Below are 64,910 nucleotides of genomic sequence, written 5' to 3'. Positions count from 1 at the left end.
TATTTGGTGGAATAACCCTGATTTTCAAGCACAGCTTTCATGCGTCTTGGCATGCTCTCCACCAGTCTTTCACATTGATGTTGGGTGTCTTTATGCCACTCCTGGCGCAAAAATTCAAGCAGCTCGGCTTTGTTTGATGGCTTGTGACCATCCATCTTCCTCTTGATCACATTCCAGAGGTTTTCAATGGGGTTCAGGTCTGGAGATTAGGCTGGCCATGACAGAGTCTTGATCTGGTGGTCCTCCATCCACACCTTGATTGACCTGGCTGTGTAGCATGGAGCATTGTCCTACTGGAAAAACCAATCCTCAGAGTTGGGGAACATTGTCAGAGCAGAAGGAAGCAAGTTTTCTTCCAGGACAACCTTGTACTTGGCTTGATTCATGCGTCCTTCACAAAGACAAATCTGCCCGATTCCAACCTTGCTGAAGCACCCCCAGATGAGTCCAATTTTCAGCTTTGCCCAACACCTGGTCGTCTAATGGTAGATGGAGACCTGGAGAGGCCTACAAGCCACAGTGTCTCTCACCCACTGTGCAAAAACAGTGTCTATTTAAAAAATATAATTTAATTTAACTTTTTAAAACTTTACTTTAAGACCATATATATATATATATATATATATATATATATATATATATATATATATATATATATATATATATATATATATATATATATAATGTCATGCTTGTTTATTTGCATTACAATTAATAGACCAACACGGTACAGCTGTATCTTGTATCGATATATTTTGTAAATATATTTAGGAATGTCTTTATAATCCACAAATTTTACTGATTATATCGACTTAGTAAAGTTCAGTTAGTTCTGTTGAAGGGGAAAAAATACCTTTTTTGATTTTTAATTTAGTCGTTGCCAATTATTTTTATTATTTTCTCCAAACTTAGAATGCCCAATTATTTTTATTAAGCTCAGCTCACCGCTACCACCCCTGCGCTGACTCGGGAGCAGCGAAGACAAACACACGCTGTCCTCCGAAGCGGGTGCCGTCAGCCGACCGCTTTTTTTCACACTGCAGACTCACCATGCAGCCACCCAAGAGCTACAGCGTCGGAGGACAACGGCAGCTTACAGGCAAGCCCGCAGGTTTTTGAAAATATGATTTGAGAACGATATCCCGTTTAAGGATAGTTGTTTCTAGTTTTTTTTTGTTTGGGTGCTTAAAAAAAGAAACCGTAGTTGTATGTATGGTACAGCTGTACAGTATTTTGTTTAACCATATTTGTGTAAATAAGTTTAGAATTGTTTTTATTTCGCTTTTTTTCTTCTTTATATTAATACAATAAAGGTCAATGGTGACAAATGTGGTAGCATTTTGTGTTCTTGAGTGTATGAGTTAAGTGTGCCGTACCCACGATTTATGTTACTTTGCTGCATATCGTCAGAAAATCGGGCAGAAACTTTCTCATTTCTGACGCACGACTCCATATCTTCCTGAACACTTCTATCTGCCCACAAAGAAACTAGAGCCTGCACTTCCTCAGCGTCCCAAGGCTGTAGCTTTCTCTCATCACACTCGCTGCACGCCATGTTTGTTGTTTTTCTTTCTGGCGTGTAGTGACTGATGCAACGTAATGACGGAAATCCTTAACCCCGCCCCTGGCTCGGCTCGGCTCGGCCCGGCTCGGCTCGCAGCCGGAGTCAGATGTCTTGTGAGGCCGGAGTTTCACGGAAACGAAGTACAATTCGAGCTCACTTGAGTCGGCTGTGCATAGAAACGAGGTATAATATGAAGTATGTAAAAATAAAACATTATAAATAGAAATCAGAAATACAAAATTAGCTTTAAATATGTTATTTTGAGTGTAAGACCCGTGAACGTATTCACTACTCTGTGGTGTTTTATAGGCTACAACAAACCAGATGGAGATAGCTGTGTTCCTCTGAGTTATAGTTACCTATTCAACTGTTGTTTTCTTTTTTTTACACTTGAAAAACTACAAAATGTAGTAAAACATTAATAGATACAGATAGGAGCCCTTTACAAGAAGACAAATGACCTCGACATATGTTAGCCCAGGTGAGTAAAACAATGCTGTAATTCATCAACCAGTACAAGAAAACAAACACTGTAAATGTGTGTGGGTATATGAGTAGTGTCCATTTTCTTTCGTGTTTGTAATGCTCAAAGTCACACATTTGGCCAACATTTTTCAGATAAACAAGTTTGCAGTTAAAAAAATATTTTTGGAAGAGCAGGAGTGACATCTTGTGGAAAAAGCCCAGTACTACTCTCAACTATTCAAAGCTGTTCCCAGTACTGTACTAAATAACATACAACCATGCACATTTTCAATTTTAGTGTACACGCTTCGTACTACAGGACTCCTCTGGAGACCAGAAGCAGCTGCCTCTATTTTTGTTTGTTTTATTATTATTATTATTATTATTATTATTATTATTATTATTATTATTATTATTATTATTATTAATAATAATACAAACGTTTTACTCACGTTCTTTACCAAACAATACATTGAATTTTATGCACAGGGACAATGGTAGGCATTAGCCATTCGTAGAAAAACATTCCTATCCCACAGTCTGTCTCTGGAAACAAGTAAGGTTGATCCAAACGAGGTCCTCTACAGCAACAATGCATACCTATGAACTGTGCATGCCAGTATACTTAACACAACATGCAATAACTAAAGATCAAAGCCAGCTCAAATAAGGAGCGCACCAACATTCTTTTATATGATTTAACTCAGTCAGATATTGGTGATGGGCTGAACAAGTGATACTCACTACTGATTTTACTTACTATTGCTATACTTCCAATTCTCTGGTTCCCCTCTTCAGTTACATTCCTAAAAAGCATGGCTGCTCTGACTATGTTATACACTAGGGGGCAGTGCAGTATCATGTTTTATTGTTGCTGCCCGTCCTGTGTCACACTGTGTGTTCTGTTCAATTTTGTTATTTTGCTTTACCATACTTTGCTACATCAATTTGCATTAAAGAAACGATCGTTCAATATCCTTCACAGACATGCACAAGTGAGCAGCACTGTTTGGCACTGTGTGTTTGGCATTATTCAGATCTTATACTTGCCATACTTACTAACTAGCAAATACTGCTTCTGAAAAGACTCGCCGGAGCTTATTGTGTAGAAGTGGGGAGGCATATTAGTGTTGCACAGGCTTCAGTCCACACTGTGCAAAGTGATATCTCAAAGCAAATGTAGAGCAAAGACATTCTCAGGTTGTCCATCTGTGCCTCAGCTGTTGCAGTGTAATACCCAGAAACGCTACAAGGAGAACATTTTAGAAAAGGATTACCTGCCAAATAGTCTAGAACCCCTTTCGTCCAGGTGACATTTCCTACCAACAAGTCACACAACTGCTCTCTGCCCTGTAACCCAGGGGATCTCAAACTACACGTGGCCTGCTGTAAACAGCGCATCCTTTCGGGGCTTTTTGCTTTGTATACATTGTATGAAATTATTGTTTTTGGTTACTCTCCAAAGTGCTTGGACGTTTTTTTTTTTGCCACAATAATATTAACTCCACAGTACTTGCACTTAGTAGTACATTCTTTCCTTTGTTGTCTTCCACAACAAAATTCTTATGGTCAAGGTCACATTCTTCTGGGTTTTTTGTGTGTCTAGGCATTTTTCGACATTTTGCTACAATTTGCAATTCTGTTTCAAATTCTCACGCTCTAACTGTAATATAGCTTTAAATCCCACGAACAAGCCAGCCACAGTAATTTTAATCTCGTTTTAAATCTCGGAAGCGGAGTCTCCAATAGAAATGTAGAATTTGCTGTCACTCATTAGTTGGGGCGGGTTTAAAGTATTCAGAACGAATCAATGATAGGTACGAGCCAGGAAGGTGGGGCATTGAGCAACTGCACATTTTTTTTTTTTTAATGGGGGGTGAAGTCACTGTGAAATGAGTAACTATTTCGATTGTTTTTCTGGTGTTTACTGGCGAAAATCAGAATTCCAAACCTTAAAGTTATCCTCAGTGTTTTTTTGTGGTCACGCGACCCCCCTACAATAGCCTTGCGACCCCCTTTTGGGTCGGGACCCCCAGTTTTAGAAATGCTGCTCTAACCCATAAATCATAATGTCCTGTGCAAGTTTGCCACATACAGGGAGTTGAGTTTATTGTAAAAACTACATGCTATAATTTAAAATGCAGAAAAACACTTAATGTAATACTATATTAAACAAAACAGTTCCATACATTTTCCCTGTAAAGAACATCCATTCATTATGTCTTTGAAAGGAACAGTTGTTTTAACAAACCTGTATTTTTATTTTAATATTAATATATAAATCTCTGTTTGCAAGACCTGCTTTTAGCGTTACACTTCCTGGGTCGTTTCACCTGGCTTCCTTCCTATCATCATCTGCTTCCCATATCGGCAGATATACTTTCAGCCAGCAACATGCTTTAATCTCCATGTTGTTCGTTGTACAAAACTGACTGCCACTCTTGTCCTGAAAAATACAGAGTTTGCTAACATACAGTTTTTTAAGTTGACTGGATTTTCAGTGACCATCCTATACTGTACTTCGTAAAGACTGTACATGTATCTTGAGTATTGTTTTGTGTTATTGAGGACACATTCTGGATTTGAAACAACAGTATTCCATGGCTATCTTGTGATGTATTTGTTTTCATATGGAGGGCGATAGCTCCCAGCATTCGGAGACAGAATGTATCTGGTTGGTAACAGCTGTTTATTGAAGAAGAGCACCTTATTTTAGTGTGTCACATTTGTATTCAGTAATGATATAAAAACATCAATAAACACAATAATGGCCTACCCCCCTCCTGGACAGAAATAGGTAATCTAGCAACTAAAACAAGGTTTTTGTACACCCTGCTGGAAGCCCAAATGCCACAGCCTGATGGCAGATATTGTAGCAAGCCAAGGACGCTGCTATCCAAGCTGCACTGAAGAAACAGCAGTGCAGGATCTTTGTGCATCTCCTGTCCACACTATTCTTGACCTTGACATCATTAGCATTTCTATTTCGCAGGCATTAGAAACATAACTGGCAAGTAAAGCAGGCAAAGCTCACTGAATTCCTGCTTTCACAAATGTGCACTATATTGTACTGCATGCATGTGTGTGTGTGTGTGTGTGTGTGTGTGTGTGTGTGTGTGTGTGTGTGTGTGTCATTGCTTGCTGTTTGATCCTTATATAACCATTTATTTTTATTTTGTATAATGTGGTCTGTCGGATTATATTAAATATGAGTTAATCCCCCAAGCTCTCTTCTAAAGCTGGAGTCGCTGTCGAGATGCATGTGTATGTGTATTAAACGCTGCCCCAAATGCGCAGCGTGAGGCCGGATTTTCAGAACACAGCCGCTGACTCCACGGTGCTGGATGTGTCATCAGCAGACAATCCTCACAGCAGCAGCCCACTGAAGGGAGCACCAGGCAGTGCCAGCTGAGCAATTGCTGTCGGGAGGAGCTAGATTTAAAATAGGGCTCAAAGACTCCTCTTTTAATTACCCGTCATAGTGGACATGAGTTAAATTGACTTGGCACGCTGGGCATTGGATCGTTTATCAGTTTGCGAGATTGAAAATTCAGTTTTCACCTCCTAGCAGTCAAGTGTCTTGGCAGGATTTTTCTACATGGAATTAAACTATGCAGGTGCTTCCTGAGCCAAAATTCAAATGGAAAAGTACCTCATTTCTACAACTCGTACCCAGTTCCACCACTAAGGCAGTGAGAATGAAATAGATAATATTATTTCTGTAGAAACCCCAGAATGCTGCTTATTTTAGCGTTGCAGTTTTCTATTTCAAATACCGTACATCTGGCACTGTGCCCCCATGTCTATTCCAGGAATCATCTGTTTACAGTACACTGGGTGCTGCTGGGTCCTGGACAGACAACAATGTCAAGATAGAGGTCAAGATGGCAAGATTGCGGTCTATCACATCTCAGTTTGGGAGCTGTAAGGACATTGAAGGGAACTGTCATGAGGTCATGTCTGTGGCTGGCTGTGTGACAGCATTAAAAATAACCCCCTCAGACTGAAAACACTGAGCATACATCACAGACAGCCACTAACAAGTCTCTCAGGAGCAGACCAATGATATTCAAAATCAGGTCAGGAGCGGATCAGCCAGAAACTCAGCAGGGATGTATTAAAGATGAGAATGTGAAAATCAAGGCACAGATTACCAGTATGTGGAAGAATTATCTGCAATGTAATACGTTCACAGTAACCCTGCTTCATTGGTATATTGATTGGACAGTTTGGATGCCATCTTAAGCCCTGTGCTTTTGAACATTGAAGAGGGTGTACAGGCACTCAATAAACTACAATAAACTACAATAAACTCAATACACACACACATGCAGACACAGTGTGCCTGGCTAATCCTAACTGAGAAACATTGTGAAAGAGAACATCTTAATTATGAAATCATTTCATCAGCCATCATCTCAGGCCCCTATCTGAATATAACATTCAAATTGTATCTGTTCAAACAAGTACCTGCAACAAAGGTGTCATTTTATCTACATTACCTGGCCACATTATTAGGACCTGTCTACTTGCATGTCCTTGGTCCCTTGATTACTAGTCTAGAAGGTCAAAGAATGCCGTTGTCTAATTAAGCATAGTTGTGGATCAAGCACACCCAACAATGCTGCTGATGGCAAGGGCTACTTTCAAGACAAAAATGCATCCATTGTCAGAATTGTGCACAAATGGCTTGAGTAGTAAGAACATAAGAACATAAGTAGGACAGAGATTCCAGGCAACTTCCGTGGTCACCGCAACACATGGATCTCAAACCATTCAAGCATGTTTTGGATGAACTTGAACAATGCATTTGCCATCATGATCCATCCCTCAAGGCTGTAGCACCTAGTGTCAGCCCCTAGTGCCACATTGTGTTAAGGCTGTGATCAGGGCAAGGTGACCCAATGTGATATAAGGTACAGGTCCTAATACAGTGGCCAGGCAGTGTCTATCTGCATGTCAGCACTGTCCTCTAAGCTGCCCAGCCCTTATAAAAGTTTACCACAGGAGTTTTGCAATTATACCACGCTTTTCCCATTATTATACTATGCATTTACCATAATGTACCCTGGTTTGCCATGTTTATTAATATGCTTTAATATTCCTTGCTATTCTTTACCATGCTTTCACTATGCTATATTACACTTTGCTATGCTTTTACCAAGGGACGCCTTTATAAGAGCCTCTGCTCCTACTGTATAACTACTGGCCTGTGGTTGTTTATACCACCGAGCACCAAGAACACACCCTTTTCCCTTGGATTTTGTACTCCAATGTGCACGTTTCAATATTAAATTGAAAGATAAACTTATATTGTAGACGCAAAGTAAAGATAAACTGAATGGAAAAATGAGGAGAACAATCTGGTTCTAGAGATATGAAACATCTCAAACACTGCACAATAGAATTCCCCGTTTGAGTCGTGTTTACCTATGAGTACTCAAACACCATCTATCACTGATTCCAGAAAGTGACTCCAAAGGATGAAACATGAATATTCAGCAGTGCCCACATCAAACAACACTGCTGCCAAGGACTATCATTATTCTGACATTTCTACCACTGCACTGAAGGTTGTCAAAAGCTGTACACTTTAAAAAAAAACTTCAACATTGAAAAAGTATTGTTAAAGTCAAACTGCCTGTGACTTATTAAAAGCAATAACTAGGGAATAAAAATCTAAACATTTTCCAAGCACAGCTTTGAGACGAGCTCTTCTCACTGTAAATTCCAATTCTTGAAATGTAGTGCAATATATGTGTGTAGGCACGGGAATTGCACAATCACTTCACGTGTAGATAAAATGTGTATTAGTATGTGAGCACGGGGTTGCACAGAATTAGTTCATGTGCTGGGATTCAAGTGAATGATTAATTAGTAATTGAATCCCGACACAGCTGTATATATAGATACACGAATCACTCACTCGAGGTTACAGTGTTCAGAGTGGAGAACAGGAGAGAGGAGGAGAAATTCAACTAATAACAATTGCTACTGGTGCTGGAAGCACCAGCACAGTACTTATTGAGTGTCAGTGTTTTGTGTTTTGTGTTTGTGAGTTATTTTTGTGTAAACCTATATTGAGCTAAGATGAGCTGTTTTGTGAAAGTGTTTCATTTTGTTTAAATCTTTGTATTTATAATAAACCTGCACAACAGCATACTCACTCACCAGTCCTGTGTGTGGTGTCCTGCATTTCCTTGCCTGCATAACCACCAGCCAGCCTGTTCACATGTTCATACAAAATAAATGAAACCCTATTTTAAACCTTTTGTGTATTCTTTAAAATGTGTATGTATATATACTGTATATTGTCTTTGCTGAATTCGTTCTTATAATTTACTGTATTCTTTATTTAGCTCTTACTTGAATTTGATCTTATTGTAATTTCATAACTGCTCTTACCTGTATTATGATATTCTGTAATGTTATATTTTATAATGTGATAACTTGTAATGTGATATTTTGTAATGCAATACTTTGTACTGTGATACTCTGTAACAATTGTAAGTTGCCCTGGATAAGGGCGTCTGCTAAGAAATAAATAATATATATTTATATAGTAAATATGGACTGGAGAGGAGGGCTATAGTGGAAAATTATTGACCCGAGGGAAGACATTTAATTTTCCACTATGAGCTGAGTCTGCAGTACATATTTAATATATGAATCAGTCAAGAAAATAAGTGAGGCAAGGTTGGATAGTAAATATGACTTTATATAGTTTGTTTTAAGTTCATACGTTAGCAGAGTTTTTCTCTGTCTCTGTCTGGTTTGCTGACTGCTGCATAATCCAGTTTATATCCCGCCCGTCAAATTTGTTTTGGTTGAGTTTAATTTGTTTGAATTGCACAAAGTCAGAAAACAGTGTTTGGACCATATTTCTTTTGTTGTTTTGTAATTCATTGTCTGTTTAGTCACAAAATCTCTATTGAACTGTTTCTTTCACATTTCACCATTTTCTTTTGTTGTGAGGAATGGAGATGAAAGGCGTTCCTTTGGAAAGGGGCTGGACTGACAGTGATGTGAACCAATCACATGACAGATGGAAACTATTGTCCGGTGGTGTAAGGATATTAGGGCAATAGTTCAATCTATTTTTGCTCTTATGATGAGGTTTTAACCAATCACAGGCCAGAATTGCCAACCACTGATTCATATATTATTCCCCACATTATGTTCCCAAGTCATAGGGGTATTCTTTGATAAGTGTATTTTTTGTGTGAGATTCACTACAGGTCCTGCTGGGAAACTGAATTTTAATCATTTTAAATGTTGTAAAAGCATTATATGGTTGCCATGTTAGGTCTAGAGACAAGTACCTATACACCTACAAATTCACTCAGAAACTCGTTCAGTGCATGACACTTTTAAACATCCTGTTTATACAAGAGCTAACATATGCTACGTAGAAATCTCCAACTGCAGCAGCTGCATTTGAAGAGAAATGTTATATAAAAACCGTTGAAGCTTTTAGCTTTTTCATGATATATTATTGAGCCCAGGACGTGTAGAATAGGTGCACTGCAGCAAGGAATCTCACATGCTCCTGAATAATTCAGGAAATGTGTCTGTATGTGTGCTTGAGTGACGCAGACGATGTAATCCCACTCAATCCTGGACTTCTGAGAAGGGATCAATAGGCTGACTTTGGCAGCCAATCTAATGTGCTCCAGCAATTCATGTTGAAAGCCACTGTGGACCTGCTTTCTATTTATGAAACATGTTTGTAACAGATTGGTGTCCTTTTAAATAAGCAATTCAAAGGGATGCTAAGTCTTTTACTACATACTGCAAAACATGATTACAGTATTTTGGCAGTGGGATAAAAGTAATCTGAGAACTGAGGTGCACTCACAGAGCCACGAGGGAAGTACTGGTCAGTGCTGGACCTGTTTTTGCTGTGTGAGAACTCCAACCACTCTCTTTTAGTCTGAACAAATATTACATGATGTTAATTGTGTTAATAATTATCATTGTGTCATGTTATTTTTAAATGATTCATGTTGAAGAATGCCCTTTTCATTTAGTTTCACTGCATAGCAACTATATATTGATTGACAGACATTCTGGCTGGTCAAATAATGTCTGCCCCCAATAAGCAGTCAGATGTGCTGCTGGTAATGAACAATCTGTAGTGATTTTTCAGATTCCCCTGCCAGAGAAGGCAGAAACCACTCACTCCTGACACGGAATTCTCCAAGCTGCCACTTGAGCTTGTGACTGTCTGTTCCAGGCAGTCTAAACAAAAGTGAATAAGTGATTTAAGCTGCAGCCTCAGTAAGCACACTGTGCATGTTTTTTGGATAACTTTATCAAGGATACAGTGTATGCTCATGTTCATATAACAATGCTGTGTGGGCTTATCTGTGTAGGAAAGTCTGCTAGAATTGTTTGTTTTGATTCCCCTTTGAGGGCTTTGTCACAGAAGATAAGACAACCCATTTATCAATTTGTTTGGAGATTATGTAAAATGTTCAGTTACACCTCAGCCACGTAATTTGTAGTTGGTGGACAGCCAAACTAAAGTCTATCTGCTGCTTGGCATTTGGAATACGTGGCTGTCTAACAGATATACCTTAATCAACTGGACAACCCAAATGACTAAGAACACTTACAATACCATTTTTAAATGTCATTGTTTTCAGATTTAAACTCAAAATCGCTATAAAAAAGACAATCCTTGTTTTGTTTTTTTTTTCCCCCCCCGAGCAGGATATCAAAGGGGAAATTCAATTAAAATTGTATTACTCCAGGCAGCTATAACCAGAAAAAGAGACGGTCATCATCCAAAATTTACTGCAGTTTTTACTTCAATTCAATTAACTATCATGGCTGTCAGTAATGATCTCTTTTCAATGGACAATGTGTTGTCACACAGCTATAAAATGAAGCTGTACTTTCGCTAAACATTTACTTGCCACAAAGTTAATGTAAAAACCTAATTCATCTGTATTTCATTGTATGTATTAAAGTTAATACACCACACCATGGGAAAAAACTGTTGGATAATATTGAGTTAAAAAAGCAGCAGTGTTTATTAAATAAACCCCACTGCATCAATAATCCATTATGTCTGGATAGGACAATATTTAAAGGACTATATATATATATATATATATATATATATATATATATATATATATATATATACCTCTGTCTACTGATTGATGAATCACTCCTGTTTGCTAGTGATATGAAATTATATTGAAAAACAATTACAAGTAATTACATTTAGTCATGTAATCTGACATTTTCTTTTGAGCTTTACTGCTTGTTTGCATTTCCTTCAGCCAAATGCCATGTCTAAAAGAAGTCGCAGTGCCTCCAACCCTTGAGAAGTCTGTATATTCGATGTAAACGGACACCCGTTTGCTATCTTCCAGTTCGTTTAATTTTATGCATCTAAATCTGCATGTCTACTTACTACTTTTGGGATCTTTTTTGCTGGTAATTGGTCACTCAGTTTTATAGCTTTACTGTACATCTGTAACTATAAACAAGATGGCTACCAGTACTTTAAATTTTGTGAGACAGCGCAGTGATTTTGAATATGTGACAAGGCTCCAACTTATTTAGGTTAGCTGAAGAGAATTGTAATTTATGGAGTGCTATTTTATTTTAGTTCGCTCATGAAAAAAGTGTTAGTTGTTCTGTGTGGCTCAAAGTTTTCATTGGTCTTAATCTGAATTATATATTTTTGTAGTACATGTTTTTTTTAGGCTTGTAGTTCAGATTCTTGGTTACATGGAAATACGGGAGTGTCATGTTATAATATGACTTGCTGCCTGCAAAAAAATTAAAAATTCACAAAATTAGGTCTTCCAGGAAGTGAGCAAATGTATTTTTGGGTAAGATTAATAAAAAATGTGCTTCCCACGCTATGAGACCTTCACATTTCACTCATGTGAAGACTGCAACAAAGAAGCAACAAAGCCTGAGGTTTATCAATTTTAATCATTTCAACTAACTACAAAATGTCAACCACTTCACAAACCGACAGGAGACAGAAGGAGATTTAATATGACATGCTGAAAGGACATTTATCTCACAGTTTTATCTATGTTTCATTCAATTAAGGTATATGTTTTCTTTTTACTACTCAGTACTTTAGAGATTTGGTGTGCATAGCTCTAGATACAGAAGCAACAAAGAATTGTACTGGAAACAAACCACATGGGGAGAGCAACTAACGAGATTAGAAAAGTTACATCTTTCAGAAATATGCACCTTTTGTGTTGTCTTCTTCCATCTCAAAGATCATCCAAAACTTATATTACAGTACACAACCAGTCCCACACCTTTCAGCATTTATTCAATATCTCCAGCCAACTGCACATTCATTTAAAAAACAGTTGTTTGTGCTACAGGCATATATTTATTTTTTTACAGCAATGGTCACAGTTTTAACTATATATTGACAGAGATTGTGGCACTCGGGAGTGTTGTACTTTCAACTGTGTCCCAACACTGAGCATGCTTTTGTCAATTTGCTACTGCCATGTAAAGATCTTTTTTTTTTAATTTAATTAGAAGATTCTAAAATCTACTAATCATCATGCATAATGCACAAATCACATAACTTTTAGTGCAATGTCTATTACAGTTACATAGCTGCACATCGTCTAAACATGAACTCATAACGGCTGATGAGGGAAAACCAAGGACAGCAGCCATAAGTGCTCTTTTACCATTACAACATCAAAATAAATAGGAACACAGCAGTAGCAGTGTGGAATGACACAGTTTTACTAGAACGAGACTGAATACTGAAAAGGAAAACAGTTTGCATAGCATTCCTACATTATTGTCATCCAGTAAAAGATCTATCTATCTATCTCTCTCTCTCTCTCTCTCTCTCTCTCTCTCTCTCTCTCTCTCTCTCTCGCTATAGGTAGATAGATAGATAGATAGTATATAAAAAAGAGAACGAAAACTTCTCAAGTGAGCTATAGCCATCAAATCAGCACTATATACAACCTTTGGAAAGAAAGATACCCAGAAAAAAAATCACTACAGGTACTATCAATAAAAAGCTGACGAACGACACTTAACAACATTTACAATGGGGGCTGATATGTGCATGTGTGCAAACCTAGTAGGTAAATACCATGATAAAAGCAAGTTTACACTGTTCTGTGAACAGTGCAGGGAATAAAAACACTTTGTTGTGCAGCTTAGCCACTGCCAAGCATCTTTGTTGCACGCTGGTTGGCTTCATCGATCCTGGTTTTGTTGGAATCAGCCTAGAAGAAAATAACAAGCAATTATAAGCATTGGCATGAATTGTCATTTGGTATTAACTTTGGTTTCAACACCCTGAATATTTATTTAATGGTTTTGAGTTTTACAAAAAGTAGTTGGATCTCTGTGGTCCTAATTCACTGCTTTGATTTTAGTAATGTAACGTTGTGCCTGTTGCCTGGTTACCTGCTTACAGTGCAATTCGAAAAAGACTCTAAATTGGTCTCACTGGACACTGCAGAGGAATACCACAGACGAACAATACATTAAACAACAATATATTTTCAGAAAATGTAATTATTACATGTTATAAATAGGTTACTGCCTGTAATTTGTTGTTCTATCAATTTTACATCACTCATGAGAAATGAACTTTTATAACTTCACTCAACGCTGTGCGGTAGAGAAGTTATCGGGTCATTTCTCATCATTTGTGGCATAGAACTTATCAAACAAAAGATTCCAGGCCAGAGCATGTGAGCGGAGTGGAGCGCTCATAAATGCCACTCCTCGCTCTCTTCCTCTTTGAAACAGCTCGCTCGCTCCAAGGCTTTTATTTCCCCAGTCCGATCTGCTCGCGCTCCGTTCCAGTGCTTCTAATTCTGCAGCCAGCTCCGCTCACACTCCACTGCTAGTGTAAATCGCTTCCAAAATGTAGAGATGTACAAACCGGTTCCTTTGAAATCGGGTACCTGGTTCCTGCTTTGGTACCGACGAACCGGATACAAATATCAGGGATCCAGTTCCAGTGAGTACTATTATGTTTTTAGTAATACTGATTATTAAAACATTAATTTCTGTCAAAAATACATTTGATAACTATATGGCATGTTCACACTTAGAAAAAAAAAACATCTGCAAAATATTTATTACAGCAATAACAGGGTTTTAAATTTTTGTTTTTTTATTACTATTATATTTATTTCCCTGGATAATAATTAAATCTCACTTTTACATGAAGTGATGAAAACGCTTTGGGTAAAGTGAATCTTCTGCACCTCGAGGGGATCATTCGCAAGATAACCCCAAGCCGAACACGACACGATTTCAGCAATCTAAGAAAGTAATTTAACCCCAAGACGATGGGGTTGTATTTCGGCTTGGGATCCTAACATACACTGACCCTTCAGCACATACCATGTCGTTAAAGATTTTTTAAAATTGTATAAGCTTTGTGAAATTTGCTATTAACATGGTTCATATACAAGCACACAATGGCTTTCGCTGTGTGTTGTAATAAAACTCTTACTGTGCAAATTGGATAGTATTGATTATTTTGTTAACTTTAATTATACAGGGCGATTTCATAGATTGCACAAAATTGGCGGAGCATCGCAAAAGCTGCATCGTTTATGGATCATATCTTATATGTACAGTGTCAAATATTTTTCCTTTGCAAATTATTTTTTGGAGCAGGCGTTGGAGCGGGAGCGATGCCATAGGCTTTTCGTGCTGGCGCTCCGCTCAGGCACTTTACCCACTCCACTCCACGCTCCTAGCAAAATGGTCCCGCTCCACTCCTCGCTCCGCTCACATGCTCTGTTCCAGGCTCTGTGGGCCTCATTTACGAAAGGACACTGACCATTATGCCGCACCATAATTGCAATTAGTGTGCACGTTCATGATTTCCCTATTTACTATTGCAATTTTATTCATTACGTGTGAAATTGTTCCATACTATGGTAATCAGAATGAATATGTGATTTGCATGATAATGTGAATAAATGAGGCAATAATGAGATGAGTTTTGTTCACACCGTATTTACTAAAGGGCGATAATCGTAGTGTGCACCTTAAATTGAGCTATAATTAGTTTGTTTGGAAACCAAGCTTTAACCACTGATAGGCGCACTATTTAAACCTATTTTTCTGGGCTGAAATCTATCTGGCATTATGGAGGCATTACTTGCATTAAGTTTTCATATACAGCAGTGAAAATGACCTGTAAATAGCAGGTTATATTAAGCGTGGATAAACGTGACTGAATGATATAATTTCTCAGATTGTATTTTATAGAAATAAAACAATCTCCTCCACTAGAATTTCTAACTCCTCAGCATGCAGTTTTAGTTTGCGTTGCCTCTGCCTGTCCCCTGCAGAGGGCTGCATCTGTTGATCGCTCATTTTCGGTCAGTGTAAGCCACCTCCACCTTTCACAATAAGCTACTGACCAGAAGATACGCCTGGGCTGCTGGGGCTTTTTATATCACAGTGGTCATGGGTCAGTCTTGGACATTATCGTGCACATTAAATTATTGCCCACAATACATGTAGCGTGTATGCTATGGTATGTAAATTAGCAACGTAAATGAATGCGTTCCGTTAGTAAATGGGACAGTACATTTAGATTTATGGTGCACGTCAGGCTCACTACTTAATGTGCACGTTACAACTACATGTAGTGCCCTTTCGTATACAAGGCCCTATGTCTGCTACTTAGACTAAAAACACATTTCTTTAGTTTTACTCAGATATTAGGTATTAAGTTGTAGATGTTGAATGAACTTTACTAGTCAAATGCATCTAGGACCCAATAACAATACATGCATCCCTCCCGCTGTACACCAATTACCTTCTCCATGATCCTGTCGATCTGGCGGTTCTGCGTATCTATTTCGTTACCCATATCCAAGGCCATGTGGCGGAGATTTCCAATGATGCCACCGACCTGTTCCAGGTTCTCATCCATCTCATTTTCCCGAGCATCATCTGTTACCCTAGAAACGAAGAAAGAGCTCACAAGAGGCTGAAGGGTATGTGTGCCCTGCTGATGGATAACCAAAATGTTTCCTTCATAAGAGTATGAATTCAACGGTACCTTTTTAGCTCATTCCTAATAAGAAAATATATTCTTTTGGCACTGAAAGAAATTTCAAATCCTCCCTCCACCAAGTACATGAAAGATGCCAAACTAAGGGTGGCAATATAACAAACTGTATGCTAGCAATCAAAATGGAGGATAACATGGCAAAGGTGAATCTTAATTGGCTAGGAGTATAGTGCTGGAAGTCTGTAATTCATTTCTGTACATCTGCTTGGCTGGGTGCATTGGCAGATGGTAGTATAAAGGGAGGTGACATAACGAGGGAGGACTGTGTAAGTAAAACCTGCTGGCAAACTAAAATACAGATAATCTTTAATTAAGAGCTTCAGAAAAGTGGCATCCATTTCTTCACAATTTTTAAATACCATCAAGAACTTTCAGGAATGACAATAAAAAAAGGAATATATTACTCGATCTCTTCTTCATTTTGTCTTTCAATACTAAAAAGGCTTTTCAAGTTATCAGTCACCCTGCATGGTTCTGAGTTTGGCTGCTGCTTAAGATTTTTTTTTTACATTATTTTTCCCAGACTGCCTTGGGGTCCTCATTTTGTATCCACGTTTGTATAGTTCACTATATATTTTTTTAATTCTAAACATCCTGTACCTGTCATATTTTGACGGAAAATGAAAGACTCACCTGCGGATGAAGCCGCCGCTGATAGCCATCTGTTCACGCTCATCTACAACACGGGCAGGCTGGCTGGCTACTACACCATCCTGGTTGTTGCCCCAGGCCTTCTTGTAAGCATCACTAGACTTGAGTCTGTGCATAGAAAATGTGTGAGAAACAGCACAGAGAATGTGCATGGCTAACTTAAGTTCTGCAAGCCAGGAACTGAATTAGGCAGATGAGATTTGTTTCACTAGGTTGTTGTGTAATACCGATATATCATAATCTCTGAAGAAAAGCCCTGGAAATGCTAGACATGATTATACTGTACAAAAAAAAAAATGTCTGAATTCTTATTAGACACAGATTTAAAAAAGATTAAAATAAAAGTCAATTGAATGGCATTTTTTGCAATATCTCCACCCATTTGGACTGAGACATAAAACACAGAAAACATATTTGGCAGACAAACAGATAGTACAGAAAAAACAGAACTGCCAAAGTACAGTGTGTACATCACGTCAAAGATACTTCTGTAATTAGAGAAAACTGTTGAGCTCTGTTTTATTAAAGAAAAAAAGTCTGAATTTTCCTCTGTAATTGAGGTAGTGTGATCAATGATAAATGTCAAGCCAGATAATATTCTCTTAAAGCTATTAGGAGCGATGTAATTTTTCTGCTCCACTTAAAATTGGGGCAACAAATTTTGCATGTGTCATAATACTATATCGGTACTTGAACTCAGTGACCATACATCTAGAAATGATGTACATACCTTTGTCAGCTAAGACAAAAAGTAAAATAATTGCTGGGATGAGTGCAGGAGCAAAGACAACAAGCAATCTAGCATCAGAAGGCCTGCAAACCTTAAGGCCTATTCACACCAGACGCGATGCCACAAGCGTATGTGTAGTACGACACACCGTGCCACGACAAACAAAATAAAACTTGTAGTTTTGAAATTAACCCTTCACACTGTGATGCAACAGGCGACACTGAAGCGATGCAAATAAAATTGGGTTCGTCTCTATTTTTGCGATTTTGTCGCGCAGCAGCTAGGGAACTGACCAATGGGGAACAGCTCCCCTTGCTTCAGTAAACAATGGCAGAAGAAAAGATAATTCTTGCAGTTTCAAAATACCTGGCGCTGTACAATAAAGGACACAACAATTATAAAGACGCAACGATGAGGGAGAAAATCTGGGATTCCATTTCTAGGGAACTGGATATAGCTGGTCTGGTGTGTATGATTAGTTTACGTTTACTGAAATAGGCATTCTGTAAAAAGCTATTACGTATTCTACATTTTTATTAGCTGTATCACAGGACTATTATCACTGTCGCCACTGGTGTGAAAGGTAGTGTCACAGTGAAAGTATAATTTGCTCACAGGACAAATCGCATCGCGTCCGGTATGAATAGACCTTTGTACTGGCTGTAAGCATGAAACAGGGAGTGAAGCACCCTCACTTAGCTCAACTGCTACAGCGGTTTAATATAATAATTCTGTATTATTTCTAATTATTGAATGACATTTTAAATCAAGTTTTTATTATTTTTTTTGTATTCATTAGTATTTTTTGAAAGCATTTTGCACCAGCAGCAAGAGCCTACATGACTAGCGAAAAAAAAAAAAAAAAAAAAAAAACAGACAAAGAGGGTTCTTCTTTTAATAAGAACAGCGCTCAGTGTCTTATTACAAAAACATGAAGTGTTAAAATGGAGAGGAAAATCCAGGCATGGTTCTAGTGACAGATTATAATATGGTTTATACTGTATGATTTCCTTCATTTCAGAATTTATATTTAGGATCCCTTTATATTTAGGATTACAGCATGCTATAGTAAAAACAAACCTTATTGCTATTCAGTGCTGTTATTGCTAATCATAACCTTTAATCGTTAATAGCTGATTAATAACATGCTTAGATTGTATACTGTATAATCACTTATAAATTGATCCTTAAACTGAAGTGTTACAGCTTAGGTGCATATCCCTTTATTTTAAATATCCATGTTATTGTTTAAAACTAGCAAAAACAAGCTCTAAAAGATACCTACTGTACACACATGTTTACTGATTTGAAGAACAGCTTGTTTTTCTTATAATGAAACATGGTACAATCTTTGCATTGGAGAGGAAACTTAGTAAGTCTAGTCCCCAGTATTTAATGACTGTGGGGAGATGGCATTGGAGGTTAAAATCCTCAACACTGAGCTTTTTGTCAGGGTTTGCCTAAAAGCTTTTTTGTACCCTGTACGATCAACTGGGCTCGTTAGGACTTTACATTGGTCACTTTGTGGTAAAAAAAACTGATCTGTGCCTAACCAGTACCCATTTAATGATTTTGTGCTCATATAGGATCTAGGGCCAAACTCCTAACTTTAACAGGGGAAAAGCATTTTCGGCTCATTTCACAGACCTTGACTACCACTAATCTGACCCAATGACGCTGAACCACCAAGAGAAGGTAAGTCCAAGCAATAAGAAGAGCAATATCTATTTTTATTAATAAACAAATCAGCAATAACATGGTAATTCATTTAAAATAAACATTGCTTTATTGCACGTATATATGATTTCACTGAAACTGTTCAAATGTTCATTAAAATGGGGCTCCCAGCCTAATAGCACCTGAACTCATTCCACAAGTGGGCTGGCTGGAAATCAACACATCATATGCTTCTCACAGATGTACATTTATGACCAAGCATTTAATTCCTGAGCCTTTTAAGACACTGATCTGCCGAACCTACAGCATATCGCGGTGGATTCATTGGAAAACATACTAAACCACTGGATTTTTTTTATATGTCTGTGGTTTAATAAATTTGTCACAAGATTTACCAGTATTCTTTTAGCATGAGCCTAGTGTTCTTGTAAACGTATTGTATCATCACTCTGCATGCAAAGCTAAATTCTCCATATGTGGTATCATGCTCCTTTATAAATTATTGGATGCTCATGTAACATTATGGTTTTTACTATGTGTAATAATAATAAAAAAAATATTTTAATGACGTTTGTGAAGGGTATATATACAGCTATGGCCAAATGTTTTGCGTCACCCTCTATAGAGAATGAACTCATTTTGCTTCATAATGTCGAATGAATGTTATGTTAACATATTGGATTACATACCACTTTGTAATTTTCCATATAATGTGACATTTTGAAATCTAACATGAAATACTGTACTACTATTATGTCTTCCGGAAGACGTTTTCGATATCATTTTGTTGTTTCTTTGATTACGTGATGTTAAATCCTAAAATTCTAGTGATCTGGATTTCACTGTTATGAGCATGCTATTGCATGCTACCGCGTTGGTGACTCGTATGTATTTCAACATTTTCAAGTTTATTTTGAATATTATTTAAAATGCATTTAGAATAGGTCTAAATTGTAAATTAATACATCTGAATGAAAGCAACCAACCAGGGCATCCGTACGTTTGTTTTCTTAAGCATCAGCAGCTGAAAATGTTGAAACGCCATTTTAAATATCCAGTTGATGCATATTGATGATCTATAGTAGGGGATCACTGCAGCATGCCTGATTTTAAAGAACTGCTAGGTCTCACTATGAAATGAATGCATTTGAATTTGCTTGGATTTTTCTGCATGCCACATGCTCATCCTGCCCATTTCCCTTGCATGGCTGAGCTGTCCAATGCTTAGCTTTAACGCCTTGGGTACTCAGACTGTTTTTTTATTTAAATTTTGGCAGGCAGGCAGGCAGGCAGGCAGGCAGCACCTACTTGTTACATGGACAGGAACAAAGACCACAGAATTTTCCTAGATCCGTCAAATTCTTTTCTGCTTCTTTCATGTCCTTATTGATCTGGTCCATTCCCTCCTCGATGCGTTCCAGTTGTTCTGATTAAACACAAATATTTTATCCCCAAAGAATGAAGCAGATGAGAAAGAAAGGACAAAAAAGAGAGACAAAGTACTTCAGACATTCACTGTGACATAAAACAAAAAACAAATCAGACACCACCACATAGCAGAGCCGGCACCCGGTACCTACTTGTTACAAGGACATATGAAAAGGCCACAGCATTTCCCTAAATCTTTTAAATTTTTCTCAGCCTCCTTCATGTCTTGGTTGATATGGTTCATGCCATCTTCGACCCGATCGAGTTGTTCTGGTCAGGACAAAGGGATGACAGCAGTGGGATGAATTTTATCGGTCTTCAACAGAACATGAATAATGACCACTAGATTATAATGCATTAAATAGGGACGGTGCGTTGGTATGACAATGTATGCAGGGCTCAATGCTAATACGATGACGGTGATTAAAAAATTATATAGAAAATGAAACAAAATAAAGCCTGCAGGAAGGTCATTTTTATTTTCGTTTTAGGGGACAAAATGTAAATATTAATTAGAATTGTTATGATTTGTCTGTTAATAAACAAGCCTGGTAATTACGCACCACTGCATATTGTCACAGCAGGCATCCAGATTTTAAGTACCCTTCTTATGCAGTCAAATGAAATGAAAGAAGGCTACCACAGTGTCTTCCTGTACAGCCACACTCTATGATGAACTAGAATGAACTAGAAGATAGAAGTTTTCTCTGTACTGTGGGCAACAGGAATGTGTACAAGTAACGAATGAATGGTTACCTTCCCATGAAGTTAATGTAACCGAGTGACTGGGGACCTACTTGTGAAAACTAAGTGACATGGTAGGCCTAACAGCCCAGGTCTGGTGGTTGGGTGGTAGGGGCCTATTGATCTTGAAGCGTTTGTAAAAGCCCTGGAGTGCAGCTATTCCCTGCTTTGATTTACTGTACAACAGAATGCAGGTGGAATTATTGGGCTATAATAAAAAAAAAAATCTGTTGAGTTTAGTAAGCCATTTGAACTTCTTTCAGCTCATTATCTTCCATTGTTCATAGTTGTAAAACCTTTACTTTGTTCCTAACACTGAGAAAGAATAGCTAGCTTTTCAAGCAGTCTGTGCCAGGTAATAACCATTGCCTTTACAGTGAAATCTAGAGCAAGAGTCTGGAAGAGTGCAGTCAGTGTTAATAATGGCTTTAACTGCAGCCAGGTTTATAACATGTTTAAAAAAAACCAATTGGCCTTAAACTAATCCTACATTAAACAACTGACCTCTTGACAACCAGAGAACACATGACATCAGAGAGTTACAAACACTGAGGTATAAGTCTCTATTTACTAACACTATGCTACTCATTTATTGTAAATGTTACACACATATAGTATATAACACAACACATATACTGCAGTGTATTAGACACAAACTTCTGCTCAACTACGTTTTATTCAAACCAATGCAGCGCTGCATTACAGGCTTATCTTCAGGTATTGGACAAGATTAATACTTTTATTTTCTAGCTATTCTTTTATTTTCATATTACAAAAGTTTCATTGTCCATATGAATGAAATAACAGTCTCTTTTTAAATCTGTGTACAGACTAGCTGTAATAGGTCATTAAGTAAAATAACATATACCTTAACTTAAAGTGTACTTTATATTGTGTACATTTACCTATCTATCAGTGTAATATTTGTTGATCAGTTTTGTTGTATCTGTGTTTGCCATGCTAACCAACTATTCCAACAAAAATTGTTTCTGCAAAAATTCTTCAGGGCTGCTTGTGAGGAAGTTAGGCGGGGAAGCATATTAGCGTTGCACAAGTTTCAGCTTCTCCCATGGGCTTCCGTGTCCCCGCTTTACTAAACACCATCAGCCTTGAGGCATTTATTCACAAGCAATGAGATAGTAAAAAAGCACAGCAAACAACGATCTAATACTGAACACACACAATTCTGAAGAGGTAAGAAATGAAATATTAGGAAAATGTAGGAGATATAAAGCGTCCCATTAGGTATCTTGGAAGCACAATTGTAAACGCATATTGCACATTGTAAATGCATTGCAATGTGGGTCATGCATTTTTTTGTCCAGCATGTATATTTTAGTTTTCCGATTCTGGAAGATGCATGTAGATATGATCTCACTGCTGTGAATGCAGTTTTCTCTGTGTCTGTGATGCTGCTGGACAAGGGTCTATTAAAGAGAAAGCTCAGCTACTGCCTGTCACGTACACCTTCAGTGAACTGCCTGCCTTCGGCTTGTTACATTAAACAACAAGACATTCAATAGAATTGTATTAAGAGGGACAAGCTGTGGAAAGAAACGTGGCGATAAAACCCATAATGCATCTAACAGTAAATTATGACAGATATTGGTTTGGGGATTCTGTTATGAATACTAATGGCAGCATGTTTAAAATTGGATTTGAGATAGAAATGGTTGTAGTTCAAGGCTGAGCATAGACTATATTGCAGTTAAACTACCAATGAAACAGATATTGACTTTGCAAGCTTTAGAAGGGCTTTTTTTATGCTCAAAAGCGCTATATGGTTTTAGAAATGACTACGATGCGCAATTGTTTGGGTGTAGCTAATCAGTCAATGGTGAGTGTTGTTTATGTGCTCATTTTAAAATGGAAATCTGTATGCCTTGTTTCAAAGCCATTGCATTATTGATGAAAAAAGAAAAGTTTGCTGAAATTAAAGTGCCCAGAGGAATACAGTCAGTATTGCATCTCAAACAGCAAAACCAATAAATAGTTATGAGATACTTGAGCCTGAACTGATGTAAGCCAAGCGGACATTGAAACAGAAAACGGATGAAACACCTACTACTGCTCACACTAATTAAGATCTGAATCACTCAGAAGAATAACATACGCTGGGCAAATTAGTATGCGGCATATGCAAAGAATCCACTAAAAGAACGATCATATATAATACATTGACAATATTCCTTGGATTTTCTTTGTAAAATTAAAAAACAAAACAAAAAAAACAACAGGGATTAGATAATGAGAGTTTGGAGAATTTGTGTGAAATAAATATGTCAGACTTTTGATATTAGTGAAACTGTTTGCTCTTTTATAAAAATCACAGATATCATACACTACTTAAGAGAAGCACATGTGCTTAATTATATCATTGGTTTTCATATACATTTGTATGAATGACCTTTAAATGCCTTGTGGTTGAGCTAAAGCTAGTCAATAAACTACAATGAATCCGTTTTGAACACCTGTAATGGTTATCCACTCTTATCTCAAGTACTGAACATTGGATTAAACCTCTTGTGTGATCAAAAGGCAGGAGATTTACGTAACCACCCAGTAAACTGTGAGCATGAATCCATCTCTCGGATCTCGGATATTGTTTGACAGTCTTTAATCCAAAGCAGGTTAATGGTTTTCTGCATGTTTAATTGCCGTGTGAAGCACTACACATTTCTGGTTAGAGATCTGCACACAGCATCATTCCACCTGCCACTGAACAGATGTTAATAATCTGTATAATCTAAAAAGATTACTGTCACTAAATCAGTGGCGGGTATGTAGTCAGATTTTAGTGGAACAAACAACAGAACTATTTCAGTTTCTGAGCCAATATTACTGTATATATCTGTAGTTGTGAATTGCTGAGACCTGTATAACAGTGAATGAAGTACCTTATATTGAAATGAGGTAGTTTTGGAAAGTGAATCCCCTTATTTAGACCTGTTTAGTCACCAACATGGCACTTGTAATCTCACCTAACATTTAGCAATCATATCTCTCATAGGTGGATTCCCTCAATACCACTTCCACACTAGGCCTGTACATTATACTATTAAACAAGAAAGATTACTACTTCATTTTTAATTATTAAGAACAATATCACAAAATTTGAGGGGATTTCATCGACCCTGAATGCCAACTTTGTACTATTAAAAATGTATTCTTAGAAGATTAATATACATGTGCTATTCTATTGTTAAAATAGAAAAAAAGGAAAAGTAATAATTAAAAGTGAAGTATCTTAACATATAGCAGTGTTAAGCAGCATTTGTTTCCCCTCAAAGAAAGCTTTATCCTAGCTTTTCTTTGGTATGCTTTTTGATATTTAAAAATTGTGTATTGCTTCTGCATTTTCTAATTTGCAAAACTATCTCATTTCCACCTAAAAGCACCCACACTTACCTCCTTGCTCATCCAACATAACCAAAGTCCTGATACCAGCATCTTTACTCTACTCCCCCAAAATGGTAGCAAGACAGAGAACAAGATACAGAGAGAGAGAGAGAGGAGATAAGATCAGTAAAGAAATGCGCAGTCCTCGACTTAAGAAAGACAGGGATAAAAAGTTAGTAATAGAGATTGCAACATTTAACATTAACATACAAACAAACAGAAAGTACTACTGAAGACAAGAAACATTTCACTTGCTAGAAAACAGGAAATAGGGTACTATAAAGCAAGCCATGTGTATCCATGAAACCCTAACTGTGTTCACTTGATTAAGTAAGTCCTTACTGGACAGTTTTTGGGTCGCTAACTTTTTGTGGGCCTCTGAACACAACATTTCTGTTCATACTGGGAAAAGTTTAATTGTTAATCAAGAATTGTGGCACAGCGAAAGCCTTAAATGTCAACTGTGTCTGTGTGTGTGTGTTGGGAATATAGGGTTGGCAGGGAGGGGGTTAAAATCCTCTCTGCCATAATACATGCGAGAATGTGGCTGGAGCCTTAATGACTGCTGGTTAATTAGACTCCAACCACAGGGTATTTAAGGAGGGAAAATCCTTTGTTTGGGGGTTGGTGTGTAGGTGAGTTTGGAACTGTGTGTATACTGTGTTTGGAAGACTAGTGAAGGCGAATGACCAGCTTACAGTCGCTTTTTGTATTTTTCTTGTTATAAATCTTTTATTTTGGTCCTTGTAGCTGTTTATTTGTTCCTGTTTTTGTCTATTAAAAGTGTGCAACTGTGCATAAACTGCAGCTTTTGCCTCTGAGTGTCACTCCTAATGCTGTCCCACTCCTCATACCAAATGTAGCAGGATAGCATCAGGAATGAGACTCAGAGGCACTCAGAGCACTGTTGCTCCCTGCCAACCCTGTATTCCCAACACACACACATACACAATTTACATTCAGGGCTTTCGTCCTGCCACATGAATATTCAACAACAGCATTATATGTATACATATTCCTTGTTAGTTAGGGAACATGTTTTCAGCAATTGGAAATTAAAATTACATTTAACAGCACCACAGGAATCTGTTAGATTGTTTAAATAGAAAAAGGTGCTTGGATGACTGATGAGTAGATATTTAGTTTTTTTCTATGTGAGTGGGTGTTCCAAAGCAAAATTATTTCCATAAACATCAGCTCATGAGAAGAAAATCATGTGACAAACATTAGCCAGACGGAATTTCACCTGCTGCAATAGACACATTAAATAAAATCATATTGCAGCTAGTATATTTTGTGTAAATGCAGCAATTTATGAAACAAGTTCTGTTTTAATATATGTGTATTGAAATGTATCATTTTTTTTAAATTCTATTTTTCGTGTGAAGAAATAAATATGTTAAAGGCTTTTAACATTTTTACGTAAACCCTATTACATATTTGGAAAATAAAAGCCCTGGTATAACTAAAATAATGCCTTAGTATACAGTACCTAACAAAAAAGGTGGTGATTATTTATTTATTTATTTATTTAGGTAAAGTAAAAGGCTTCATAACCTCTGGTTATCAGTTAGCCATTGTTTCTGCATCCAAGAATAGCACAATAAACCATTTTAAAAGGCCTTTAATTAGTTTTATAAATGGTGGTGCTGGACAATGACCATTGAAATACAGAGAAATAATGGTACAATCAGCGCCACTGCTAGGTGATCACAGAAAGCCAGCGGATGGGATTAGATTTGAAGAGAAAAGTAACGGGCCGCCGTTCCCGTCTCCACCACTAGAGGTGCCACCATCGCTGCTTTGAAGGTCCGGGGCCCCCGCTATTGAAGGAAGCTTGAGGGATCCGGCATCAACCCCGCCCACCACCGCCCGCTGAAATAGCCCACCCAAGGGACATAAGGGGACTCTTGGGGGGAGGGCTTGGATTCAAAGGGGGGGGGGGGGAGTTTGGCCGATTGCGGCCTCCGTACTTTGTACGTGGAGGGAGGTGTGTGGCAGAACAGGGCTCTGCCCTTAGAAATACTGGCAGGGAAGGAGTTAAATTCTCCTCCCTGCCCAGGTTGATTGCTTCAGGTGGGAGCAATCAACTAATTAATTATTCAATTATTATTCAGCCACCTGGCATAACAGGAGGCCTCAGCCTCCCAGTTGGGGAGAGAGTGCTAGAAGAGAGGAGGAAAGAGTGTTTTTGTATGTGCTGTGTTTTGTTAAGTTTTTGGTAAACCAGTGAAGGCAACGCCCAGCCTGGAAGCCTTATTTTGTAAGTTTTGTTTTTGTGATGATTGTTTATGTTTTTTTTAAACCTTTTTGTTTGGCCCTCGTGCCGATTTATTTTGAATTTTTGTTTATTAAAAAGCTTTATTTTGAACTTTCCAAACTGTCTCTGAGTCTCAACCTCTGTCATCCTTGTCACACTCAGTAATCCACTTTAAAGCCCAGTGACGGATTAGGTACAATGGCAGGGTGCAAAGGAAAACACATTTTGCCAAATCAGAAATTGATACAATTATAGAAATGGTTGGCCAACACAAATCTGTTCTATTTGGCAAGTTGTCTGGAAGTTTAACTAACGAAGACAAGAAAATAGTGACAGATAATCACAGATGCAGTAAATGCTCTAGTTGTGGAGTAGAGAATGGTCCCTGAAAGAAAAATTGATAGATCTAGGAAGTAGAACAAAATTATAAGAAGGGAAAAGAAGAAGGGAGATGAAAAATGCCTCAAATGAGAAGGAAAGACTTGTCTAAATATAACTGGTGCAGTAGTTGATGCTGGTATTGAGAGAGGATTGGAATAAGAAAAAAAGAAAAGCAGATAGCGAAGCTCTTCCTGCTGCCTTTAACCCAACGCTTTTGTTACCCATTTAAGTAAGCAATAATGAATATAGATAAATAGTTATAAGTTACACAACTTGTTAATAAAATGCATTATTATTATTATCTTACCCACTGTCTCCCACTATCTCATCACCACTATCTCCACTGGCAAAGTGATTGGCAATATCACAATTTGCCCAAATGAAATTGCCGTTTGTACTCCCAGGGTATCGAATGCCAGAATCTAACACAGACATTGGCATGTGAGATGGCTTGACTATTAACTGAATTAAAACCTTTCCTGCATATACAGGTGCTCAGTCACAGCAGGGGACAAAATTGGTATTTGAGATCCATCTATGGCAAATTTCTTGATCAAATAAAATCGCACAGATTACTAAATGCAGCACATGCACATTTTTTAATTTTAATTGTGATGTAAAAATAGATTTCTACAATTATATATTTCAGCAATATATTTGCAAAACTCCAAAAATGCTAATTCAAAAGTAATCATACCCTGACAAAGAAAATTAAATTAATAGCTAGTTGATGCACCTTTAGCAATAATAACCTCTTTTAAATGATTAGTATATTTGTCAAAAAGCTTTTGGCATGATTCTTTAGTGATTCGGGACCATTCTTCAATGCGAAATTGTTCCAGTTCATTCAAATTCTGAGGACTTCTCTTGTGCACAGCCTTCTTCAACTCATACCAAAGATTCTCAATTGGATTTAGATCGGGACTTTTACCAGGCCATTCCAGAACCTTGATTTTATTCTTCTTTAACCATTCTGAAGTAGATTTTGATGTGTGTTTTGGATTGTTGTCGTGTTAGAATGTCCAGTTGCCTGTTTAAACAAGTTTCGCATCGGAGGGTTTCAAATGATTGTCCAATATTTTTGGGTAAGCTATGGAATCCATTTTACCATGTACTGGAACTAAATTTCCTCTGCCATTAGAGGAAAAACAGCCCAATAGAAGGATAGTACAACCTCCATGCTTGACAGTAGGTATGGTGTTCTTTTCTTTGTACGCCTCACCAGACTTTCTCCAAACGTGACCAAATACCTCGATTTTTGTTTCATCACTCCACCAAACCTTTGACCAAAACTCATATCCATCATTCAAATGCCGTTTTGCAAACTTTAAGCGATTGTCCTTGTGACATTTTTCTAAGAGTGGCTTTTTCCTTGGCCTGCGACCATTGAGTCCTTCATCATGCAATACTCGAATACGTTGAAATGAAAACCCCAGTCTCACTTGCAGCCAATTCACTTTGAATATATTTGGCAGTCAATCTCGGATTGTTATTAACCTTCCTCACAATTCTTCTTCTTGTTCTTGGTGAAACCGACCGAGAGAGCGTTGTGACGGTACCATGAGTCTTATACTTCTTGATAACAGAAACAATAGTTGAAATTGGGATACTCAAATGCTTGGAATTCTTCTTGTATCCTTCTCCAGCTTTATGACAATTAATCATTTTCTGCCTAAGGTCTTCAGATAGCTATTTACTTTTCCCCATATTGACTTATTGGTAATGACAGCAATCATCCTATGCCTAACCCTTTTATACTCTCTAAGAATGTTCACCTACAATCCAGCATTTTCTAGACTTTTTTAGAATTAAGTTCTGCATTATCATACTGACATTTCTAGAACTTTGTAGACAATACTATCATAGCATCAAAGGGTATATTAGCATTAGCATTTTTGGAGTTTTGCAAAACAATTGCTGAAATAAATAACTGTTTCTTGTAACTTTTCTTTCCTTTTTAGAAATTATAAATTTCCATTGGGGTATGTAATCTTTTGACTATATACAGACAGTCCTCGCATTTATGACGCAATTGGTTCCTGAAAGTCGCGTTGTAAGTCGAAGCACATGTTCCCATAGGAACAATGTTATAAACTGGGGTTACGTTGGGGTTGACTCTTTGGTCAGATAATATATTTTTACAAAAATGGCCTGTTCTATTGTACTCATGCAAATATTTATTTAACTCTTTACACTCAGCGCGTTGTTTAAAAGTACAGACTAGGGGCTTTCCAATGATGTATTCAGTGTGTGTATGCGGTTCGCCTGAAGTTAAGCCCTTCATCATGTGACAGAGTTCACAGCTTAGGTTTCATTGTTAAGGACAAATACATTCTAAAACAAAACTGTTACATGTATAAAAAAAACAAACGCTAAGTGACTGAGTCAGGGTGACCACGACAGGCACTGCGGTTCGGAGGCATGACTGCGGTTCATGACACATGGCTCGTGTCTCGCCGTGTCGTAAATGCCGTATCGATATCGTAAAGTCGAAGCAGGGTAATAATGCAAAAGAGTCGTAAGTGCCGTGTGTCGTAAGTCGAAGCGTCGTGAGTCGAGGAGCGGCTGTATATACAGTGCCTTGCGAAAGTATTCGGCCCCCTTGAACTTTGCGACCTTTTGCCACATTTCAGGCTTCAAACATAAAGATATGAAACTGTAATTTTTTGTGAAGAATCAACAACAAGTGGGACACAATCATGAAGTGGAACGAAATTTATTGGATATTTCAAACTTTTTTAACAAATAAAAAACTGAAAAATTGGGCGTGCAAAATTATTCAGCCCCTTTACTTTCAGTGCAGCAAACTCTCTCCAGAAGTTCAGTGAGGATCTCTGAATGATCCAATGTTGACCTAAATGACTAATGATGATAAATAGAATCCACCTGTGTGTAATCAAGTCTCCGTATAAATGCACCTGCACTGTGATAGTCTCAGAGGTCCGTTTAAAGCGCACAGAGCATCATGAAGAACAAGGAACACACCAGGCAGGTCCGAGATACTGTTGTGGATACAAAAAGATTTCCCAAGCTTTAAACATCCCAAGGAGCACTGTGCAAGCGATAATATTGAAATGGAAGGAGTATCAGACCACTGCAAATCTACCAAGACCTGGCCGTCCCTCTAAACTTTCAGCTCATACAAGGAGAAGACTGATCAGAGATGCAGCCAAGAGGCCCATGATCACTCTGGATGAACTGCAGAGATCTACAGCTGAGGTGGGAGACTCTGTCCATAGGACAACAATCAGTCGTATACTGCACAAATCTGGCCTTTATGGAAGAGTGGCAAGAAGAAAGCCATTTCTTAAAGATATCCATAAAAAGTGTCGTTTACAGTTTGCCACAAGCCACCTGGGAGACACACCAAACATGTGGAAGAAGGTGCTCTGGTCAGATGAAACCAAAATCGAACTTTTTGGCAACAATGCAAAACGTTATGTTTGGCGTAAAAGCAACACAGCTCATCACCCTGAACACACCATCCCCACTGTCAAGCATGGTGGTGGCAGCATCATGGTTTGGGCCTGCTTTTCTTCAGCAGGGACAGGGAAGATGGTTAAAATTGATGGGAAGATGGATGGAGCCAAATACAGGACCATTCTGGAAGAAAACCTGATGGAGTCTGCAAAAGACCTGAGACTGGGACGGAGATTTGTCTTCCAAACAATACAATGATCCAAAACATAAAGCAAAATCTACAATGGAATGGTTCACAAATAAACATATCCAGGTGTTAGAATGGCCAAGTCAAAGTCCAGACCTGAATCCAATCGAGAATCTGTGGAAAGAACTGAAAACTGCTGTTCACAAATGCTCTCCATCCAACCTCACTGAGCTCGAGCTGTTTTGCAAGGAGGAATGGGCAAAAATTTCAGTCTCTCGATGTGCAAAACTGATAGAGACATACCCCAAGCGACTTACAGCTGTAATCGCAGCAAAAGGTGGCGCTACAAAGTATTAACTTAAGGGGGCTGAATAATTTTGCACGCCCAATTTTTCAGTTTTTTATTTGTTAAAAAAGTTTGAAATATCCAATAAATTTCGTTCCACTTCATGATTGTGTCCCACTTGTTGTTGATTCTTCACAAAAAATTACAGTTTCATATCTTTATGTTTGAAGCCTGAAATGTGGCAAAAGGTCGCAAAGTTCAAGGGGGCCGAATACTTTCGCAAGGCACTGTATATATATAGGATCTGCGATGAAATGTGCTATTTGCAGTCTGGCTGTCACAGGTTTCTGGTGAAAATTGGCGATGTCGCAGCCCTGCGAAAGTTTAATGAAACACAATTTTTTATTTGCGAGGTGCTTACGATTGTGAATCGTCGCAAATCGCTTTTATGAAACGGGCCCCTGTTCTGTTTAAGTATTGCTCTTAATTCTACAGTATGTACCAAAGCCCTCTTAACTCACAGATTCTTTCCTACATGCATCACTTGGGACTTGAATTTATTTGTGACAGCCCAACATTGCTAGAAGTGAAAAGAGATACTAAAGGGAAGTGGCAATACCCCATGGTAATAGGAAGACCTTCCAGTCGTGCATTTTAATACTTTTTTTTCTCTCTTCTGTTTTGCCAGGCTCTCATACTGTCAAGTAGGAGTAAAATTAGTGAAGAACTAATGTCTTTTCTATCATAGTCTGACAGCTTTACCCTGATGTCTATGAACAGATTTCTTTGCTAGAGACATAGGCCTTGGGCAGGATAGTTATCTGATCATGGAGGCCAAGGGCATTTGTAGGCAGCATGTGGTATATTATCGTAACACTTAACACTGTACCTTCAGAACATTTCACGGGTTTAATGCAAAAGACATTTTATCAACCTACCTCGTTCACCACTTCAACCATCCCTGATAGATATTCAATTATCATAATTCAAGTTCAAATTATACTATATATTGAGAGTGTGTTTATATATATATACACACACACACACACACACACACACACACACACGCATACAGTAGATGCCGCTTATTAACAACCTCTCAGTTCCCAGCAAAAAGTTGTCATTAACCGAAAGTTGCCAATAAGTGAAAAGCCCCTGTTTTCAAGTGTATTTATATGGTACAACGATATATACTGTAACTGTACAAATATAGCACTGAAATACATGTGTTTTAAATGTTATAGTGTTAAAAAATGAACATGAGAAACACGAAATACCCAAACATAGAACTGTTTACTTCAGGCGTGTGGGCGAGTAGGCTTAAATAGTACTATACAACGATGTACTACAATTGTCCTTACAATGAGTAAAGCAAACATAAAAAATATGTGTTGTACTTACAATCAATTCTAAAATAAAAAATTGTCCACCGTTGTCTGCTTTTTACAATGCACCACCTCCCGCTGCAAATCCATCTCAATTTTGCGTGCAGCTTCGTAGCCAGTTTCAAACGCACGATTCTGCCTCAGTCCGCCAGAAGTACGTAGCTGTGTTATAAAAGCTGCATGAAGTATGCAAGTGCGCTCTGTAGCACTGGCAACCAGTAATAAAGTTGTCAATAAGCGGCGTGCAGTTGCTAACATCAGAATTCCATTAACATTAAAGTCTATGGGATGGGATTGGTTCCTGGGAAAATGTTGTTGTCAGGGTTACTAATAACCGGCACATATATATGTAGGTACATTTTTTAATAGTCATGTTAAAGAAGTGATTGCAAAGGCTTTACAATCACCTCTTTTTAGCATTACAAATATTTATTGTTAAGATGAAGATATTTTGCTTGTTTGCTTGTTTGTTTTTTTGTACTGTAATTGGGTGTGTGCAGATTTTTGAAGCCCCCACACAGTAGAAAAATACACTTCTTTTTTCCTGCTAACAATTACTTTCTGTGGTAAAGATCAAATTCAGTCTGACCAAAGTGTCTGTAGGTAATTGGTGAGACAGAGGTAAATTATCCATTTGGTGGCAAAACTGGGCAATTACAGGCTACCAAATCCCACCCTGCTCACAATTATGACAGTCTGATCACATGAAGCTAGGAAAGCAAAAAGGCTATTTTTCAATACAGCATTTCCCCAAAGATAGTGTAACTGATTTTCGAATGAGATGGAAATTGCTTTTGACGGGTAAGTGCATTAATTTGTTACATATATATATATATATATATATATATATATATATATATATATATATATATATATATATATATATATATATATAATAAAATGGGGATTGATTTTATTCTTAATACAAGGGCGGTAAAACGTGACTGATGTGTATCTGGGTACCGGATAAATGAGTGCTGACTGTATATATGTATATATAATGTTTTTTAAAAAAAAAAAAATTCTGTCTCAATCCTAAACTTCTTGGTGATGCAAAACTTTTGGTTATAGCTGTATATATGACACACAACACACCCAAGGATTTGGAACATCATTATCATTCTCATTATTATGCTAGTTAAAAATGTGTAGTTTCCACATTCCTTCTAAGAGCTGCTCGCTGGAACACTGCAGTGCCGTCCAATGAGATCTTCCACCTGGCAGCCTGACATGCAATTAGTGGTAATGAATCAGTGATCATTTACTGTTGTACCTTCCCAAGGGAAAAACCACAGAGGAAAGTAATCCCTCTCCTCTGAGCAAAATATAAACTCAGAAACATCTCGGGTTTACATCCCAGCCTGGTAGCTAAGCTGGCAAAGAACACTGTGACCTTCCAGCACACGGACCCTCATTGGCTGCTGCACCAGGGTGTCAGGACGCTCAGCCACTGGCTCTTTATTCTTACAGCAAAAACCCACAACTTTCCGCTTCACTGCATTCTTCCTATTATTCTGTAGTGTTTTTTTAAAAACTCTTATTATTCAACCCTGACCTAGATATTGTATGAAAATGCGTTGTTTGTAAGGAGCTACTCTGGATTGTCTCAGCTGTCACTCATGCAATTAAAACACAATACGATTATATATTCTTTCCCAAATGCAGCCATCACATCATCAATGTTGTTGTTTTTTTACGACAGTATTGAAGTCTGAAAGGCTGGAAAGGAGTTGATACATTCGTACTGGATTTGGGACATGGCAGGACTGGCTCTCCTAATGCATGACCGCCCTGACAAATACAGTCAATTCACCTAAAGGCTTTGAATCACTAGCAATTGGATAGCCAACGACAACGTCTTGCAATTTAAATTGACAACTTGCCAGTTGCATATTTTTTACAGATGGAAATACACCAAAGAGACTCACATATGCTGGTACTCAAAGAGCCCATATTTTAAACCCAAAGGGGCAGTATTTATATCTGCCATTGTTTATAGCAATGGAATAGACCCCAATGTCCTTTACTCTTTATACAGCAAAACCAGGCTGAAAACCAGGGCCGTATACACCTTTACAGGGATGTCTGATAACCCTACAGACAGGCCTGTTGATTATGTGAAGTCACTTGTATTATTGTATTATAAGCATTATGATAAAGACCTGCCCTTTAGAAACTGTGACACTTCAGCCGTGAGTTGCTCTTCCCATAAGCACTATCCTGGTTAAAGTGGAGCAATTATTTTTCTGGGGCATAAAGGCCAAGGGTCTTCCTGCTCATTTAGAAAGTAGAAGGTAAGTGGTGCAGTTGAATGTTTGAGGATTTACATATGGTGGATTTTTTTTTTCAGCTCTGAAACATGTGGCATAGTGTTCGTTTACATTTTCCACACAATATCTATAATCACATCAGAATTTAAAAAAAGCAGAAATTATGATATTTCACAGGAATATGCCCTTTAGAAAAGGCAGGCACCCATATGATTGTGACACAGGTAAAGCCCCCATTTTAATATTATAAAACACACACACACACAAAAACCCCAAAAAACTGCAACTGTTCCTATCTACAACTACAGAACGCAGTTTATTTATAATATTCGATACAATACTAAAATATCACCTGTGAGCTGTTAAATACACCACCGTTCTTTCACTAATGCAATAAGTTACATAATACAATGATTCACACATTTCAATATAGCGTAATACAACGGGACATCTAAATGCAATTATAGAAAATATCATTTAAAGGCTGGCTAACAAATGTAATTGCTGAATTGTCATGAATTGTATTTGGGCCAAGGGCAATTATTATAATGTTGACCTGCATTATATTAGCGTTCTTTTCACTGATACGATGAGCTCGCAATGCCTTTAAAGGGCACAAAACAATCATTTGACCTGGCTGTTTAAACTGCAAAATGGATAGTAAAATAGTACTTTGATATTTGTCTTCACTCTGTTCATGGCTGAGTCATGTTGTGTTTGGTCTGTGGTGTCAACAGGACCCCCTTATTCATCTACCCCTTTCAGGACACCAATCAGTAAGCCTTACCTCTTCAACGAGCTGCAGCATACGACGGGTGCTCTCCAGTGACTGAAAAAAGAAAAGACATAGATTTGATGAGAATAGTTTTGCAACAGTGGTGTATCATGTGCAGTGTCACTGTTCATACGATTAAAGATTGAAATTTCATTTCATACAGCTGTCATTTTTTGTACAATTACTGTTATTTGTAACTACACAGGCCTGCCAGCATGGTGGCAGCTATTTTTTTTTTTTTTTATCACTGTCTTGTCTTTACATTTTTACTGAAACAAATTTGTAATGACAAAACCGTTGGCGATTTGTCTCTTTTGCAGCATTTGTTAACCTGACTTCTTGTTCCAGGTAGACTTTAAGGTTTCTAATAACTTTAAGATGGAGGCAATGTTTTCTTTTTTTTCTCTAATTAAATAATCTGCTGGTACAGTGAAAGTACACTGTGGTTTAACATAGGTGGATCTCTAGTACTATTATTTAAAGCATTACAGATTACATTTTTCTACAGTAAACTTTTCAGTAACTGCTTTAGGTCTACTACTGCACACTGGATCACAGGACACGTCACATGACATAACATTGTCTCGTGATGTGCCTGTTTTTTTCCCTTATAGTTCTTAATGCAATGACTGCGTACTGTTAAAAGTTAGCGTTCTGTAGCAGAACTCTTCTAAATGACCCTGATTTGGCTGGTGTGGTGTTGGCAGCTGCTTGGAACTAGATTTGGTGCATACAGTACTACAGCACCCCGAGCATGCAGCCACAGGCATGGCTTGAAGTGCTCAGGTAACCACCACATTGTCTGGGTAGAAGAAGGGTTAGAGCTGAGGAATGCAGCACAGCATCCAATAAACAACAAAACAATTGTGTTATTGCACTTAAAATTAAAACAACAGTAGTTAATGGACTGCAGAAAACAAGAAGAGTCTCATTTTTAACAGTGAATGAAATTGACTGTTTTTTAACATTTTAATTTTCATGAAGCCAGTTCATTATTACGTGCCTCTACATAACCTTGGGCAACCTATCCTGTTAGCACTGAAATTTTGATATTTGGTTCTGCAATGGTGCCCTCCAACAATAAATGGGACTGTATATTTTGAACCCTGGTCTGGCTTATCTATTTATTTATTATCGAAAGTTGGAGAATTGTGTCTGTTTCGGATGTATTCTTTTTACCTCATCAGCCAGCTGGTCAGCACGTTGCTGCATATCCTCCAACTCATTACGCATATCTGCATCTTCTGCCATTGTGAAGGAATATGTGGATGGACGCTCGTGACCGACTGTTTACAGCAGGAGATTCAATGAGTTCTGAAAACAAAAACAAATATATAAACATCATGCTTCTTCGTGCACCTTCCAGCAATATCCTTGTGCTGTTTACATGACACAAAAACACCAGCCAGCATTCAACCAAGACTACTGTGCTCTCTAAACTTCAATGAGAATACACACACGCTGCCATCTTTCAACTCTGTTATTCCCACCTGCTTCTTTATTGTTCTCCACAACACAGCTGGGGCCGACAGAGTTCAAAGGTGCCAATATTGCAAAGGCTCACTTGAAAGAATATTAACCTCCTGTAAGTGTAAAATATCCAATGTGCAAGGTTAGCAGCGCAGAACAACCAAGTTTATGATCTCAGCTGAAGCCCTTCCATTAAATCAAACACACACCCCCACACACAGAACAACCAGGTTTATAATCTCAGCTGAAGCCCTTCCATTAAATCAAACACACACCCCCACCACACAGAACAACCAGGTTTATAATCTCATCTGAAGCCCTTCGATTAAATCAAACCCCCCCGCCCCCCCGCCCCCCCCCCCCCCTTCCCCAGAATGCGAATTGGCTGCTTTATCTCCTGTTGAAACATTGAGAAGGATACATCTATTTGAGGTTTAGTGTTTCCTGAGCATTAAAAGTGTATCTTAAAAGTGTTCTTCATGAATAATAACATAGGCTTTTTTTCTTTGTCTAATGCCCTTGCTGAATAAAGCAGGACTGACACCCTTACCTCTCAGTGATGATAAGAGCTGCAATCAAGCACTGTAATAATGAGCTTTCTAGGCATAAAATATTCAGTGCAGTACATTCAGAGCAGTATGAGATTGGAGGCAGACTAATAACCTGCAGGAACCTGCACACCAACTTGTTTTGGAAGAACCCAAATCTTTATTGTTTTAAGTCGTGTTCCAGGTCTCTTTACCAAATGGAAGCTAACCTTTGGGCTGGAAAAATATATATGTTTGCGTGAATAGAAAAAATGTAGGAATTATTCTTTTGGATTGAATTAATATACAAAAATAGTTAATGACTGATGGTGTTCTCTAAAATAATGTTTGCCAGAATATTTTGTGTTGTAAATTCTCATTCACCCTTTCGCTGCCACCCTAGGTAAAAAGTTACCTCACCTATTGTCTTTTTTGTTTAGTTTTTTACACCCAAACAACATTCAAATATTATTATAATCTAACAGATAACACAGGTGTACAGTGGAAATAATATGTTGACTGGATATCACACACTGGAGTTTTTGGAATTTTTCTCTAGTTTTTGTTCTGTATTCAGAAACAATGCTTTCAAAAGCTGAACTCTTAAAACATGTATATTAGAAATTGCACTGTGTGTCATACATTCATAAAGGTTAACATTTCTTCAGTGTCGACTCATCTTCAGATCTGACAGGAATACACCAAGCCTCGTTTCTAAATCTACCACCATGGTTTGCTGCAACATATTAAGAGATTATAGTGACCCAACCGGCCACATGGCCTAGACTCTCTACTTTACATTATTAAGATGTGTAGAACATGCCTCCCCATTTAAGTTATACAAAGCACCCCAGGTTAAGGGACATTCAGCATGAAAATATAATGTTATTTGCTCAAATTCAAGAAGATGTGCTCACCCTTTATAACGCTATAGTGGGGAGCCATAGTTACAAGACCGTGCTATTTATGTTCCACCTTATAACGAGTATAAAAGGGCTACTGTAATGGATTATGGAGCAAATGGGAGCCACGACCTAACTGTGTTATAACCGATTCCGCACTATAATGAGGCGTGTTATAACAGATGAGCACTGTATATATATATATTAGGGGTGGGCAATTTTTCGATATCGTGCACGTATTTCGATCGATATCGATAATATCGGAGTCTTCAAAAACACAGAAACACAATTGCAATATCAAACATATATAGACGTTAACTGATGGTACATATAAAAAGCAATAACTTACTTTAACTTAGTGGTGCTTTGCTTCACAATATCCATGGAGAAAAATAAGGTCTTGTTATATTGTTTTACTATTCCATCATCAGCCACCTCAAAACCAAAATATCTCTATACGAAGCCAATCTTAGCCAACCCAGAAGCAAGTGAATCGTCAGCTGCCCTGCATGTACATGTAATGCTGAATTATTTTGAGATATGTTTTTATGTTTTAAAAATACATCTCATTTATAATACCGAAAGTTGACATTTTAAAAAATACATTAATAATAGCATAAGTAATGGATCGCTGAAGCATGCGCATGTCTCAAAATAATGCAAAACGGTTGGCCATGCAGCATGCAAGTAACAAAGCTACCTCTGTGACTATGAAGCAGAGTTATTACGTTTAAATCGATGTATTTATTTAAATTGTACTTATCTTCTTAAAAATGTGTAATTCATTTCAGAAAACATACTGTTGAATTGTACCGTGCTGAAGCTGAGCAGAACGCCAGGACACAGCAGTGATCTCTACAGTATACTTCTCGGTGTTGATATTTACATGCATTGGTACTTGTGCCTGAACTACGACTCATCCTTTTCCTCTCAGAAATGAAACACACAAGAAAAAAAAAACTATTTTAAAACCGTTCACTTGGTGCAAGTAGCATATACAATGGTTAAATAATACTTTAGTGTGGTGTTTGCCTTTGAGACTGACCATGATTAGTATGTATAGGGTTTGTTGTATATTAATATAAAATAAACTTGATTATACTGCATTTGTATTTTTAGCAGTATAACAATAAAAAGTATGTCTCTGCGAGCATACTTGAATTTTTTTTTTTTAAATCCCACGATATCGCAATATGGAAATTTGTATCGATATCGAACAATATCTATATCATATTAAAATATAAATATTGGTGCCCATCCCTAATACATATATATATATGATATAGGGCAGCTGGCTCTTTGAGCTAAAATATATATATATATATATATATATATATATATATATATATATATATATATGTATATATATATGTATTAGGGATGGGCACCAATCTTTATTTTATATACTGGGCACCAATCTTTATTTTATATACTGTAGCGCTTTTCATAGTGGACCACCATCACAAAACGCTTTACAAGATACAGTAAAAAACAATGCATAATACATTAAATACAAGGCTAGGATGTGAAAATTCTAAAACATTGTGGATTCGTGTGTCATATAGAATCTTAAGAAGCTACAGTGAAAGATCAGAAGTAGCACAGACACAACAGCTAATAACAGATATCAGGCTTAAAGAGCATGGAAAGCAAGAGAGAACAAGTGGGTCTTCAGAGTTGATTTAAAGCGAGCGACAGTGGGAACATCACGCACCAAAGCTGGGAGAGAGTTACAAAGAGTCGGAGCCATGAAGCTGAATGAGCGTTCTCCAAGTGTGGTGCACTTTTGCTTGGGGATAACAAGCAGGCCAGAGTCGGAGGACCTCAGCTTGCGGGCAGGGACATAGCGGGTCAGCAGGTTGAAGAAGTACTCAGGACCTGTTTGTTGAAGGGCATTGTAGGTGTGCAGGACAATTTTGAAAGTAATCTTGAACTTTACAGGTAGCTAGTGCAGCTGGACAAGATGGGGGGTGATGTGTTCACGTTTTTTTACATCTAGTAAGGATCCTGGTGGCGGCATTCTGAATAGCTGCAGTCGGTTGATGGCGCGTGCCAGAAGATAGAGAGAGTTGCAGTAGTCCAGTCGAGTGGAGACAAATGCATGACAAAGTATCTCCGCATCCGGGAAGGAAAGGTAGGGACGGACTTTGGAGATGTTTCGAAGGTGGTAGAAGGAATATTTGACCACAGAGATTTGGGCATCAAAGGAGAGGTTGCTGTCCAGAAGTACACAGAGGCTTTGTACAATGGGGGAGGGCAGCATCAGACAGATTCCGAGGTTCTGGGCAGCTATATTGAGATTCTTAAGTTGAGTTTTAGATCCTACTAGAAGAAGTTCAGATTTGCAAGTGTTGAGCTGAAGAAAACTGGCAGACATCCAGGCCTCGATGTCTTGAATGCAAGCCGAGAGCCGGACCATGGCAGAGGGGCTTCCAGGGTCGAGTTTTAAGTAGAACTGGGTGTCATCAGTATAGGAGTGAAACATGAGGCTATATTGGCGGATATTTTTTTCCAAACAGAGCAAACATCATTTTACTAACTAATTACCTGATAGGTTACAAATTAAACATTTCTCTATATCTCTTTTTCTCACCTCGCACGTATCCGAGTTCAGTGCTTCATGGAAACGTTGTATACACAAAAGCACAGATGCAAATGCTTTGAGAAAACTGGATGACTGTCTGCCAAGGCTGCATCTCCAGTTCATTTCTTTGCCTGATGGACTTGTTGTTTCATATTGTCAACCACTGTTCTCTAAGGACAAGGCTTATCCTTTAGATAGAATGCACTAATCTGCATGGGGGAAGGGAGGTTGGATAACAACCGTAACACATCTACCATTCCTCTTAAAATCACAGTTCACTGTTTCATTAAAGTACACCTTGACGTACAGTGTTTATCGCTATGTTGTTATAACCACATGCTTAATTTGATCACACACAGGTACAATGGGTTTGGCCATCAGATAATCCATAAAGCAATTCGTTTTTTTTTTAAAGATATTCCACCACATTTCAGCACCTTAAGCCTTATCCTCAGTCCAGCATCGATTCCCGTTAGTCATTTTTTTTTTTTTTTAAAGCAGTGCTGCTGAATGCTGCAGTCTGACAGTTCTGGAGTTACTGTGGATGGGGAAAACAAATCCCAGGTGAAAAAGTGCAATATTAGAATGTGGGCTTGTGAAATGAAAACTTGAACAAGAGGTTTCCTAGCTGGTAGCGTGTATTTCAATCTACAGCTACTTGGTGTCCAGGATATGTATGTGTACTTTGAAGGAGCATTCAAATGCACTTTAATTAGCTCCTTGTTGTGCAACACAGCACAACTTTAAAGAAAACAAGAATTACATTATCACAAGGTGTGTAAAAATTAAAAACAAATATATACATTTTTAAGCGATAGATATTTCTAGTCAAAACATTTGTCAAAGCATTTTTACCAGTTTACCACATATCCCCCTCCATGTTGTAAATACTAAATTATTTCAAGTGTGGCACATGTACATACTAACTACATCTGAACAGTAATTGAAGTGTTTTGAAAATAAGAATGATCCTCCGTTCTCTGGTATTAATGGAATAATCCCTCCAATTAAGAGGCAGGTCTTTCTGTATCATGGAAGCTTCCACTGAAACCCAGTGGGCTGGGTCAGCAGACAAACACTGCAGTGAAGCTGGCACTTTGTCTTAGAAGAGACTGTATTCTACAGCTATGCTGACTCATCTTTATTATAGAGTACTGATACACAGCAATCAATGCAAGTTTCTCATTTACACACACATTATAGGAAACGGGTAATCTCGATATGTTGCTGTCTCAAATTGTGCAGAGTATAGCATGTCAATATCTTCTAAAGTTGGCATAATCCATAAAAAAATACATATTTGCATGTAAGATAAGGTTTTAACCTACAGTGTTAACATAACTCTAAAACTCCACAAACTTTGCAAGTGTTTTCAAATATAGTGTCTGAACATCTAATTTCTTAAATATAGAGGAGGTTATATCAAATGTTGGATGATGCCATTATTTGAAGATAACAGACAATCACAGAATACAGTTGTGTACCAAACTCAAAACGTGTGGTCTGTACCACTTGGTCTGAGGGCTTTTTAAAGCTGCTTTCACCTGTAATGGAGCCTGACTCAGTGAATCACAGAATACAGCTGTGTACCAGATATTGAAACAATACCTAATTGTGTGATGTCTCTATTATGCTGACACCTACAAAAAACATTGAATACAGACGTGCAGAATATGAGCCCAATATACAGCAGTCTTTTATTATATAAACCAATGAGTCACATAACTGCAATATGGTAGCAGTATTAGGTCACAGGTCAAAGTGTAGGGTACCATTACATTTTCCATAACTAAGAACACCTCCGGTTTATGAGCAGCGACAGTCATAAGATTCCCTTACTTGTTATAACTGACAGTAACTGACTGCCACTGGCACATTATCAGCCTTTTCATCTTACTTATGTTGCATTATACCAATACAAATTGTAATGTATGTTTCAGTCACCTCTGTTCACTATCGCAACTGTAGACAGCTGTTATCTATGCAAAAATCAACCAGTCCGTCACAGCCGCATGTTATTTACAATGCATCAGGGATCAGTAATTGATTTGTCATGTTGGCATTTCTCAAAAGGGGACAGGAGAAGGCAGCAATCACCTACAAATTACAAATGCAGTCGGAGCGCAACATGAGAATGAAATTAAAAGATTAATGGATGCTGATTTATCTCTGCACAGTCCACTGGACCACAGCAGTACCTTCCAGGCAGACTGCATTGCTAAATGCAGTGAGCTCTCAATGCTTTTCATTTAAATTCAAAAGCAAATGCACTATAATTCAGATGCAAATGCCCAAGGGACAGACAGATAGCCTACTTTATATGATGCAGCAATAATTAATCCAAAAGTATGGGTTCAAAAAACCTTTTAAAAACGACTGTTTTAGCATAACTGTGGGTCTGATGTAACAACTGGCCTGATGCATTATTATTATTATTATTATTATTATTATTATTATTATTATTAATAACACTGTTTTTTCTTCTGCTGTATTTATTTCCACTCTGAGTTGTTAGACGCCTCCAGCCTACCCTATAGCGAAAAGAGCTGGACTCGATTTAAGATTGATAGAGCAGAGAAGGTTATTAAACTGCACTCCTGTGTCTGCCTTTGGGCTACATTTGCTCTACGGTTCAGTATACAGAGCTGACTGCAGTCAGAACAGATCAGTTGCTTAGCCTCCTTTGTAATATTGTCTTCTTTGAATTTAGTATGAAAACATTGATTGCGGCCTTGTTATTCTTTGCTAACAAGTGTATTATTGCATATAATTTTCACCCTTAAATCTTGTGCGATTTATAAAACCTTTAATTTTGAATGTGGGTGTATGACATGCAAGGGCAGCAGTGTGGAGTAGTGGTTAGGGCTCTGGACTCTTGACCGGAGGGTTGTGGGTTCAATCCCCAGTGGGGGACACTGCTGTTGTACCCTTGAGCAAGGTACTTTACCTAGATTGCTCCAGTAAAAACCCAACTGTATAAATGGGTAATTGTATGTAAAATAATGTGATATCTGTATAATGTGAAATAATGTATAATGTGATATCTTGTAAAAATTGTAAGTCGCCCTGGATAAGGGCGTCTGCTAAGAAATAAATAATAATAATAATAATGCTGAGCTAGCCCGCCCCCTATGAACGTGTACTGATAACAAACTTTAGTGACCAAAAATATTCTGAGCAAGGGCTGCTCTTTCATTCTTCTTAAAGAAAGTGGGACTGCAGTGACACAGGGCAGCAGGAATGGAGAGCCCTTGGCAGAATGGTTCCACTGTTTATATCTTAACAGTGTGAACCAGTACAAAGTGGTCATTCATTGGTACCTGTGCAGTTCCAGTATTCTCCCTAATCAGGACCACTGTACAATGTTCTTAGAGATACAGTAATGTTTTAATTATATAAACAAAGGAAGCGTTAACCTGCCTGTAACCCATTAAACTGAAGTCTAAGCAACATTGTTAATCTTGCATATGTGCTTTCTATTCAGATTTACTCACAATCAACAAAATGTTTAAAATAGGCAGCCCCCCCCCCCTTTATAATGCTGCTGTTAGTTAATAGGCTGTGCTGTTTGTGTTCTTCATTATAACAAGAATAGTACAGTTAAGTGGTCAAAATCTAATTTTATTATTTAACACATTTTTGTATACTATATTGTTGAAATTAAATTGCAATCATATGCTATTTTGGAGAACAAAAGTTTCTTGTCAGGATACTGTTTTCATATGTGGTGGTGTTGCATGAGGAGGCTGTGTGGTCCAGTGGTTAAAGAAAAGGGCTTGTAACCAGGAGGTCCCCGATTCAAATCCCACTTCAGCCACTGACTCATTGTGTGACCCTGAGCAAGTCACTTAATCTCCTTGTGCTCCGTCTTTCGGGTGAGACGTAATTGTAAGTGACTCTGCAGCTGATGCATAGTTCACACACCCTAGTCTCTGTAAGTCGCCTTGGATAAAGGCGTCTGCTAAATAAACAAATAATAATAATAATAATAATAATAATAATAAAATATTAAAAAAGGAGGAAAAAAGGAGACTGCTGGGCTTCCTGACAGATAGGAATTTCAGACAAGCCTCAAGCCGCAGTGGGCCTAGGGCTTGCTGTCTGTTTCTGAAAAACAAAAGAAACACTGCTGCTTTATTTTGTTGTATAAAATGTTTTCATTTACCAACAAACAGCTTCACCTGACTTGTAAAACATGTGGTTTACATTTCAGCAACCCGGAGCTTGCTTTACAACTTAAAGTGTAATGAAATGTTTACCCTGCACAGCTGCAGATCTACAATCTTCTAGCCTGGTGGCTCCACCGCACGCACACACACATGCACGCATGCACGCACGCACACACACACACCCTCTTATAGACAAGGCTAGAGATATAGCATCACAATGATGCTCCTGAGACTACACCAAAGAAAGAGCAAGCATTGTAATCTTTATCACGCTCTCTCCATCTATTTCCTAGCAATCTGTACTTACACATCCTCCCTTATAAATGAGACCTTTGTCCTCCCCATTGAGTCAATGTGAAGCTGGAACAGCTGCAGTCTCCGCTCCTGCCCTTGCCAGCTCTGTGGAAAGCAGTGAGCCATGCAGTTTGTAATGAAATATTCACTACCAGTACTGCTTTCAATTTCTAATTCTAGGACCCACAGGCCAGAATTTATTGTTTAGTATTATTGATAATTTGATACGCCATAAAATCTCATTAAGGTGGCACAGCCAGTTCGATTTCAAAAATGGACCCAGGAAATGGGTGACGTCATCACACACACTTCTCTAAGACAGTCTACAGCTATGGCCAATGCATCATAACTCATTTTGCTTCATAAAGTCGAATGGAATTGAATTACATACCGCTTTATAGTTTTCCATATAAAAAATGTGACATTTCGAAATCTAACATGAAATACTGTACTACTATTAGGGCTTCTGGTAGACTTTTGCAATATCATTTTGCAGTTTCTTTGATTACATGATGTTAAATAAAAGATTTAAATTATGTTCATGTAGTTTTTTTTAAAATTATGTCTCAATACTAAAATTCTAGGTGATGCAAAACTTTTGGCCATAGCTGTAAATTTACTTTAATCAAGAAAGCGATTGCAGACCAAATATTTTATTGTATGCAGTGAAGTTGTGTTCCGAATATCTACTGGAAACTGCTACCCCAATTCTCGTCATCATTGAAACAGCTTTAATCAAATGCGTTCTTCAATGTATAGTGATTATAAACGTCATCCACTGATGAAGATCCATAGCCTAAAATTATGATAAAATCTGTCTTGTAAAGTGGTGACCCGTCTTAGCATGAATTGAAAAATTGTGCACTGAATCACTGCAGCTCTAGACAAACATTCATAACATATTTAATAAAGTACAATTGGCACCGATTTATCGGGATGCCTCCGGAAAAGTAAAACTCTCCAGAATAAGCACCTGACCCAATTAAAAAAGATGCATTTGAGACCGTGTGGCAAAGTGGTAATGACGTGCAGGTGAGTGCAGTGCAGAATAATCACACAGACCAACGTTGATACAGGTGCAAGGGTGTTTATTTAAATTAATAAATGTCCAGAGCCTCAAGGCAAAACCTGTAAATAATAATAATGCTGGAAGTGATACAGCGGCGTATATCACTTCTCGTTATAATCCTACGGGTTTGACCCGCAACCCCAAAGTCCCGTTCCGACACCCACACTAAACACAAACACAAAGACAGTGCGTGATTCAAGTGCTAAAAGGTGCAAACAACAGACAGTTCCAGTAGTGAAAAGGTGAGTGGTGAAGTCCGGGTTTGTCGCTGGCCTGCGGCTGCAGCTCCGGATCGTGCTCAGTAATCTTTAGTGAAACAACACACAAGACACACAGTGTTAGGACACAGACACAAAACACTCACGGTCGATTTCACAAACGGGCTCCTTCTTGGTCATATAATTTAACCATATGCAAAGGAACAGATCACTCAAGCCATGCCCCCTATTTATACCCTCGCCCATGACCCCGAGGTTAACGAGCGCATCCGCTCCTCCAGTCCTCGGATGCCACGCCGCTTACCGTCTGGGTCACTGAGCTCGGGTGCCATGGCTCCGCCCCCTTCCGAACTGACCGACTTCCATCTACCCTACGGAATAAATTGTCGTGCCATTTCATTAAGGGTACTCTGTTCCTCGTATACCGTGCTCTCACAGGTCGAGAGGGAGATCTAACACTAAGACTCATTCGATCTCTGTCACAGACGGCCTTAGTCAAATTTTTTGGCTTCTAAATTAAAAGAAAATAATGAAATCACAGTATGATTAAATGTTAAATACATAATTTAAAATAGAAGTCCATTGTTTTTTTATTCCTAAACAAAATTAATCGCATGAAATGAAAAAGAATGAACTTGCATCTTATCACATGCAAGGCACCTGCGATGTTGACACACCAACTTTCTTTGCAACAGCAGCCTGAGAAACCACAGGAGACTCCAGCTCCTTCAAGAGTTCAACATGGTTTACGCAATTTACGCAAGTCACAGCGTAATCACGTACTCACTGCACTGTGCTACATTAAACTGTCTTGCTCTGAAAAGCAATCTCCGTTCATCATTTGAAAATACTGTATCCCAATTAAACAAAGTGATGTCCCGGGGCTCCCGAGTGGCGCATCCAGTAAAGGCGCTCCTCGCAGGATGTGCCCTATAGCCTGGAGATCGCTGGTTCGAATCCAGGCTATGTCACAGCTGACCGTGACCGAGAGTTCCTAGGGGGCGGCGCACAATTGGCTGAGCGCTGCCCGGGTAGGGAGGGCTTAGGTCGGCAGGGGAATCCACGGCTCACCGCGCATCAGCGACCCCTGTGGCCGATAGGGCGCCTGTGGCTCTGCAGCGGAGCCGCCAGATCTGTGTTGTCCTCCGGCACTATAGGTCTGGTAGCATTGCTGTGGATCTGCAGTGCGAAAAATGACGGCTTGGAAGGAGCACGTTTCGGAGGACGCGTGTTTCAGCCTCCGTTTCCTGAGTCGGCGGGGGGGGTTGCGAGCGGTGAGCCGGGGATACAGATAATAATTGGGCATGCTAAATTGGGGTGAAAACCGGGGTAAAAATAATTGGCGACGACTAAATTTATAAAAAAAAAAAATTAAAAAAAAAAATTAATAAAAAAAAAACAAAGTGATGTCCCAATTAAATGACATAAATAGCATTGGGATGAACCATCTCTCAGAGTTGTATCCCATTTAAGCAGCAATCCCGATTATCAGCATCCCAATTAGGCAGCGCCTACTGTCTCTGATAAGAGCAAAGCTTGTCTTAATTGGTATAAAATCATGATGGTTTCTGTATAATGGTAAAATCCAGTCCTAGTCTCAAGTCTACTAAGAAACAGATAGACAAGCGTTTCAGCTACTGGCATCATCGTTCTCTTGTCTTGATTTTCAGTATTCCAAGCAACATTCTTTCATGTATGAAAGTCATGTTTATGCTTGTCAATAATCTTCCAAAATAATCTTCCGCAAAGGAATTGGGAATTGTTTAACGGAATTCACTGAAATGGCAGTATGATGACCTCTGAACCTCATGGTCATTTGTCAGATCTGGTAAATCATATAAGCAATTCAATATATTTACATCTGGTATAATGATGCATACATTATATAAATGATTTAGCATGTTCTGCCTTTGGTGGCACTCAGGACATCAATACTAAAAATGACAAATCTGTAAAAAGAACAAGCACATTTCTCACTTTAGTTTCTACAAAGGAAAATGTTCATTGTCCCCACATCCTACCTTTGTTCCAGGTTACTGATACCTTCTCCTATTTTCTTTGGAAAGTGTCCCTGTAAATCATTTAATATGATGCATCCCCAATTACTGGGGGGAAAAAGAAAGCTCTTCATGAGCATCCACAAGCTCAGAGACAATAAATACATTCTTCTTATTAACTGCACTAAATGTCAATTTCTGAATCCCCTTGTTTCACAATGGAGAGGTCAACAGATCCTACTGGCTTGCGCTCCTGAAATACGGGAACTTGCAAACGGCTTGTTTTTGCTTCACATAAAAACGCCCTCCTTGCTTGACAACATTCGAGTCATCCGCTTTAATCTGAGCCTTTGAAGCTCAATCATGGGCAGGCCAAGCTGTGTCAAAGATTACATAAACTCTAAAAGAGGATTTGCACAGGACTATTATAGTAAAACCTTTCTATTTATTGTGAATTAATCAGATTAATCAGATGGATTTCATTACAGCGACATCTTCACTGAATGCTTCATTTACAAACAAAATACGCAGGTTTACAGCAATTGATATTTTAACATTAATGACAATGGGTAGACAACAATTATTGAATATACAGTATATATATATATATATATATATATATATATTCAGTTTTTTTGTTTTTAATTTAGAGTAACCAATTATTTTTATTTATTTTCCCCCAATTTGGAATGTCCAATTATGTTTTTTGTTCTCACCGCAGCGAGTCCCTGCACAGCACAGACGTTCTGAGGGTGTGTGAGCGTCCTCCGATCTCACAAGCCTAAAGCCAGAATCGCTTTTACACCGAGCAATCCAGAGCAGAGGTGGGCGGGCTACCAATCCAGAAGAACAGAGACCAGCCCTGCCTCTTATCCACTCTGAAAGTGCTCAGTGTCTGGCCAGTAGGGTTTGCTGTTGAGGAAAAGCAATCCCTACTGGTTTCCCAGCAGTGTACAGTATATTGTATTGTATTAGAAATTATAAAGTGTCAGAAGAGTCATTCTAGCTAATGGGGGTTACTCAGTCTCTTAACTCAATAAAAACTTTTTGGCTTCAAAGCCCTTGATAACATTACAAAATGATAACATTATATGTATAGGTCTCTGTGACAGGGTATGCCCCGCCCCTATGTTTATTATTATTATTATTATTAGTAGTAGTAGTAGTAAAAATGTATTGTTTTGTGTTAAAAACAATGTTTGTTTTGTTTGGCAGGCAAGGAGTTAAAATCCTTCCCTGCTAGAAATACTCGTGTAGAATATGGCTGCCTTCACACTGGCTAATTGATTGCCAGTTTCAGGGCAGCCACATCAATGTAAAAACCAGCAGCAGTGCACTGGGAAGGAGGAGGGAGAGTAGATGAGAAAGACCAAGAAAGGAGACGGAGAGAAAGAGAAATAACGAAAAGACAATTGCTGCACGCGCTGCATGTGCACCAGCACGGTACTTGTTTTGCTTTGCCATGTGTTTGTTTGTTTGGCCCTTGTGCCATTTTGTTTCTTATTTAAAGTCTTTATTTTGTTTAATAAAGAAAGAGCGCATTGGCGACACCCCACAGTACTTTGCTTGTCTGTGTATCTATTTCCTGGTCTGGTGACGTCACCCACCCAGCCATCCTTTCACAGTCTCTCATCCAATATTACCAGCTTCACTCTTTCTCACCACGTGGGGCAATAGTTACATTTTTGCATACACACAACATCTGCCCTGGCACCATTTTCCTGAATCATTAACCACTGATGGAGGCAACAGTGTCCCAGAATTAGGTCCACTTGATTGACTGCAAATTATTCACTTTCTCTTACCCACCCAAAATGTCCATACCGTACCATAAGAGACAGGGTCAACTGTACACAGTAACTTCTAATGAACTGATACTATTTGAAGCAATTATTTTTGCCTTCTAAGAGATGCAATTTTCTGTAAGAGTAATCTGATGGGAGTCCATAAAAAATATTTAAGTGATAATGGCCAGAAGCCCAAACATAGCTGTGGAATAAAAGGTTGCTCCGTTGAACAATAGCCAACATGCTTTGCCACAGCATTTGTTCTTCATAGAGAGACTTTATTTCTGGTACTGTTTGAGCTCCTGTCCATTACATTACACAAAATGGCATCGAAAACATTTAGATTAAAATAGAAAAAAAAGTTTTGTTTTTAACTACTCTGCAACTTTAACTTTTAGCTCTTTTGACGTGCTACCACTTTAGTTAACTGGTCAATAGAAACCAGCAATAACGATAGTTACTGTGTAAAATATTCCAAGTACTGTAATTTTGTAATCATTTATTTTATTATCTTTACCTAAATCTTAACCTTAACCTAATTATGTAATTGTTATTACTGGGAAACAGAAAATAACAGATAATTATCTTAATTTGCTGTAGTTACGTAAAAATATTGTCCTATTCTCATTAATATAAAGAATGACTGAGAAGTCTTTATCTCGTGATAAGCTGGCTCAACTAAGACCTGCCCTGCTTCAGCTATCCTGTCATCTACTCTGAAAATGGGATATTTCTCTTAAGTAAAGTATTTTCCAAAAAAATATATAAAAATGGGCTAATCACCTTTCTTTCTAACTAATAGCTGTAATAATCAATACTAGTTGTTAGTTCAGTAAAATGCTATTGAACTTCTGTCAGGGCTGTACTAACATACTATTTAGTTGTACTACATCCACATGGCATCCAGAGTGTTGATGTAGGTTTCAAAGCCTATAAGGCTGTCATTACACTATACTATTGGTTGAAAAGCAATGTTTCAATTCCTCCACGAATCTGTCTAAAATGGGATTGTACATTTTTGTTCTACATTCAGGGGCGAGGTGATAATGACCCTTTGCTCTGCCGCTCCAGTCACTTTACTGTCTGCAAGAAGACCAGAAATTCAAATGTGGCATCTTCGGTGATGTGACGGTTATTGATTTTTGTTAGTAATGCCAAATGGACCCTCAGCATCTCTGAACCTTTTTTTTTTCATCATTTTGACAGCCTTTCTTGTGGGGTACAAAAGTATTTTGTGGAGTCTTTGCACAAACCAAACCCTGAAAACTGACATGCAAAATAGAATTCCTGCATCAAGAAACGTCCACTTAAAACATTGTCTCCATTTCAGATTAGGATATAAACGATAGCAGACCATGGGGTCCTTGACACGAACAACACTAACCCTGTGGAATCTAACTTCCACGCCCCTTTCCTGCCATCCTTGTCAAAGCATGTCTCCTTGGGATAAAGGAAGCTCACAGTAGCTGGGACTGCACTGCCGGCTTCCTCGCAGGATCAATGCAATGGCGTGCTCACTGCTGTATCCAGATGTTTTATTTTGCTGGGAATCAGAAAGTAGTAGCTGTGCAGTTCAATACTGCGTTAACCTGGGGAAGGTTCATCTCCACAGGTGTTAGTCCTTGATTTCGTGACATGGTTTAGTGGTTGAGCAGTATCAATCATGGAAAGCTGTAAGTGAGTAAACAGGTGCTGTCTGATGCAATAATGTAGAAAAATATCTGCTTTAATAGCCTGTCAGATTAACTATATAGAAATACATCATTTTCCGAAAAGTATAACAAAGCCTGGAGTTCTGTTGTAATAGATTCTCCCTTTTAGATATGTCAGGTGCTCTAAATTTAGCACAGTGTATTCAAACACACCCAAGGGATCCAGTCTTGCCTTCTAAGAGATGCAATTTTCTGTAACAGAGCTCGTCCTGTAATCAATTAGAATCTCAGCTCATTGATCTGGATGGAAAGGCAAGGGCTGGATGTGAACCGGAACCATACGGTTTTAAGATGAACGTCTGACCATTCAACTAAAGAGCAAGATCTGCAGTGGTGAGGTACGTATTTGTCATGCTGATGTCAGTATTATTACTGCATCAGCAGCAAGCAGGAAATTAATTACAGGAGCACTTGATGTCAAGAGGGATTTTGATTGGAGAAAGGTTGCTTATGCTAGAATACAAATATGTCATTCACATAACCTCAAAGAAATCACAGTGCCAAGTAGCTAAAAATAGAATATAAGCATTGTTTTACAATGCTTTCTCACGGCTTTTATAAAAACCACAGTTTATGGAAGAAATTAATACGATTTTTGTAGGAAAAAATAGGTTGGCTTGTCATGATTACTCATTCTTTCTTAAATTGATATATGCTATTGAATTCATGTATATTGTATAATGCTTAATTTGTTTTGATTGCTTTTTGCTGTTGTTTTTTTTTAGCTAAATTTAGGCAAAAAAGCAGAAAAGCCCTTCAATGCAATCATATTTAGTTTTCAAAAACTAACCTATGATGCCCTTTGGAACTGAATGCAGAAACCCCATATTGAGAATGAATGATCATGCAACTCAGACTGCTTTCTGCAAAAGCCTTGTGATTTACATATATAGATGTTTTATCTGTGTTGTAATGAAATTGGTAAATGTAAATTAGCTGCAAGTGTTTCAGAATGAATGAAAGCTGTTGTGAGTCATCATACATATCAAGCTGGCATTGGTGTCTTTAAGTGGCTTATACTAGAATAACTGGTTTATACTAGGTCTAAGTACCCTACAGAACCTATTGCTCAATTACTGGTTTGTTTGACAAACTGTCACCACTGTAGGCTAAATAAACAATGATTGGCTAGAGGTTTAGAGCTGATAAATCCAGGAAAAGGTGACACTAAAATGTGCAAAGACCTAGGAAATAAAAGCTTAAGATGTAAAAAAAAACTAATTTAAATCGACAAACGTTGTGGCCAGTGTTTTCATCAGTGCAAAAACAAATCAAAACATTACAAGTCATGCTTTTAGTTTACAGTAGCTCAGTGCATGCTGTAAAGAATGGAATGCTAATTGGCATTATTTTAAGAACATTGTTCATTATTTATCACATACAGCGTTGCTGTCAACTGCAGTGAGCGCTGTTATTTTGCCTGAAAATTGAGCTTGGAATTGTTTTTATGAACAATCTGACAGCATTAAAAAAGGAGTTTTCTTTCATAGCAAAAGGAATGCTGCTATGCATCATTTATGTAAGGGATAAACAATGACGTGTTGAATCAGTAAAAATAATTCACTATTTCGAGTGCGAGGAATATGTTTTAGCTGTAGAACATTAAAGAGGTATTAGAAAAATAAAAATGTAAAAAACAAAGGAATGTGAATCACGAACGAAGTGAAAAATTATTGATCGTTTTGCCGAAACTAAAGCAGATGAAGACCTAAATATCATTGTCAGTCATCGGTTTTCGAGAAGTACTCAGGCAAAATGTAAGTGGACTGTAAGCTTGTTTGAACAATGGTTTAATTTAGAGATGGGCACCAATATCGATATTTTGATATGATATCGAGATCGATAATAATTTCCATATTGTAGGATTTAAAATAAAATTCACATATGCTCACAGATACATACTTTATATTTCTAATACTGCTAAAAATACAAACGCAGCATAATCAACTTTATTTATATTAAGACACAACAAACCCTATACATACCAATCACTGTCCAGAAGAAATGTGAAATAAAAATTAGAAGGGGGGGGGGGGGTGTATGTGGATAGGAAAACCAAATTCAGCCTTGGCTTTCGGATGGTGGTTTGATCTGTATTTTTCACATCGTTTTCATGCAAGTCACAAGTGGCACTTTTGACTGAATAATGAAATTCAAAAGCTTCCAATTCCTTATACAGCAATTTAAAAATGTCCCACTGCTAATAAGAAAATGTATGTTGCCAACTGTCCCTTAAGTTTTACTTGTCAGTAATTTTTTTAAGTAAATAGTATATTTTTTAAAATGTGTTTGCAATTTCTGGATAAAGATTATGTGACCTACAATCATGTTCAATTTCATACTAAATTATGATTTTTGGACGATTTCATTCTTATGTAATTTACCTTCTGTGCACTGTACTTCATTAGGATATGTTCAAGTTTGAATTTACAGAACTCTGATTTCCATCTAATGTTGCAGTGTAGCGTATAATACACAATACAACAGCTTTGCTGTTTGTCCTTCATCTCAATATGCCATGTACGCCATGTAATGTCATGTCGTTTTGGGTTTCTTGAAACAATAAATAAAAAAAATGTAAGCTACGTATATAACATAGTTTAAAAATGACGGACAAAGTAAATGTTGTCATCTGCCGGAGGATAGAGAGTTATTGCTAATAAAGAAGGGCAGTATATTAATCAATGCAAAGCGATGCTGCAGTATTCCTTCCAAATGTTCAGGCATTCTTTCCTAACATCCTTTATGCACTCATTACGTGTGCAATCTCTTAGTTTTAGACAATGAAAGACAACGGGGAGAACAGTGCGGAGTTTATGACAGCATTACATTTGAAGCAGTACTAAACCTTACATTAATACAGTACTGGAAATTCAAGTTGTTGTCACAGACTACCAGTATCAAAGACTGGAATGATGTAGAGGCTGCAACAAAAACCAATCTGGCCCCTAGAGCAGCATCTGCAGCCTGTGCGCCTACCTTGAGATGATAATCAACATACCGAACAGTACATCATGAGGTGGACAGATTCCTGAAGCTGCCACACTAATGGAAATAGGCATTGTGAAGCCGCTTAAACCTTAAGTAAGAGCCCTAGCTAGCCTGCATTTCAGGGAAGGTGGGTTCAGTTATCGGTTTGGTAGGGGGGCATTTCTGTGTTTTATAGGCAGAAGCCTGCAGTTTAGTGGGAAGCTTGACCAGAAAAATGAATGCATACTTTTTTTAGCATAATAATTATTCCACATTTATCCAAAATAAAGGAAAATGTAAGACCACACAGTTCTAGGATTACAACTGGACGACTTCAAGAAAACAATGTCGAGGTCTTGCCGTGGCCAGATTTTTCTCCTGACCTGAGTCCAATAGAACATCTGTGGGACCAAATCGGCAGTGCCATCCACAGGAGACAACCGCAACCAGCCAACCTTCGCTGCACAGGAAGAGTGGCGGAACATCCCACAGCAGTCTATCCAGCTGATCAGGTCTATGCGTCAACGCTGCCAGGATTGTGTTAATGCTCAGGGAGGTCATACCCGATACTAACTTTGTAATGTTTTCATTTTGACAGTGTGTCACGTTTCATACTGAAAACTTATCATGGTTCTTTGATCTGTATTTTTGTTCACATTTTCTGTGATTTTGTTTGTATCTATGTTTAAAATATTTGATTAAATTCATTAGACCGGAGTGTTACGTTTCTTTTGTGCATCAGTATATATGTGTGTGTGTGTGTGTGGAGAGAGTATTTTAATGTAATTCACTTTTGTTTGGTTAAGTCACTGTTCTACTGCGTTATCTATTAGAATCTGTGCTCATAACTTTATTAATCATTGCCTGAAATGCTTTTGTCAAATATTTTTTCTCCATCAAAAGGCTGATATTAAAAACACTAAATATGTACTTACAAAGATAATAGACCATTTAAACAAATAATATTTAAAAACATAGTACATTGTGGGTGGTGGAGTGACCTCTTAAAAATGACTTATAATAACAAACAAAACCAGTAAGTGACACTATAGGCATCATTTCAAAATTAAAATGTACAATTAAGCCAACATACAGTAAACTCAATTAACTTTCTTCCATTTCCAATAAAAAAATTAAAGCTCAACTTTGCTCATCATATGAAAGGTCTTTAACCAATCCCAACTACAGCTATTTTAATTATCTGCAAAGCACCACAAATAAAATACAAATCAACAAACCCTCTAACCAATCAATTATTTTCTGTTTTGTATTTGGAATTAATTTAGAACAATTTGTAGATTATATTTTTCACTTTGACATTATGGACTTTTTTGTGTTGATCAGTGGCAAAAACTTAAATCCATATTGATTCCATGTTGTAACACAATAAAATGTGGAAAAGTCCAAGGGGGGTGAATACTTTTGAGAGCCACTGTATATATATATATGTGTGTGTGTGTGTGTGTGTGTGTGGGTGTGTGTGTGTGTGTGGGTGTGTGTGTGTGTGTGTGTGTGTGTGTGTGGGTGTGGGTGTGTGTGGGTGTGTGGGTGTGTGTGTGGGTGTGTGGGTGGGTGTGTGTGTGTGTGTGGGTGTGTGTATGTGGGTGGGTGTGTGTGGGTGTGTGGGTGTGTGGGTGTGGGTGTATGTGTAGGTGTGTGTGTGTGTGGGTGTGTGTGTGTGTGGGTGTGGGTGTGTGTGGGTGTGTGTGTGTGTGTATGTGGGTGGGTGTGTGTGGGTGTGTGGGTGTGTGCGTGTGTGTGTGTGGGTGTGTGGGTGTGGGTGTGTGGGTGTGGGTGTGCATGTGCGTGTGCGGGTGTGGGTGTGTGGGTGTGGGTGTGCGTGTGTGTGCGTGTGTGTGGGTGTGCGTGTGTGCGTTTGTGGGTGTGGGTGTGTGTGCGGGTGTGCGTGTGCGTGTGCGTGTGCGTGTGGGTGTGTGGGTGTGCGTGTTTGTGTGCAATTTATTTTTCTTGTTTTACGTAAAGACTACATTTCAGTTTAATAACAAAAAAACCAAAAAACATTTCAACTAACATCCAGTGTCTTTTTTTGTTGTCTTATGCAAGGAAATGATTTTGATAACAAGGGGGATGTGTACTGTATGTGCATTAGCGATATCTCATTATATCGACTGAATTAACATTATTAAATAATACGAGACAAAAAGCAATTAAAAATAATTTGATAATTGTCTTGATTGTAAAATAAAAAAATAACAGGCTGGAATGACACAAAATGGATCATTCTGTGGTGCGCTGAAAAAAAAGAGTTTTGAACACTGATCGAGCTTCGCAGATTAAAGAAATAAAAAGAAAAGGACCGCTGTCAGCCGTGGATCACGGCAAAGAAATAATAAGAATAAAATAACTGTCTATTCTCGGTCTCTCACTTGCTCTCCGCTTCACGGTGCTGTTTTACGGTAAACCGCGGTATAAACTGCCACGGTTTTGAAACCGCAACCATTTTTCTATACCATGATTACCGAGTTCACACGGTTTAATGTGATATGGGCAAGTTTTTTTATTCACTGTTTGTCCATCGATTAGCCACTGTGTTCATTAGAACTAAGTAATGAACACTGACATCTCAAATTCTGAAAACTTCCATGCATGAGATTATCCGAGTAGGCTATTAAATAAGTGACCTCATATTTAATATAAGCCACTCTACTAAACAATGATCGCTAGCAAACGTGGTTGTCACTTAATGAAACACAAATAAAAAAGTCCACTAGATGCCTCTTAACTTTGCAACGGTGTCATAACCACCTTAACTTTTCTTCTTTCCTTTGTGTTTGTTGCTGTTAACATGCAGTGCAAAAAAAAAAAAACTATTTGCAGGCGCCGTCTTCTCATCATTAAGTTTTGCACTCTGCTGAGAGATCAGTGGGCGGGCACTGCATGTCTTAAAAGGCACTCGATTGGCTATTGCTAGGTAACACTTTGCTTCTCTTAACTAATAGGATGTCATCCAAACTGATAAAGATGAAAAGGGTATTCAGTTGCAGTGGTCACATCCTTACCCCCTATCGTTCCAGACTGAGCCCAGAACATGTTCATATTTTGGTGTTTCTCCACAGTAATTTGAAATAAAGAAGCAGCATTATTTTGCTGAGCCTCTGTGAGCTGGAGATAAAAAAATACTTGACTTGAGTGTATTTCTTTAAATAGCCATTTAAAAACGGATTACAAAAAAATGACATTATACTGCGGTACGACGATAACTGTGGTAAATTTTTGGACGGTTACCATACCATCAAAATATGATAGCGTAGCGATACAGTCTGTGACAAGACCCATCTAGCTTACGAGTTCTCTTTGATTACCAATAATCTTCTCTGCATTGGGGCTGGCTGGATGCTTACAGGAAATATACTGAACAGGTCTAATAAAAACACTTGATTTAAACAGAATCAAATGGAAAGCTGGAATGGTACAAAAGAAACAAATGTTATTGTAATTCATCACGTAATACATGTTTAGTCAGCATTCTCTATTATTATTTTATTTCTTAGCAGACTCCCTTATCCAGGGCGACTTACAATTGTTACAAGATATCACATTATTTTTTACATACAATTACCCATTTATACAGTTGGGTTTTTAATGGAGCAATCTAGGTAAAGTACCTTGCTCAAGGGTATAGCAGCAGTGTCCCCCACCTGGGACTGAATCCACGACCCTCCAGTCAAGAGTCCAGAGCCCTAACCACTACTCTACACTGCTGCCCCCTTCTCTACCTCCTAGTTCAACCTTCTTAAAGATCAGCCTAATTTTAAAACACCACCCACCGATTATATATATAGATAGATAGATAGATAGATAGATGAATCAAAAAAGTAACTAGGCAAATATGGATACACTACAGTGAATTGTATTACACATAATCTAACAGCTGTTATTATTCTCAAGTTAGCAGTTTACCTCTGGAGGTATTAAACAGTTTTTATCATCAGCAATATTTTATTATATGCTACAATAATTGCAAAGATGGACAGTGCAAACTGTCACGGCTTGGACTCATTTCCTGGTGAATCAACAAATCAATAAACATTTGCAGCTTTGATGAGGCCAAGCTGCTGCCTTACCCATCCCCCCTTTTACCATTTGACTCGCATTCATTAAAAATGGAAGCTTTTAACTGTCCTGCTGCGTACTTAGATCTTTTTCACTGTGCTGTGCACTGGATGCCATTTTATGAAAATTCCTTTGCAATGAGACTGCGATATCCAGTCTGTGGTTTTAGAGGCTGCTATACTTGTAACCTATTTCAGACATTCAACAGCAGCATTCCCAGTCTGAGGCATGAGTAAGCAAGACAGAATCCCTGCCAGGAAAAGGTAGAGGAAGAGTGTTCCAGACCAGGAAAGGATTCCTATGGGAAGCAGACCGGAATGCAATGAAACTCAAGCCTCTGGGATAGCTGCTATGTACTAATTCTAATAATGTTCAACTGTTCTAGAGTACATTCACAGTCACTATACACAGAAATGACACACATCAAACAACCTACCCAAAACTACCTGCCATGCTTGTATACCAAAGGAGATTCTTTATAATACCAGATTGTGGACATTTTTGGGATGCTTTGGTTTATTCACATACAATTCACATATTACCTTCCAATAACCTCTGTGCTTGTTGTTGCATTAATTGTCATCTGTACATTCTCTGCAAGCAATTCACCTTTGAATTTACATTAGTGGTCTACAATTGGTGTGGCAGTAAACGCTATGCAGCATTTTCATAGGTAAAAATGAAGTCTATTTACTGTTACTGTAAAAAGTGTGGTAATTATACCCACAATATATGTGTGTTCATAATATAAACACAAAAAGTAAATTAAAAGGAAGTTTTGCATATAAACCAAATATCATGAACACTCTTTAAAAAATCAAAACGATTGTACTTTATGACCTTAAGAAGTAACACAAAAGATGAACCTATGTTGCTGTTAATAAGTCTGTTGGTCACTCAGTTTTCAAAATAAATAAGTCTTTGCCTATTTACATGGAACTACACATCTTCTCTATACAGTTAATCTAATTTAATGGCTGTCTGAAAACCAGACAGAAAGATTTTGTCTCTTAGTACAGACCAGCATGTACCTGGAGCCCATGCAAATACACAGTCATATAAATAATAATAATAATAATAATAATAATAATAATAATAATAATAATAATAATAATAATAATAATAATAAATTACTAGTTATTTTCTCCAGTATAATGCTTTGCACATATTAAACCATACATCATTATTCTACATGTGCAGAGTAGTGTGAAAATAGCTGTACTGTAAGCCATGCATGAACATTGCCTTTCCAAGTACATTTAGCAGTTAGGCTCAAACAGAACCGTATTCCTTTAGACAACATGCTTCACTTAAAACACAGACCAGCACAATGGATGGAGCTTACAATATTTAGGCACATTTCATTATTAAATATGTCTTCACTGGCTTGAACAGTGTGTTGCTTTTGTCCTGGATTCCTACTTTACCACACATAAAGCAAAAGGTGTATTTTAAAACCAAGAGTACATCTAGTCATGCATGTCTCTTATATTAAATAGAATGACTCTTCATCAAATAAGAAATTTAAAATGTGTGCAGATCTGCACAGTACAGACTTGACCTGTTATTGCTCCTAGTTTTTTTTCATTTTCTTTCACCATTGTCACTACATTATTTTGCTGATCTTATTGCATGTGTTTATTCTGATAGCCTAATGAATAACTGTACAGTATACTGAAAGGCATATGAATGGTTGTCAATACAACTGTATCAGTCTGATCTGATTTAATTGGACCCTTTTGCCATTTAAAATGGAAAGATTTCGAACATGAGTAGTTCGACAATAACCCTTCAAGAGTTAATCGTGTAAAACATGGAATTATTTCCAAGACCACCCACAGCTTATATACCTTATTATGAAAATGGTTACTAGATCAATCTCCAGTTCATTTCATCAAATGGATATTTTACTCTATTATTATGTATGCTCAGTTTATAAAACTTACATAGAAATGTACAGTTAAGTTAAAATGCCGTTTTAGTGGAGTGGGTAGCCGCAATAGCCTGATTTAAATCTAAGAACTCGTAAAATACTGCATCTAAAATAACATGTTGGTACTTTGTAAAACGTTGTATTGTGCAGGTACGACAGAGTGAGAGAAATGTGCACGCGTTGACGAACAAGTGCGTTATATATGGTCGTAGGAAGACAAGACCACATGATCCTGCTTCAGAGAAACAGTAAATGGTGGACATTTTATTTTAGTTATACTGCAGAAACCACCCCCCTCATCCCCTCCCGGCAGAAATAAAACAACGATCACGACTAATGCCCAAGCACGTAAATACGGCAAGGCTATGGGATTCTTTTGACGCAAGTACGTAAAAGCTGTCTGGACGTGGAGACTAATGGCATCATCAAGCACGAAGTTGGATTTTTCTTCGTCCTAGTATTAATACAACATACACTCCTGTGTCGCAGTACTGGACTCACAGTTCTCCCCCCTCGACCCCTCCGACAAGTTTTAAAAATATTAACAGTCAGCATCTTCGTTTCTTATATAAAGTCCTGTAGGATAATTAACCGCAAGGACATATTTATTGATCAACTGCTGAGATGTGGAAATCATCTGGGCATGATTTCAGACTTTTTGGCGTGCTCTCAGTGTGGGGGCGGCGAACGATAAGATGCATAGCCTTCTGTCAGCAATTGCATCAATCCCTTTGGAAGCTAGCAACCCTGCGCAAAACCCAGAAGCGTTTAGATTTAACAAATTCTTATATAAAGCGTTGAAACCACACGGACAAAATTTGAGGCACGCTTCAACATGTATTTTTTTCAGAGCCACGCTCTCGCTGCAGTCGAGCGTTATCCATGGTGCTGAAATGAATCCGCCCACCATCAGCATTGCAGACGACACAAATGCATACAACATTTAAAAGCCTACCATCAAATAACCGCTATTCTAATATAAGTCTTTTCTTGTCTGTTAAAGATACAATTTAATATATAAGTATTAAAGAAAGAAAATAATGAAATCTAATGTTGTGACTAAAACAATAAGCTTAGTTGTCAGTCGTCCGCTGCCTGCTGGTATAACTCCTTTTCTGAACAGCATCCGCTTGCCGATAGGAAAATCCCATAATGTTTCCTTTTTAAATACACAATTAAGTTATTTAAATCGTCCACTTGCTTACCTTTACTCCTGTGTGGTGAAGTGCAGTCAGTTCTGTATGGGAAATGTCTGCGCGTTTAAATAGCAAACTGATTTTTCTTTTCTCCTGCTTGCTGCAAAGGAGGTGCGCTCAATTGGTTCTGACCTCCTCGATTCTTCTTCAATGGAGTGTCGTTCTGCCCTCATCAAAGATGGCCGCCCTTTTTGACGTCACCACCACCTTTTAATTTAAATCTATCACGGGGGTGTGGCGGGGGGGAGTTGAGTCATCAGTTGCTGTGGACTGCAATCCTCTGCATCTTTTCGTTCTAATACTTTAATGTTAACTACAACAATGTTCCATTTAATCAGTTAATTACGTTTTTATTCAGCTTGCCAAATATGTTTTGTTCTGGTCACCATTAAGTCTAGCAGGCTACGTTTGAGTCAAGCGAGAAATGTATTTTTTATGTCAATGGCTGGGCTTGCTAATTTAGGGATAATGCAGCAGTGATTTGTTTTCGCCAAAGGGGTGGTCTATAGGGGTATCCCTACACGCAGGCTGATCCATATATGGAAAACATACGTAGGTTGCTTTCCAGACATTTGAAACCACCCAGACAAGACCAGCCCTAAAATTCACACCGCACAGTGCGACACTCAAGTCATTGCACAGCAGTGGGATTTTTGCGTGCACGTGGTTGGGTTCATCTATATATCAGCTAGTACCTTCGCAGGTTGCAGCTAAATTTCACAGTAAACAGCATTCAACCAGATTATTATTTATCTCTATACATTCAGATTCACTAAAGCTTTAACGTGTTCAATGCAAAAATAACATTTTTTATATCACTATGTGTAAAATGGCTGGTTTATATCAGGTTTTTGCCTTAAGCGTTAGTCAACTTTGTGTACTGTGTAGAAAGCTGAAGTATATCACAGTAAACATTTATAATGGTAAACACAAGAAATTGTGATTTTTTAATGTGGTAGAATCCTTCTATACTAATATGATAGAATAAATACAGTATAATGATATTTTGTTAACTGAAATATCTCCAACAAAGCAGTAATATATGACTGGTAATTCAGACAATACAATTCACCCTTTATAATGCTCTAGTCAGGAGCCACAGGTAAGCAATCTTTGTAAAGGGCTGCCTTATAATGAGGGACCACTGCAGTAACAATATTGTCAATTCATATATAGAGAGCATTACAAAATAGATACTCTCAAATACAAGTAATAGAAGTATTACAATATAAGCAAGCTGTTAAAAAATTCTAGTATGCAAAGCTGCTTTCATTCTTGGGTGAGTGTTTGCTTTATGCAAATGGCATTCCATTCAAATACTTTGTATAAATAAAATGCACATTACATTGAACCGCTCTGTATAAGAGAATGGTGAATCGATTGTATCAGGTGCTGTGTTGCATCCAAGGAATGAGAATGTTTACAATCTTAATTAAATAGGGTATTGATATTGACATTAAGAAGGATGTGTGTAGGCCACTGCTTTTTAACCTTGGTACTCATGTACCCTCAACAGTCCAGGCTTTTTTTTTTTATTTCAACACAGTCTCTTATTTTAATTTGTTTTTCAGTCTGGTTATGGACATAGACTAGAGGAATTACTGGAGCTACACACCATCTATAAGGGCTTTCTTACAACCAATATGTAGTTACTAGTCGAAAAACAAAACCACAGACATATATGATTAAAAGGAGATATACACTGAATTAATTTTTATTCAGATGGGGGATGGGGTGGGGTTTGAAACTGCTGCACAGGTAAAACACAAACACAGAGCCACAATTCAAATAAAATGATTCTATTAAGAATTGTTTTGAAAGATTAATTTTACTTAATAACAAAGAAAACACACATATAAAGCATTAGCATTAGTACAAGACATTACTGCAGCTAGGTTAATATTTGTAATAATTTAGTCGTCGCCAATTATTTTACCCCGGTTTTCACCCCAATTGTTATTTGTATCCTCAGCTCGCAACCCCCCTGCCGACTCGGGAAACGGGGGCTGGAACACGAGTCCTCCGAAACGTGATCCTGCCAAGCCGTCATTTTTCGCACTGCAGATCCACAGCAATGCCACCAGACCTATAGTGCCGGAGGACAACACAGATCTGGCGGCTCCACTGCAGCGCCACAGGCGCCCTATCGGCCACAGTGGTCGCTGATACGCGGTGAGCCCTGCTGACCTAAGCCATTCCCTACCAGGGCAGCGCTCAGCCAATTGTGCGCCGCCCCCTAGGAACCCCCGGTCATGGTCGGCTGTGACATAGCCTGGATTCAATCCTGCGATCTCCAGGCTATAGGGCACATC

At 38.1% G+C, this 64,910-nt stretch overlaps 1 protein-coding gene across 2 annotated transcripts; it reads right to left on the bottom strand.

The window, feature by feature from the left end:
• Positions 1–11,967: 11,967 nt before the first annotated feature.
• On the bottom strand, positions 11,968–62,774 carry LOC117411184 (synaptosomal-associated protein 25). 2 transcript variants are annotated; one of them, XM_034018453.3, is made up of 8 exons: positions 62,608–62,774; positions 36,876–37,010; positions 35,709–35,750; positions 24,742–24,790; positions 20,742–20,859; positions 16,737–16,862; positions 15,846–15,990; positions 11,968–13,275 (listed from the first exon to the last, which is right to left on the bottom strand). In XM_034018453.3, exons 2-8 carry the CDS (start codon positions 36,945–36,947, stop codon positions 13,207–13,209), a joined length of 621 nt encoding a protein of 206 aa, XP_033874344.1. In that variant the 5' UTR covers positions 36,948–37,010; positions 62,608–62,774; the 3' UTR covers positions 11,968–13,206. The 2 variants fall into 2 exon arrangements, with proteins under 2 accessions (XP_033874344.1, XP_033874343.1); XM_034018452.3 differs by lacking the exon at positions 20,742–20,859 and adding an exon at positions 20,470–20,587 and having other exon boundaries at positions 62,608–62,767.
• Positions 62,775–64,910: the final 2,136 nt, after the last annotated feature.

Source organism: Acipenser ruthenus, chromosome 6 (genome assembly GCF_902713425.1).
Source record: "Acipenser ruthenus chromosome 6, fAciRut3.2 maternal haplotype, whole genome shotgun sequence".
In the NCBI taxonomy this organism is placed as follows: Eukaryota; Metazoa; Chordata; class Actinopteri; order Acipenseriformes; family Acipenseridae; genus Acipenser; species Acipenser ruthenus.
Note: the sequence above shows the minus strand (reverse complement) of the source record. Positions and strands in the feature narration are given on the sequence as shown.

Excerpts from the sequence above, each read along its gene's own strand:
- LOC117411184 (XM_034018453.3), bottom strand. The coding sequence starts at position 36,947 with ATGGCAGAAGATGCAGATATGCGTAATGAGTTGGAGGATATGCAGCAA. Across the intron at positions 35,751-36,875 it reads CTGACCAGCTGGCTGATGAG|TCACTGGAGAGCACCCGTCG; the intron begins GTAAAAAGAATA and ends TTCTTTTTTCAG. Across the intron at positions 24,791-35,708 it reads TGCTGCAGCTCGTTGAAGAG|AGTAAAGATGCTGGTATCAG; the intron begins GTAAGGCTTACT and ends TTGGGGGAGTAG.